At 45.7% G+C, this 64479-nt stretch overlaps 4 protein-coding genes across 5 annotated transcripts in view; 3 read left to right on the forward strand and 1 right to left on the reverse strand.

Annotated features, from left to right (window-relative positions):
• Window positions 1-5175, forward strand: part of LOC310790324 (membrane-spanning 4-domains subfamily A member 4A-like) — a 10592-nt gene extending 5417 nt beyond the window's left edge. Inside the window, exons 5-7 of the mRNA XM_083651997.1 lie at window positions 2733-2879; window positions 3022-3135; window positions 4029-5175. Of these exons, the coding sequence (XP_083508123.1) occupies window positions 2733-2879; window positions 3022-3135; window positions 4029-4085 (318 nt within the window). The 3' untranslated portion in view covers window positions 4086-5175. The remainder of the gene's footprint in view (window positions 1-2732; window positions 2880-3021; window positions 3136-4028) is intronic.
• An 846-nt stretch (window positions 5176-6021) lies between these two features.
• aldob (aldolase b, fructose-bisphosphate) lies at window positions 6022-11030 on the reverse strand. The gene is made up of 9 exons (XM_083651541.1): window positions 10912-11030; window positions 9994-10106; window positions 9681-9889; window positions 9525-9579; window positions 8763-8923; window positions 8535-8618; window positions 8276-8450; window positions 6548-6747; window positions 6022-6283 (listed from the first exon to the last, which is right to left on the reverse strand). Exons 2-9 carry the CDS (start codon window positions 10103-10105, stop codon window positions 6188-6190), a joined length of 1092 nt encoding a protein of 363 aa, XP_083507667.1. The 5' UTR covers window position 10106; window positions 10912-11030; the 3' UTR covers window positions 6022-6187.
• A 1572-nt stretch (window positions 11031-12602) lies between these two features.
• On the forward strand, window positions 12603-43167 carry rnf20 (ring finger protein 20, E3 ubiquitin protein ligase). 2 transcript variants are annotated; one of them, XM_083651307.1, is made up of 21 exons: window positions 12603-12673; window positions 13052-13292; window positions 13777-13875; window positions 14021-14174; window positions 18821-19012; window positions 20341-20456; window positions 24617-24763; window positions 25687-25761; window positions 26612-26731; window positions 27887-28066; window positions 28189-28324; window positions 32246-32367; window positions 32486-32639; window positions 32811-33111; window positions 33838-33955; window positions 35220-35369; window positions 36883-37095; window positions 37399-37524; window positions 37692-37832; window positions 38656-38760; window positions 42389-43167. In XM_083651307.1, exons 2-21 carry the CDS (start codon window positions 13062-13064, stop codon window positions 42563-42565), a joined length of 3057 nt encoding a protein of 1018 aa, XP_083507433.1. In that variant the 5' UTR covers window positions 12603-12673; window positions 13052-13061; the 3' UTR covers window positions 42566-43167. The 2 variants fall into 2 exon arrangements, with proteins under 2 accessions (XP_083507433.1, XP_083507434.1); XM_083651308.1 differs by having other exon boundaries at window positions 12614-12646.
• Window positions 43168-44094: 927 nt separating this feature from the next.
• On the forward strand, window positions 44095-56383 carry LOC310789675 (voltage-gated monoatomic cation channel TMEM109). Its single transcript, XM_083651333.1, has 3 exons — window positions 44095-45142; window positions 53382-53484; window positions 55796-56383. Exons 1-3 carry the CDS (start codon window positions 44918-44920, stop codon window positions 56143-56145), a joined length of 678 nt encoding a protein of 225 aa, XP_083507459.1. The 5' UTR covers window positions 44095-44917; the 3' UTR covers window positions 56146-56383.
• Window positions 56384-64479: the final 8096 nt, after the last annotated feature.

Here is a 64479-nt window from a genome sequence, read left to right on the forward strand (position 1 = left end):
TCCATATATGGTCCATCCGGTCATGGGGCACAGGACAACGCGATTGGCTGGCTCTGTTTGGCCACTACCCAGGCCAAAAGCCACTCTGCTTGGCCCAGATACCCCAACCTCCAGGCTGCCACCACCCAGGCTAAGTGCCCCTCTGCTGGGCACAGACACCCAGGCCAGCCACCCCCACCACCAGGCTGCCACCACCCAGGCTAAGTGCCCCTCTGCTGGGCACAGACACCCAGGCCAGCCACCCCCACCACCAGGCTGCCACTACCCAGGCTAAGAGCCCCTCTGCTGGGCACAGACACCCAGGCCAGCCACCCCCACCTCCAGGCTGCCACCACCCAGGCCAAGAGCCCCTCTGCTGGGCACAGACACCCAGGCCTGCCACCCCCACCACCAGGCTGCTACTACCCAGGCTAAGTGCCTCTCTGCTGGGCTCAGACACCCAGGCAGAGCCGTAGCTAGAGGGAGGAAAGTGTGGACGATTCCAAGGGCCCTTGACTGACAGGGGCCCTAAAAAGGAGAAAACATTTATCAGCGGGGTGGTGCCGCTGGCGGCGCTCTCCTCCTCTCCTCTCCTCTCCTCTCCTCTCCTCTCCTCTCCTCTCCTCTCCCCTCTCCCCCTCCCCCCTCCTCTCCTCTTCTCCTGTCTGTGCCAGCCCCTCTCTCCTCTCCTCTCCCCCTCTCCTCTTCTCCCCTCCTCTCCCCTCCCCTCCTCTCCTCTCCCCCTCTCCCCTCCTCTCTTCTCCCCCTCTCCTCTTCTCCCCCTCTCCTCTTCTCCCCTCCTCTCCTCTCTTCTCCCCCTCTCCCCTCCTCTCCTCTCTTCTCCCCCTCTCCCCCCCTCTCCCCTCCCCTCCTCTCCTCTCCTCTCCCCCTCTCCTCTTCTCCCCTCCTCTCCTCTCTTCTCCCCCTCTCTCCTCTCCCCTCCTCTCCTCTCCCCTCCTCTCCTCTCTTCTCCCCCTCTCCCCCCCCTCTCCCCTCCTCTCCTCTCCCCCTCCCCACCTCTCCTCTCCCCCCCCCCTCTTCTCCCCCTCTCCTCTCCTCTTCTCCCCCTCTCCCCTCCCCTCCTCTCCTCTCTTCTCCCCCTCTCCTCTGGTCCTCCTTTGTCCTCTCAGTCGCCTTTTATACACGGTCCAAAACAGTGCAGAACAATGCGATTGGCTGGCTCAGATTTGAACAGATCTGAGCCAGCCAATCGCGTTATCCTGTGATGACGTAATGTCCTGTGCCCCATGACCGGATGGACCATATATGGACTTCCTCCCCCCGAATTCCTCCCTGTGCAATCCATAAAGGTACATGGACGTTACTCTGCAGAAACTACAGTAACAAAATCACGAATTGCTCTGTTTTTGGAGCTCTGCATGTCTGTGTTTGTCTAGTTAACGCGTTAACGTTAGCTAACGGCTAACATTCGCTAGTTAGCCAACCAACCAGCAGCTAACATTAGCTAGCTAGCTAGCTTACCGGAAGCGATATTTTTTTCGGATGATGGCGAAGGCATAACCCACCCCTGGCCCTCTCTGCCTGTGATTAGTGGCAGCGTTATAAACCATAGATATGACTATATTAAAAACATAAATACACTGGCGTCTTTCATGCAGGCTAGCAAGCGTAACTGCTGTATGTCTGTCTGACCCACTGAGTTTGACGGTCTGACCACAGACTGTAGAAAGAGATGTAATGCAGGATAGCCAAGCGAATGTGTTTGGATGGAAGTTTGACGCTAGGCCAATCAGAGGCAGAGAGGGCGGGTTATGCCTTCGCATAGCCTTCGCCATCATCCGGAAAAAAATATCGCCTCCGGGACAACAACGCTTCCTACCCAGTGTGTGCACGTCTTTCCGACAGGGGTGGTTGTTATGGCAACTATCAACAACAACAACAACAATAACTACTACTACTACTACTAACTACTACAAGACATAAAGACCGAAATAGGCTACCTTGTTAATGTGTCTGTCGGAGACACGGCCTAACGTTAACATTTAATATGAGCCGAATATCAGCCTGCGCTCAGCTATGTATACAGGAAGTAAACCGGATATTCAGGTGGGTTGTGACGGTTGTTATTGTTGTCAAGTTAAAACTGTCTATAATGACCAGAATGGGTGTTGTTCAAACTGAACATTTATTTCTTCAACATGCTGCAGCAGAAAGGGAGATAAACAGCGGACACTAGGAAGTAGCCTTCTGGCTCGCCTGGGAAGCAGGCGAAAGCAGCCGAGTGCAGTCAGCCAATTAGAGGCAGAGGGGGGCGGGTCATGCATGCATATATCGCTTTCCGGACTCATTCCTGGGGCTCTCTAGTCTCTTAGAACAGACGAGTTGGCTTCCGCAATTTTCAAATGCTTCCGCCATACCGTCTGTACTTCGTAGGGGAGAATCATGCACCAACCGGAATGGGAAGTAGAAAGGCGGGTCTTCCGCTCATTAGTCCAATCAGAATCCAATATGCCGCATTTTTCGTGGACCCACGTGTCGTGATTGGTCGGATTCTGTCGAACTTCTTTCCTGTCTGAAGGTTTTTTTCCCAACTTCCTTGTGCATGTTCTGGGGGTGTAACGTACAGACTGTATATAGCTGCATTCGCCGGATGTAGATGAGACAGTCTGTTTTAAGAGACTGGGGCTCTCTATTCACACATTATCTCTCTCTCTCTCTCTCTCTCTCTCTCTCTCTCTCTCTCTGTATGTCTATATCTCTTTACTCACACTGACTCACTTCAACTCCCCCAGGTGACGGTGTGTTTGGCCATGTATATAGTTTCCCTCTTGGGTGTCGTGGTCTCTAGTGCCTACAGGATACACTGTCTCCTGGACCTCGGCTATTTCTTTTACCACTACGGCCGCTACGGGGATGCGGAGTGGGCCTTCAACCGATTTGTGAGTTGTGACACATATTTGGCACATAAAGACACACACACACACACACACACACACACAAAAGTGTATTGTCCCAGAAGGTAAGCGTCTGGGGTATTTGGTTCTGGGCAATGACAACTTTCCCCCCTCTTTCCTCTCTTAGGAACAACTTTTTTCTATTGAAATCATGTTGTTCATTTCCTCTCTATGCGTGTCAGCTCTTCTCATCTTCTTGTCTGCCATGGCACGAGTAGCCCTGAAATCGACAAATACTCAGGTAATACCTCTCACTAAATACTCAGGTAATACTCAGGTAATACCTCTCACTAAATACTCAGGTAATACCTCTCACTAAATACTCAGGTAATACCTCTCACTAAATACTCAGGTAATACTCAGGTAATACCTCTCACTAAATACTCAGGTAATACATCTCACTAAATACTCAGGTAATACCTCTCACTAAATACTCAGGTAATACCTCTCACTAAATACTCAGGTAATACTCAGGTAATACCTCTCACTAAATACTCAGGTAATACTCAGGTAATACCTCTCACTAAATACTCAGGTAATACTCAGGTAATACCTCTCACTAAATACTCAGGTAATACCTCTCACTAAATACTCAGGTAATACCTCTCACTAAATACTCAGGTAATACCTCTCACTAAATACTCAGGTAATACCTCTCACTAAATGCAGTTTTGTTATTACATTTTTATTTGATGTGTACCAGATTAGATCATGCTGAGATTAAGAATCCCTAATTTAACACTTAACCCTTTCACGGGACACCTGGCCAAGGAAGAAGCAACAAGACAAATATACATTACAAGTTGAAGAACAGCAACATACAACAATGTACAAAGTCAGAGTCAAGTCAGAATCACATAAAGGAGGTGAAACAATGCAGAAAATCAAATTGCAGCCAAAACCAATCAAAGGGAGAAACAGAAGAAAATGACAATCTGATGTATAAGATTTCCCATAGTCACTAGACCAATATAAACCCAGCATCATTCTGAAAGTAAACACAGCAAACAGCACACTTCAGTTTGAATTAAGCAAGAGTTGCTGATTGGATCCAACGCCACAGTGACCTTTGACCCTTCATCATCATCATCTTCCTCACTTGGCTCCTTTCCTGTTGTGCTCCATGTGTTACAGGTGTTGGTCCAGCAGCATGCACTGCCGGCCCGGAGCAACACACCATCAACCACCTGAGACCACACACTTACACATATCCTACAACAAGGTTACTGTAACATGTTACATTTACTCATGTTACTGTAACATGTTACATTTGCTCATGTTACTGAGTAGCTTTGTTGTGTACTTGTACTTTTTTGAATATTTTTTAAAGTCAGTATTTTTTACTTTTATTAAAGAAGTTTTTACTAGAAGTATTATATTATATAGCAATGTTCTCTTTTCTAAAAGGTAACTCAGTAACTTTTACTCTGAGCACATTTTGAATTAGATACTTTTTCTAGTACTCTTTTCACCCCTATTCTACAATAACTAGTCCTGTCCTGCAATGTTCAGCAGTGCAGCCAGAGACTGTTCTGAAATATAGCATAGTAGCATAAGTAAGTAACATAGTAGTAACATAGTATAGAGCATGTGGGTGCAGCTACACTGTAAAGACCTGCTCTACAACATAAGAATGAATGTACGGTATGTAGGCTACGTACACACGCGCTGAACGTAGGGCACCAAGTTTCGCAAGGGGCATCATCCAGAGCAGGAATAGACGGTTTTAACTTGACAACAAAAACATTCTAAATTGAACCCCCGCTCACTTCCTGTTGCAGTGTTTGCTATGGACATAAAAGAAAAAAAAACATTCAAGTGCAGGACTGACCATTCCGTGAAAACCGTCTATACAGCTGAGCGGCGAAAACAAAAGTAACGATGTCGAGTGAATATTTCTGCAGTTTGCCGAATGCTGAGAAAAAGGAAGTGCTGTGGGGTTGCGCTCTGGTGAAAACCATCTATACCACGGTCAAACAGACGGTGGATGCCCCGCAGTTTGGTAATGCCCCTTCTAAAATTAACTCTCCACACGGCCAGTTTGGCATTCCCTGTTTTGAACTGGCCACGGTGCCCCCTTAAAAGAAAGTTGTGGGATCTCCTTGTTAACTACATGCAACACAGGCTGTGTAACATCAGATGTTGTGTGTGCATGCTGCCCCACCAAGTGGCAGCATAGCTCAACTGCAGCCTATGGTATTTTTCACTAACTGTATGCTTGCTAACCTTCCAATCAAACACATTTGAATGTAGTAATTTCTGAAAATAAATACATCATTGCAGCAAATATATATTTTAATTTTTTACGTTTGTTTGCACCTGTCATCACTGTACCCTTGCGTGAGGAACAAATTGGGATGTTATGTTTGCACCAGCAGCTTGCCAGTCACTTTGTGGCCAGTAGAGGACATCTTCCTCCTTGTTGAGAAGCCCTGTGTGTAGCCTGCTTGATATGGGTCCCAACAACCACAATCTAATGAAGAAAACCACATCAACAGCTTGACAACGTACACTTGACATCAGAGCTTCAACTAGGTGCTGGGTGGATGGAAACATAACACTGATAGACATGTAAATGCTCCGTTCTTCCCCCAGGTAATCCAACCATGAAAATAGTCTTTCAGGGTTGCATCCACCATATAAATGTGTCATCTATATGTACAGTATTAGGGGCCAGATGCTAAACTGACGTACAATTTGACAGAACACTTCTCAGCCTACAGTATGCACATCTGTGGTGTCACTGGACATAGGCTACTTTTTGATTTGAACTGATGAACACAGTGGTCAGTGGAGTTTGTAACCATTTCCAAAGATGAAAGAGCTGACTAAACAGGCAGCATGCTTGCAGGTAGAGGTATCTCTATATCTACTGTACCTGTGCAGGTAGAGGTACCTCTATATCTACTGTACCTGTGCAGGTAGAGGTACCTCTATATCAGGGGTGTCAGCTCATGGGCCATGCCTGACCTCATGGGGGGGCAGGCTATTGTTGCTCATATCAATTTGACTCAGATATTTGGCCATTTGAAAGAGGCATGCTGTTCAGTATGTTGTGACACCACATGTCACCAGATGCTCCAGTTTCAAAGCAAAGCACTTAAAAAAACTACAACATTTTGTTCAGTTCATTTATTTCCATTCGTAGACATAAACAAGTGATCAAGTAGTCATGAATTTGAGTCGACTTCTTCCCGCCGGTGTTGCCAGTGCAGGAAGCACGACACCCAGCAGAATCGTTTCCCGTCATATTTGGTCCATGTGCATTTCTTTGGCTTGATTGTTCATAGTGTTTAATAGACATAGCTGGCAGTGTACAGGGACGCCATGGAGGACTGGTCAGCTGATCCACTGGGCTGGTACTCGCCTTTGGAAGCCAGGCCGTTGATCTGAAGAGGCCAACAGAGAGGGAACGTTAGGGCAAAGTCAAACCCAGTGTTAATAATCAGCCAAGTTACTTAGGCAACATAAAAGGCAAGAGGGAAGGGACACATTTTTTTTCAAAAGTAATAGTTTACCAATCAGTATCAAGTTGGGTAACGAGACAATAAGAATAAATTCTTAATGCCCAGCGCCATGCACAGCCCAGAACTACTAATTCATGGTGTCATTCACTACTAGTCATCATCATTCATGGCGTCCTCCTGCCTCACCTTTGCTCTGGTCCAGAAAGCGTCCTGTGCAGCACTTTTGTTGGCAGGTTTGCCCTGCCAGGCGGCGAGGGCCGAGGCCTGGAGTGCACGGCCATACGAGAAGGTCAGCTTCCAGGGGCGGTGGAGGGGCACCTGGTTGATGGCGTTCAGGTTGAGGGAGGCCTCCTCCTCGCTCTGGCCTCCAGACAGGAAGCAGACGCCTGGATAAAAAGGCAAGGAAGAACACCAAATGATTTATCCTGTCCATCGTCCCATAAGTTCTTAAACTCCGGTGGGTAGAGACTGCCTCCTTTTGCCTCCTACCAGCCTGTCACACTGGATAAGAATTTGTTATTAGACTTGTCTGGTTAAATAAAGGTTGATGATGCCTCAAACAGAATTGACGGCCGGGCGTCAACAGCCCTCGCAGTAGGTGCTGTAGGGCTGCTGTTAAGCAGTTTAAGTAGTTTATTGTCATATGTATAATACAATGTATAATACAATGAAATTCTTTATGCTTTGAGCACCCTCAGCCTTACATACACAAGGACATGGTCACAAAGACCGACAGAAAAAGGGTGTAGACCTACATAACTATGTAGGCTACACGTGATACAGACATGTCTGTACACAGTACGTGTAGACATAACACAAACCACAATACAATACAGTAATGGTGAACAACAAAGTGACAGTGCGTTGCAGTGTGTGTGAGTCAACTGTTCAGCAGCCTGACTGCCTGAGGGAAAAAGCTGTTACTGAGACGGGTGGTGTGTGATTTGATGCTCCGGTAGCGTTTTTTGGAAGGGAGGAGTGAGAACAGGGTATGAGCGGGGTGGCTGGTGTCTTTGATAATGTTTTTGGCTTTCATTTTACAGCGAGTGGTGAAGATGTTATGGAGGTTTGGTAGTTATGTGCTGATGATTTTAGCTGCTGTCTTCACAGTCCTCTGCAGCAGTCTGCAGTCCTGGGCGGTCAGGTTGCCGTACCACACTGTGATACACCCTGTCAGAACACTTTCTATGGTGCAGCGATAGAAATTCACAAGGCCTTTGGTGCTCAAGCCAAATTTCTTAAGGCGCCTCAGAAAGTAGAGTCGCTGCTGTGCCTTCTTGAGGATGCACTTGGTGTTGAGAGACCATGTGAGTGGCACGCAGAAATAATGACCGGTGAATCTTGTTGATTGACCAATCAGAATCGAGTATTCAAGAGAGCCGTGTATACCGTATTTAGAACACGGCTCTCTTGAATACTCGATTCTGATTGGTCAATCAACAATATTCACCGGTCATTATTTCTCGACAACCGACCGCTGCTCTGCCACACCTGGATTAATCAGTTGATAAGAGCTTTTTGTCAGCAAGACACTACTAATTAGGCCAACCAGTTGCAGCTGTGGTGTCTTGTGTGCCAATTACGAATGAAACCGCTTTGTCGTTGAAAACACTATTAAAAAATCTATTTGAATAATTATTTTTGTCAGATTATTGAATGATTTAGTTGTAGGCCGTGTTCTAAGCGGGATAATGTATATTGAGGCGGTGATTACTGGGAAATAATGACCTTCAGGTGAACGATTAAGCCCTCCGCTGGCGCGTCGGGCTCAATCCACCTGTCGGTCATTATTTCCCCCGTAATCACCGCCTCAATATACATTATCCCTTACATATATACCATCGACGACGCCCCAAGTCGAGGCTGGCGTAGCATGTTTCCAGCTTCAGGCTTCACGAGGGGGAACACACTCACCGGGCACGGCGGCAGGAACGGTGCGTCTCAGAGCGCTCACTGTGGCCATGCCCACCTCCTGGGGGGTGAACTTCTTGGGGCAGGCATGTCCGGCAGTGACCATGTTGGGCTTCAGCAGGGTTCCCTCCAGGTAGACGTGGTGATCGGACAGCGCCTTGTACACAGCAGCCAGAACCTGGCAGGAACACGCAGGTTTAGTGGTGCACACATTCCTCCAAATTAGAGCAAGTTGACCTCATGGCGGAGCTGGTGAACCAACCTTCTCGGTGACGTACTGGCAGCGCTGCAGGTCATGGTCTCCATCAGGTAGGATCTCTGGCTCCACAATGGGCACCAAGCCATTCTGGTGGGAGTAGAATATGATTAAATTAAGGTGAGCAACTTTATATTAAAAACAAAAACAGTAGGTAACACAAAACAGGCAACATATTGAGGGAGTTATTGCTGACAAGAGTTATTGCTGGGAATAATATGGCGGAACACATACCTGTTGGCAGATACTGGCATACCTGGCAAGGACATTGGCGTTTTCTGCAATGGCGAGAGCCGACGGGCAGCCATCTGAGATCTTGAGCACACACCTCCACTTGGCAAAATCACAACCATCCTTCTTGTACTGAGCACAGCGCTCTGAGAGGCCATCAAGACCTGCAGAGACAAAGGAATTGGACGTTTGTATGCTATGGACACTAGAAGTAAGATTACAAGGACATTTGACTGACACTACCTACACCCACCAGCTGGCTACCATCCATGTATTCGTTGTGTCCTAATCTGTACTGCACGTGACTGCAGGGGAAACAAAACAAAGCGCAAAAAAAAACGCTCTGTGCGCTGTGTTTTGTGCAGAATGGAAGCGCTCTCAACAGGATTTTGATAGCGTTCTGACTGGGTGTGAACGCCGCCTAAGGCCTTTTACTGTGCACTTTAGACTCGTTTTCTCTTCAGTTTGCTCCAGCTTCCACTATTGCTGCATGCTGTGCAGGTGCACACAATTCCTTGTTTGTAATATGATGACTCACTATGGCTATTAAAATGATCTTGTAGTCCAGTGTGTCCGAATGTGTCAATGACCACAAATCAGTTCCGCTTATGACAACTTGTTTATAACTCCTTATACTGTCCGGCTTATTTCATACAAATTCTAATTGAATTCTAAGTGAACTACTGATTGCAGTAATTTGCAGGGAAGTTATACAGTTATCAATTAAGCAAACTTTAATCTTTTTAAATCCATATCCATTTTCACCTTGTGTGGTGGTCTCTCCATCTGTTCCATTCAAACCAGCTGTGCCCTTGTCAACCTGAAGCAAGAAAACCAAACAAATCCATTCAGGGTCAAAGTATGAGGGCCTGAAATATGTTGGGGTTTGGCCTCAGCCAATTAAGTTTGTGACCTTCTCACCTTGATGCCGACGACGATGCCCTTGTCCTTGATGACCTGGGGGAAGAGCTTGCCACTGTCTGCCTTCTGGTAGAGCGTCTCGTGGAAGAAGATGACCCCACCCACGCTGTTGGCGATGGGATCCACAGAGAAGAGGAGGTCACGGAAGTAGCGACGGTTCTCCTCGTTGTTCTCCACATTGATTTTCTGCAGACGCTTTCCCATGGTGCCTGAAAGGAGAAGACACCACAAGGCGTTTCAGATGCCAGATACTCTGTAAGAATCTACATATGTTGTGCACAGATGCATGCAAAGTCTGTGTTATCAAACGCACCTGTCGATTCATCTGCAGCCAGGATTCCCTTTCCTGGAGCGACGATCCTCTGAGCAATGCCAGAGAGCTCCTTCTTCTGCTCCGGAGACAGGGATGGGAACTGATGAGTCATCCTGAAAGGGAAGAAGAGATTTCACAGGTGATGTTAATCTCTAAACTGTAGTGAGTAGCTAGTAGGAGGTGTTCAGTTTTCCTCCATATCAAGTTCTGCCTTGATCATCTTTTCCATGCGCCACCTCAGTCAATATTTGGCACATTTGAACTTTGGTCTAGAACAGATAAAGTTCTGGTCATGGATAAATTAAGTTCATAGTTCACTCACTCAGAGGTTGTTATGGTGTTGACCCCAGGCTTTATGTATTAGCCCCCCCCCCCACACACACACACACACACACACACACACGATCATAAGCACAACATCGCTGATACAAGTGATCGTAAAAGGCAGGTAGAACACGGATGTGAATGTTGATCCATTGCCAAAACGGTTGCACAACACAAGAGGTTGGGCAGCCCGGGACACCGCCACGCAACACGCGTCCCCACAAAATGCACAACGATTTTCTCCTCCTCCATATGGAGCAGGGGCTCCATATTGCAAAAATCTACGTTTGCACGTCTTAATCTACATGTAACTTGACCATATTGTCAAACTGTTACAAGGGCAATATTTTTTTTAATCTAGTTCCGCATACCATTGAGTGATGGCAAACAATTGCAGCTGGAATCTATAAAATGCTGCTGCATGATTGTTTTCAACGATGCACACTGATAAACAAACAGGAAAAGTACAACATGGTACAACACAGTCCTCTTGCAGAAACCAATCAAACAAAATGGCTCAAGCGCACTTTCTCAACCAACCAATCAAGCCATGCCAGGTATGATCAGATGTGTGAACCTGAAAATAAATCTTACTTGAGACTGAGCGAGTTTGTCAAACAGCGACGGGCAGCAGAAGTGGCGGACTCTATCCTCCCAGAAGTCAGTGCTGAAGGAGGCCGAAAAGTGAGCGCAAAGCACTATTTATCTCCTCTTGGAGAGTGGAGGAGGCGCCCGCGATGTGGCGGGGGCGTGCGTCACCGGTGGGAAACGCAATTGGTCCGGTCAGACAGACGGGGGCGTGTTTGTGTATAAATGCTCTTTTGTGGACTTTGACTTCCTAATATCATGCACCTGAGCGGATGGCTTCAAAACATGAGAGGAAGGAACACTGTGTCGTCTGAAACTCGAGTTATAAAACCAACCAACCACTTCATTACAGCATGCTTTGCTATTGCAGCACATTGGGGAAATGTTGAAATGTAATGTGAGAAGCCGGTTGCAATGTTGCAATTCAGGTTCTTGATTTCTTTTTTCCAACAGCAAGTTATCCATTTGTCTATCTCTCTTCCTCACTCTCTCATGCACAGTCCTATTGTGGATTTGTAATTCAGAATGAGTGCTGTTGTTATTGGTGGGTGACAAGCCTCAAAATCCACTTAGGCCTATATGAGCAATTTGTGTTAAGGATGTAGAACAGATAATTAATTGGTCAGCAAAATGTGATATAGGCTATATGGTCCTGATAAGGCCTGTCTACATTTTACAGAGCTTTTCTTTCCCAGATGTCATACAGACTTGAATAATTGTATTTGTAGGTTTTTGGACATATAGAGGCCATAGTGTAACATTCATTTATCGGACACAATGTATTGGCCATTTGTTTGGATTAGGACTAACTTACTTTTTCATGCTATCTTTGTTTATCTATCTGCCTCATGCGTCACATCACTCGTCAGTCACGTCATGCATAAACAGTTCTCATATTGATCCTAGAAACGTCCCAAAGAGCATGTGGGGGTGTCCTGCATGATGACCTCAGCAGACAAGCACAAGCCTATTTGAACCCAGCTATGAGGTAGGTTGAGTGGATCTGTAACGCTGATAATTACAAACCAACCTTTTTTTTCACAATATGGACCCTGGACACCGAGCAATAGTGCCCTCAAATATTGCTGGTCAGAGTCCAGTCCCACTCCAATAGCCTCTTAACATAATGACTGAGAAGAGAGTGAGTCAAGAAAGTGCAATTGTTTTCCCAGACAAGCTGGTTTACTGCCACAACATGCAAAAATACAATGTTGATTTGGTCCAATGTAAAGCATCAGTGAGGACTAAGGAGGAAGGAAGGTGGGCAACGACGCTATGCTATAATATCCTCATGCTTGCAACACAGCAGCAGGAGCAGCAAACAAACTCTGCTATGAAGCGCATGTTGTGATCTGATTTGTCTATTAATAAAGTGAAATCATCAATTTGCATCACAAATCAGAGTGTTAATTTAACTGCATGCCATTATTGCCTAGATTATATTTATAAAGCAATACTGGGTCCATATTAAGTCATTTGTGTATCTGTGTTAGACCTGATGGACTGGGATGTAGGCCTACCTATGGAAGTGTGAGTGAGTGAGTGAGTGAGTGAGTGAGTGAGTGAGTGAGTGAGTAAGTGAATCAATGAATGGATATTGAACAGGGTTTGCACTTTGCCTTCCCTCCAGCAGATGGCGCAGTATCGGCTGTAAAGTTGTTCGACCTAATAGGTTAACACACTTCCTTTTCCGGAGGGCAGTCCAACGAATCCGCAACATCAACATCCACAGCCAGATTCAGTAAATAGCATATTTTAGTCAAAACCGGTAAGACTGTGGACTCGGTCTTGTGAATTCAAAAGAAAACACCAAGCAAACACTTTAACCTGCCGGGTCCGAGCCGACATTTGTGTTCATGAACGTTGTTAAAGCCCGCGCGGAACCTGGATAGCCAAACTAGCGTTAGCTAGCGGCTAATGTTAGCATGTTAGTTTGGCTAATTTCATCGCCTTGTTCAGGTTTCGTGGCGTGATAGTTAACGTTAATAATGTTACATTTCGTGTACAAAATCATACGAGTGTCAATGCTGTGACGTTTCTTTGGAAGATTTGTCCGGCAGTTTCGTTTTTAGCAAAGAGTGTCAGTCCTTCATTATTAGTCGTCAGACGACATTTAACCCTGCTTGTCTCTCACTTTTGGTTTCAGGAGTCAGAGGATGTCGGGGCAGAAGCGTCCTGGTGACAGCGGCGGGCCTTCGTCCGGTGCGCCGCCGGAGAAGCGGAGAGAGAGGGAAGGAGGAGAGGACGGAGGCCCGGGGGTCAGCGCCGCGGCCCAGGCGGTGGAGACGGTCATCAAGCTGGGAGCTGCTCAGTCTCAGGAGGAGCAAGACATCAAAGCTCTCCAGGCTAAGAACCGCAAGCTGGGAGAGGCTCTGGATCAAAGACAGGTGACATTAACAGACTGAACTCCAAACATTTGTTTACACACACACACACACACACACACACACACACACACACACACACACACACACACACACACACACACACACACAACAACTACTCAGTTGTATGTTCTTATTTTGAGAAGAGTCTTCTCTGTTCCTGTTGGGGTTCCTCTGCCTTTCCGAAGCCCTGCCACTCCGAACGTTAACTTCCATTATTCGGACTGGCGGTCGTTCACCTTAGAAGCCGCAATGCCGACCTTAGGTTTAGGCGTGGGGGTGGGAGAGGTTAGGTTTTGGGTTAGGGTCTGGGGGAGGTTAGGTTTAGGCATGGGGGGAGGTTAGGTTTGGCGTGGGGGCTGGGAGAGGTTAGTGAAAAACGGGGAATATAGACCCCCTTTCTGAGTGCCGATATTTCGGAGTGGCAGAACGTCGGAGTGACAGCACGTCGGAGTGGCAGCATGTAACCGTTCCTGTTGCTTTGCAGGTGATTGAGGATGAACTGCGAGAGCGAATTGAGAGACTGGAGACTCGCCAGGCCACTGATGATGCCAGTCTGCTCATCCTCAATAGATACTGGAACCAGGTAAACATGTCCTGTCTCTACCCTTACTCCTGTCTCTACCCTTACTCCTGTCTCTACCCGTACCTTTGTTTCTATTTCTAAGAGATAAATCCAAAAGTCACAATGGGATGCAATTTTCCCTCCTCCCCAACCTTTTTCCTTCCAGTTTGATGAGAACGTGCGACTGATAGGCAGGCGTTACGACCAATCAAACAGCGAGCCTGAGAAATTCCCATCTCCGGCAGCAGAGGGGCGGAGCCTGAAGCCAGATACTCCAGAACCTGATGGCGACTCCAACCAGGAGAGGGCGAAGGACAGAGGTACAGAGATAACTAACTCGGGGACAAGACAGAGAAAGCAATAACAGATAGGCTACAGCTACATACATACATACAGACATTTCAAATTCTCAGACCTGTGTTTTGCATGTGACTCCTCAATACCATGTCTATCTCATATCTCTATACATAGAATCTGAACAGTTTTCAACATTATTGTTGTTATTTTTCAACCACTTCCAGGCGTTTCAAGCCAGTAGGGTCGGCCATCCTGTCAGGCTGTTGCTGTTCAGATTGATGGTGAAGATTTTTTTTTTATTATTTTTTTATTTTTTCACCTTTGTTTATACAGGGAAAAAGTCCCTTGAGAGCAAGCTCTCATTTTCAAGGGAGCCCTGTTACAGTAAAACATTTACAGTAAACACATGTTACCAGACAGACAGTTACAAACAAAGCAGAGGAATACATCAAGTAAAACAAGAGCATACATTCTGTAGGGTACCCTCAAGGAGTAGTCTAAAATAATTAAAGGAAATAAATTGGTCAAGTTGGACTGAATTACTGTTGTTGCCTGTTGTGGCGGAGTGAATGTACGGGTCATGTCAGTACAATGTAACTGTAGAGCAGTTGAATATAAAGATAACTGTTAAATTAAATTACAACTTAAAGTGTCATTGGGTATTGGGTGAACACAAGCCAGTAGAACAGCTTCAGTGCACCTTTTGGCCTTGATTCCAGTGTCTTTAACTGTGTTGGAGGGATATGGCACTATTCTTGTGGCTGGGAAGAACATGGTACAGTATGATGCTTTATGTGATTTCCATGTTCCTCAAATCATTGCGTGATCAACTCATGTGCTGTCAGGGTCAACCCTAACTAGGGATGTCAATTTTCGGTTAATTTCACTTTCGATTAACCGACGCTAATAATCGATTAACCTATCGGTTAATTCATAATTTTTTAATATAAAAAAAAAAAAAAAAAAAAAATTTTTTTTGTCTATTTACCGTACTCAATGAGCTCATGCCCAAACAAGGCGTGTCTATTTAGATGCTGAAATGTTAATGCTTTTTGTGTTAGAATTTCTAACACAAAAAGCATTAACAAGCATTAACAAAAAGCATCAACATTTCAACACATTCTTTTTGTGTTAGAATTTCTAACACAAAAAGCATTAACATTTCAGCATCTAAATAGACACGCCTTGTTTGGGCATGAGCTCATTGAGTAAATAGACAAAAAAAAAAAAAAAATATTAACTGATAGACCGACAGCAATAACCGAACAACGACGTTAGCGACGGTTAATCGATTAACGGTTAACCGTTGACATCCCTAACCCTAACCCTGTGCTGTCAGGGTCAACCCTAACCCTGTGCTGTCAGGGTCGACCCTAACCCTGTGCTGTCAGGGTCAACCCTAAACCTGTGCTGTCAAATGTCATCCCTAACCCTGTGCTGTCAGGGTCAACCCTAACCCTAACCCTGTGCTGTCAAATGTCATCCAGGAGCTGAGGATTCAGGTCCCATCAAGCTAGAAATGCCTTAAGACCATAAGATGAGCAGATGATCCTTCAGAATGTCTTTGTCTGTATTTAATAATTTCACTGTAAAAGCTACAGAAAGAGTACTCGAGTATTTAAATTACTTAAAATGCCCATCACTAACCTAACCCTAAGGCTTCTTTCACACAGACAACCTACGCCTTGCCTTGCCTCAACCCACGCCTACGCCGAGCTGGGCGTGAACCTGTTACACGCTTTTGCGATCACACCGCACGCCTTTTGCACGCCGAACCTGGAGCCGAGTCACAAGCGCCTCTCCTCTCTCCCGACTGTATTTTTTCACGTGTTGTCCAGAATTGTCATGGGTAGCCTCTAGGTAAAATAAATCGGATATATTTAATGTTCTATTGATGCTGGATATGTATAACCAGGTCTGACTATAGTCGGACATTTTAGAGAGGTAATCTTGCAAGAATATGTGCTGGCACAACAACATTGTCCATCTTGCTTCTTCGGTGGCTATTCTCTCTCCTGAAGATTTGTTTGCCGACAGGGAGAAAGCCCCACGTGATAGCCACCCGTCAGTCTCTCTCTCGCTCTCTCTCTCTGCTCAACACTGTTGTAGAAACTCCATTTTATTTTGAAATTCAGTTGAATTTGCCATTTCCCACGGATATTGTTGCGTTTTTCTTTCATGGCTTGACAGAAAAGCCTGCCTGCACGCGCCTTGTCGGCTTCAAAATAGAACTCACGCCTATTCGATAAAATCGGCAAGGCACAGGCAAGGCGTGGGTACACGCAGGGTTCACGCTCAGGCGCACGGTGTACACAGCCTCGTTGACTAAAACGGACGCCTATTAAAAAGCGTGGGTAAAGGCAAGGCATAGGCAAGGCTTGGGTCGCCGGTGTGAATTCAGCCTAACCCATCCCTAACCCATCCCTAACCTAACCCATCCCTAACCTAACCCTAACCCATCCCTAACCCAACCCTAACCCATCCCTAACCTAACCCATCCCTAACCTAACCCATCCCTAACCTAACCCTAACCCTAACCCATCCCTAGTACACAATCACATTAGTATTTTAGTAGTTCGCTATAATAGATCTGATTAAGACGGGGTGGCTTTGGTACAGCAGAATTTCCTTTTGATTGGATACTCGGTAACCTCAAATGACTGCCCACATTCACTTTGATGGTTCGGGTTAGGTCACAACCTGCATTTTTAGACACCCAGCTGTTGGGTTAGGGTTAGGTTACAACCTGCATTTTTAAACACCCAGCTGTTGGGTTAGGGTTAGGTTACAACCTGCATTTTTAAACACCCAGCTGTTGGGTTAGGGTTAGGTTACAACCTGCATTTTTAAACACCCAGCTGTTGGGTTAGGGTTAGGTTACAACCTGCATTTTTAAACACCCAGCTGTTGGGTTAGGGTTAGGTTGCGGTTGGGGGTACGGTGGCGCAGTCGGTAGCGCTGTCGCCTCACAGCTAGAAGGTCCTGAGTTCGATTCTCGCCTGGGACGCTGTGGGCGCTGGAGTTGTGAACCCCGCATATCTTCAGTGCCTACTGCCCAGGTGGGCTATCTCATCGAAAGGGCCTTTCTGTGTGGAGTTTGCATGTTCTCCCCGTACCCCCCAGGGGGTTCCTCCGTACATAACCCCCCACTAAAAACATGCAGAAGATCGTCATCCAACCAGTGACGACAACATCTGAAGTTGGTCCCCGGGTGCTGAAAAAAAAAGCGACCACTGCTCCCGGCCTGCCCCCTGGAGGAAAGGACAAGCCTGGATGGGTCAAATGCAGAGGACATATTTCACCGGCCACCGTCAGCATGAGTGTGTGTTGTGGCCGCATGCATGTGTTGTAGTGTGTTCGTGAGACAATAAAGACAGGCTTTCGGGCTTTCGTCTGAAATCGTGTTTAGGTTACAACCTGCATTTTTAAACACCCAGCTGTTGTAAACAAAGAATAGTACAAAATCAGAGAAAGTTGAAAAAGAGACCAAATGTAGGCTAAACAAACAATGGAAAGTGACAACAAAACACTGTAACAAAACCTGTGCTCATCACATTATGGGTTGACGAAAAGGTTCAGAAGGATCTTAATTCCTCAAGAGACCTATTACCACAATACATTTGTTTAAATCGAGCACCGCAGAGAACAGGATATCGAGAAATGCACACATCAGATAATACAATTGAACATATGCCAAACGTATGCATTGTGAAAACTGTTAATTAATTAATTAAGCTGTGTTCACACCGATATATTTATTTTTCTCCCTGTCGCTCGATTCAACCCTTTGGAATCACTCTGTCGCTGTGTTTAAATCGCTCGTCAACAGGCACAAGAATTGACGGACATGGGGGCTAACGTTAGACAGGATGAAAACGCAATGTCATGATGTTTGTCTACTACGAGCCACCGTAGTGTTTACAAGCTAAGCCTATCAGCATGCGCTTAACGCAAGTTTGTGTATCTATACCGGTAGTACAGAGTTCAGACTTCAGACAGAGTTCCAGAAACTCTGGAATGCCCTCCCCCCCGATCTGAGAGCCGCTCGCTCTGAGCTCTCGTTTAAAAAACTACTAAAGAGTCACCTGTTTAGACAGGCTATTTAGTCATTCTTAGCCATTGTTTTTACCTGTTCATGCTCTGTGTATGTTTTTACGTTTTTGCTTTTTCTTGTATATTCCTGCACTTATATTTCTGTGTTGCTGTTTTAATGTGTAAAGCACTCTGTGCATTCGTGCTGGGAAGGGTGCTATATAAATAAAGTTTTACTTACTTACAGACTTCACTTCATGTCAGCTGTCAGCCTGTCATTGTGGTTTGTTGCCACACTAATAAACCAGCGGTTTGTTCCAAGCCAGTGTGATCCTTGACTCACTCTCACACGGCAGCCAATCAGTGTTGAACAGCAAGACTTTTGCCAGCGAAATTTAGCTCGAGTTGGGATCATCTCTGGCGACGAGCGAATTTTCACCTTATCGCTCTGTCTCTGTCGCTCGGACGCCCAGCGATTTTTCTCCCGGGCGAATATACGCTCTATCGCTCGTTTGCATTGACTTTGTATGTAAACTTGATGCCAGCGAAAAACTTTAATAAGTCAGTGTGAACGCACCTTTAGACCTTTCCATATTTGTTCAATTCCGAAATGCTCTTTTTTGTTGTCGTCACCCAGGCCACCAGGGAGAGACGGCCACCTCCTTCCTGGCCATGCTGGCCAGCAGCAGCAGTGAGGAGATGGAGGCGGAGCTGCAGGAGAGGGTGGAGTCCAGTCAGAAGCAGGCCAATCGTGTGGTGGAGATCTACGAGAGCCTGAAGAGCACCGTGGACCAGCTGAAGACGGAGGTGGACTCTGGAGCCGCGGGCGGTGAGTAGAGCTGCCACGATTAATCGATTAGTCGATCAACAGAAAATTAATCTACAACTATTTTGATAATCTATTACCGGTAATCGTTTTGAGTACAATTTTAAGAGAAAAGGTCTAAATTCTCTGATTCCAGCTTGTTAAATGTGAATATTTTCTGGTTTCTTTACTCCTGTATGACAGTAAACTGATATTATCTTTGAGTTGTGGACAAAACGTGGCACATTTGAGGGCGTCATCCTGGACTTTGGGAAACAATGATCATCATTTGCTACCATTTTCTGACATTTTACAGGCCAAACAACTAATCGATTAATCGAGAAAATAATCGACAGATCAATCGATTATGAAAATGATTGTTAGTGGCAGCCCTAGCGGTGAGATGAATGGAGGGGAGGATGGATGGAGGGAGGAGAGAGAGTGGATGAAGCAGGTTTCAGTATACATGCTACAGCATGCGCTGGGACGCGTCATCAGTGATGTTAACTGGGGTCGTAAGGTGTTTCGGGTCTATCCAACATCATACACCCTCGCCCAGTAGACCCAGCCGAGGCCGATTAAGACCCCGACCCGCGTCCCGGAAGCAGCCGCTCACGGATCAGCCTTCCTACTCTGTCTGCAACGTTGCCCACGGAAGGGTTGATCACGCCCAATCTGCTGCAATAGAGTTTAGTGCTACAGCGCAGTATTGAGAGACCTTCGGTGCATGGAGGTCTAAGGCCCTGTGGGGTGACTCCAGGCCGGGCACCTCCTTCGTCTCACCAGAACCTCCTGCGGAAAAAGGCAATCCTACCTTGCTGTACCATGGGCAGGGAGGATGCCTCAAGGAGGCCTGTGCGCTGCACGTCATTCACCTGCGCCGAGCACCTCGCTCTAGCCTGAAGGACCCCAGGCCGCGCCGATGTTTACGCAGATTTTCAGGAGGCTGATCCGTAGCGTTTGTGGATTTCTCCCTCACGAGAGAGCCAGGCTGGGGTGCTAAAACCCATCCCGTACCGGATGCCGTCTCTCCAACAGTCAACTGTCTCTCCAGCTTGTCACCAAACTATACTTGGTTGTCACCTAGTCTATTCCTAAGTGTCACTGGCCAGGGGGAGCCAGGATTGTAGGTTTCAGTATACATGCTACAGCATGCAAGCAAGAGATGTCAAAGTTGCCTTTGGAATATGACAGTGTTTAATTGGGTGTAGGTGGTTTAAAATGTGAAGGGTGATTATTATGAGCATGTATGTAGAGAACTAGAGCCAGCTGTCTCGTAGAGCTGAGCATGTTTGTTTGGGAATGGATTCATGTGTTTCAGCCCCATAACCTGTCACGTTGTGTCTCTGCAGGGGGCGCTTTGTGGCAGGTAGCCTCTCAGCTCAACACCCTCCTGACTAGTGAGAATGAGCGGCTAAATCAGCTGACCGAGGACCTCCAGCAGAAGCACAGTCACATGACCAGTGAGGTAGGGAAGGCGTGTCCTAATACATTGATACAAATACGATTCCTTTTCAGGTCCAGTCAAACTCGCCACTTCCGAAAACGCCTGGTAGCCAAGTCTCCAAGGCAACAATGAGGTCACTGAGGGTCTGCCAAGTGGAGCTGTGCTTGCTGGGGTGCTAAATATAGTTATATAGCATATAGTTACCGTATATATGTTATATAATTATATAATTATAATATATATATATATTATATATATAAATATATATATATATATATAATAATATATATATATATAATAATAAATATATATAAATAATATAAAAATAATATAATTATTATTATAATTATAGTTCACTATAGTGTTTATCATATAGTGAACTATATGATAAACACTACATATAGTGAACTATATGTAGTGTTTCTCATATAGTGAACTATATGGGGAATGATCTAAATGAGTTTCGGACACACTACACAGATTTTTTTCCTGGAGATCATTGCGTCCCCAGATGCGCCGGGTATTCATGTGACGCAAGCAATCCGCGCCCACTCTCACATAAACAACTGAGCTCACGAGCAGATTGAGATGTTCTCAGGTAGTATTGATGTTGCATGTTTTGACTGCTAAAGCCTAAATAAATCGTTGACATTCTAATTACGTACACGTGTTGTTTTGTCAACTATGGTGCTGTCTCCTAATAGCAAGCTTTGCTCACAAGCTTGTTAGCTCATGAGCTAACGACTTTCTTCTTCTCCTTCAGTAAAGACAACCGCATTGCATTGTGGTATACCGGCGAAAATGTAGGGTACATTCGCTGTTCACTAGAAATCGCTGTGCATTGTGGGTATTTTATAATGAACTAAATAGTGAATCAAATTAACAGTTGAGAATTCGGACACTATATAAAAAAAAAGGCGACACACTAAATAGTCCACTATTTCCATCATAGGGGCCGATGCCGAACAGGGCTATTGTCAACGCCGCCCCCCAGTGGCACAAAGTTATAGTGAGACTAATAATAACTTGTGTATGAACGGACAGAGACTAATCCATAGCCCCCCCTTTGGTGGGGGACAATAAAGGCGCTTTGAGTCTCAGTTTTGAACAAAGGAATAAGGGCAGGGTACAATATTGAATTCCTTTAATCGTGTTGTCTTTATGCTTTCCTGTTGGAAAAAAATAAGTTCAAGGTAGCAGTAAGGCAGTGTTTTTCAAACTTTTTCAGACCAAGGACCACTTAAACAATAAAAAAAAACTCGGGGACCACCTAACTCCCAAAACATCCCAAAAAACAATAGGCCTACTACTTCAATTGTAAATTACAGGCTAATTAACTGACAAGTATTAAGGCTGTACAATTAATCACATTTCTGGCTTCCCAGAATTATGAAAACAAGATAACCGATATAAAAAATATAATCAATTTATTTGAGTCCATTTACCGTAAATTCCGGACTATAAGCCGCGGCTTTTTTCCCGTTTTTTGGCCTTTTTTGCCCCCTGCGGCTTATATAACGGTGCGGTTTATCTATGGATTTTTCCAGCAAACGGCCACTCGGGAACCTCCAAAATCTATGGATGTTGGTATGAGGCAGAACGAGAGCAAGACAGACATTATGAGAGCGAGACCCTGATTGGATGATGTTGCAAAAAATGTGCCTCGCGACCTGATTGGAGCACTGTGCCACTACTCTCTCTCAGCCACTACGGTAAAACACCCTCCCTCCTCCCTCGCTCCGGGGGGAAAAAGGCAGCGATTGAGCCTGAAAGACAGTCTGAATGAAATTGAATGTAACATTCCCAATTCTATGTATTACATTCTAAAAAACTAACAGCAACATTTTGGAAGGCTAAGCCACACAACTAGCTCGTTGTAATCTAACATCATGCTTCAAAAGATGGAGAACTGGCTGTGTTACGACGATGGCGGCGATTGAGCCTGAAAGCCATGTCTGAGACAGTAGCGAGACAGGAACAACAACAGCAGCAGCAGCAAAGGATCATGCACAAACCCGAGACGAAAGGGACTGTCCGTCAGGGCGCGGACGACTGTGTCAGCAACTCCCTCCCGACTACCAGGAGAAAATTACAAACTTCGGCGAATTCACACAAAGAAAGATCAAGGAATATTCCATCGGACCGGAGCAGATCATAAATATGGATGAAGTGCCTTTGACGTTCGACCTGCCTCTCACTAGGACTGTTAACAAGAAAGGTGAATCGTCCATCACGTTGAGAACCACAGGTCACGAGAGAACGAATTTCACTTCTTCTTGGCTGCACAGAATCTGGAGTAAAGCTCCCGCCGATGGTGATTTTTAAGCATCTCACAATGTGTGATTTTGTCTGGGGATTAGTGACCTGACTTTTGTTTTGTTGAAATGTTAATAAATGGGAGCTTCCCCAAACAGCCATCTCTTTCCCGACAATCCCCTCTGTGCACGAAGCCTTACATATGGTAATTAAACATCAAAACACCCGCGGCTTATAGTCCGGTGCGGCTTATATAAGAAAAAAATAGTCACCTTTGAAGGTGCGGCTTATAGACCGGTGCGCCTTATAGTCCGGAATTTACGGTACCTTCTTTTTTCCCCCCTCCTTTTCAGTTCAAATATATTCAAAGTTCAAAGAACCCTAACCCTTTTTCAAGTTCAATAAATGCACAATGTTGCCAAAGTCAAATAGGCTATCTGTTGCCATCTTAAAGTAGCATTCAGTCATGTTTTTGTATTAAGATAAGTGTTAAATGGCTTTATATTCTGACGGCAATCACTGAAATAGTGTTTGGTCAGTAACTTGGAACTCCCAACCCCCCGCTGTACTCTGTCTCTCTCCTGTAGCCCTGCATGCAGATTGGACCTATCTCTGTAACCGTAACTCATAGAGACTCTGGGGTGGTGGCGTTGGATTCGGGGTGAAAAAATACATATACCGTAAATTCCGGACTATAAGCCGCACCTTTTTTCCCGTTTTTTGGCCTTTTTTGGCCCCTGCGGCTTATATAACGGTGCGGCTTATCTATGGATTAAAAAAAAAAAAAAAAAAAACTCTCTTTTTTAGCACTCTTTCTAACTATAAATCCTATATAACTATAATAAGTTTTAATTTCCTCTCTTGCCCTCTTTTCACCACACTGTATGACACTGTATGACACTGTGTGCACTGTAAAAAACAACACAGGTGGTGTTGTGTTATGTTGTTTTGTTGAAATGTTAATAAATGGGAGCTTCCTCAAACAGCCATCTCTTTCCCGACAATCCCCTCTGTGCATGAACCCTTACATATGGTAATTAAACATTAAAACACAATAAAAAAAAATACCATTAAAACACCCGCGGCTTATAGTCCGGTGCGGCTTATATAAGAAAAAAATAGTAAACTTTGCAGGTGCGGCTTATAGTCCGGAATTTACGGTAGTCCTTAATAGGCATCGTGATCTGACCGTCCCTTTCCCAGAAAACGTAACATTTCTCTGATTGGATAGTGGGAGGTAAAAAAAATGGGGGGGAAATGATAAATCTACTCTGGGACCACTAGGGGGCGCCACCAGTGGTCCGCGGACCACTGTTTGAGAAACACTGTAGTAAGGAGAGTGACAGTGCCACAGCGAATGGCCACAACTTATCATAAATTCATGTGTATTTATACTGGGATGATCTTTCCATGGGATCGCAAGGAATTCATAATCGCAGACTTTGCAAGTCACTTTGTAAGACACGTGAATCATTTGGATTGATTTGATCATGATGATACTGAATTCTCATCTGGCAATGAGCCAATGATTAGAGCAGTTAACAAGTATTTTGCACACAAGTGCATTCCACCAAACAAGTGGTGAGCCTTGTTTTTAGTTTTAGACAGAGTGCTATTCATTTCTTCATCCCCTCAGGAGTGCGGCGTCAGCCGGGTATCTTCTTGTTTAAGCCTATTTCAACAGGTGTGACCTCAATAATAACCACTGGGCCATCTGTTGCCTAAACGGCATTCAGTCATCCTATATCTGTATGTTGGTAGTAGAGTAATATCTTCATATCATCCTATATCTGTATGTTGGTAGTAGAGTAATATCTTCATATCATCCTATATCTGTATGTTGGTAGTAGAGTAATATCTTCATAGTGATGATGTTTCTACGGTTACGTAGCCGTGTCTCATCCCTCTGTCCTCCCTCCTTCCAGTCTCGGTCTCTGGGTCGTGCAGCCAACAAGGCGGACACGCGGGTCAGCGAGCTGCAGGGCCTGATCGAGGAGCTGCAGTGGGACATGGAGAAGATCCGCCGCCGAGAGAACAGACTCAACGCACACCTGAGCGAGATCCTGGAGAGGGTAGGGAGGCTTTTTCTCCGTTTGTGTATGTCAGAGTTTAAGCCGGTGGCAGTGTTGTGAGTCAACACAAAAATGTCCATATTTTCATTATGTTACAGTGTGTTCAATTCAATTCAATATTTCATTGCCATGTGAACAGAGTTGGTAGGAGTTTGTCTCAGTGCAGCTCTAAAAACAGACGGATAACATAGAAAACACACAGGTGATAAAAAAAGAACAGCAAAAACAGCAAATTATACATTCAAACAATATGGTGAGACGAACCATTATAAAGTGCATTCTGCTACAGCATACGTTTAAGCTGCGTGTTGCTTTGTGCAGCTGCCGTCTGCATTCAAAGTGTGGGTAAAAAGTGCGTCGGAGTTCAAGTAATGGACAGCCTCAGGAGATGTGCTGTTCCTGAGGCGAGATGTCCTGACAGCCTCAGGAGATGTGCTGTTCCTGAGGCGAGATGTCCTCACAGCCTCAGGAGATGTGCTGTTCCTGAGGCGAGATGTCCTCACAGCCTCAGGAGATGTGCTGTTCCTGAGGCGAGATGTCCTGACAGCCTCAGGAGATGTGCTGTTCCTGAGGCGAGATGTTCTGCACTTAAGAGACTGGAGTCTCCTACCGGAGGGCAGGGCTTTAAAAAAGAGCTAGCGGGGTGAGAGGGGTCAGCAATCATCTTCTGCATCTTGCGTTTGATACGTGTGGCATATATGGAGGACACACTGTGGAGGTCGCGGCCTGTTATTTTTGACGCTGTGTGAACCACTCCTTCCAACTGTCTCCTCTCAAGGGCGGTTGTGTTGCCAGACCACACTATGACTGAAAAGACAAGGACACTCTCCACAGTGGCTCTGTAGAAGTGGACCATCGCCTCCCCAGTCACACCAAACTATATTACAGTGTGTTGTTACAAACCTCCCTGTCACCCATCCCAGGTGAACAGTAAAGGCTACAAGGTGTGCGGAGAGGCCAGCAGTGTATGTGGGACCATCACCATCAACAAGAGAAAGGTAGAAGTTTGACTCACAGTCTTGCTGTGTGACGTATGAGCAGGCCCGCTCCAACCCATTACGCAGAGTACGCAGACTGCGTAGGGCATCACGTGACTGAGGGCACCAAAAAAAAAAAATTTTTTTTTTTTTTTTTTTTTTTTTTTTGGTGCCCTCAGTCAGGCCACTCACTGAACAGCAGGCCAGGCGCCGCCTACTGGTTTACTAGTGGTTTTATTACTTTATTCAGGGTGCATCTCATTGTAAAATTGGACTCGGCCCAAATTGGGCTTCAAACGGCCCAAATTGGGCTTCAAGCGGCCCAAATCTGGCTTCAACCGGCCCAAATCTGGCTTCAACTGGCCCAAATCTGGCTTCAACTGGCCCAAATCGGGCTTCAGACGGTCCAAATCTGGCTTCAAACAGCCCAAATTGGGCTTCAAACAGCCCAAATTTTTCGCCGCCGCCCTTCGGACGCCGGCACGCACGTCGGCCTGTATCGGCCTGGCCTGCTTGGTATCTAATGCCCGGCCTGAATTATGATCCCAGTCCGCCCCTGCTTGCATGTACAGTTTAACAATCACTTGTTTGCTGACATGTACAGTAATTCTAACAATTGTTTGTTTCCCACATGTAATGAAATGTGAGATACACTAGTATCGTTCATAATTAATGATTTTGCAGTCTTTCGTTTGACAGTTATTGAAAGTTTTACGGGGGGGGGGGGGGGGGGGGGGGCACCACAGAACAATTACGCTTAGGGCACCCAAATGGCCAGGATCGGCCCTGCGTATGAGATGCCAACAAGCACATTTCATGCCCCTCTTCACCATTCAGACTGTGACTTTCCATCCCTCCCTCCTTACAACAGTTTGAGGAGATGAACAGTGAGTTGGAGGAGAACCGGGAGCTGGCAGACAACCGGCACAGTGAGCTGCAGAAGCTCCAGCAGGACCTGCAGAACGTCAACCAGGAGAACAACAGCATGAAGGTAAAGAAGAGAGTCATGCCAAAACTCTGTGCTCTTTCATTTCTCACTTGCTACTTTTTCAACATCAGGTAGTTCCATTTCATTCAGAAAAATGACCATTCAGCGATTACAAACTAGGGATGGGCATTTCTAGCAAAAACACTATTCGAAATTCGCTGGCCAAATTCGAATTTAATTCGAATTTCGAAAAAAAAAAAAAAAATGTAAAAAAAAAAAAAATATATATATACCGTATATATTTTTTTTTTTACATTTTTAATTTTTTTTACATTGACATTTTCGAAAATAAAAAACAGTTTTGACAATCATGAGTGGTTGTGGTTCATTAAATATTTAGTAGGCTCAGGTCTGAGTGCCAAAGGGGTGCCAAAGTCACCCCCTCTCCCTCTTCATGGGATTTCATCCGCCATTCATTTTTCCATAAACCTTGCTTAAAATGCTTATAGCGATTTGACTATACCGGTACTTAGAATCAGGGGAGACAATGCAAATTTCACTCAAAAAAAAAAAAAAAAAAAAATTTTTTTTTTTTTTTTTTTTTTTTTCGAATTTCGAATTTCAATAATAAAAGTCGACCTTGATAATAACAACGATTATTCGAAAATTCGAAATTCGATGCCCATCCCTATTACAAACGTCAAAGAATGACAGTTGCAGTAATCGTGACTGTAAGTGCCTTAAAACTGCACTAGGTATCTTTTCATTTTGTCAAGTGGTATAGTAAGCGAGGATAGTGTTTGGGTTAGGGTTAGTGAGGATAGTGTTTCAATGTTTGAAGGACTTCATTAACCAGAGATTTTGCTCTCAAGTTTTGACTTGACTTGACCTTACCTGATAATAGAATTGAATTTGGGCAAATAAAGCAAATGTACAGCATCTCAATAAGGAAGGACTTCTCTGCTGGGGTCTCAATTTGTGATTGAGACTAATAAGACTTTTATGTGCAAATCTCCTAGTGCTGCTTTAACTACTTGGGTAAAAGTCTATTATTCTTTATTGTATTAAATATTTCCTATTCTTATTCAATTCAATTCAAAGGGCTTTATTGGCATGATAAGGTGCATATTACATTGCCAAAGCATACATTAGCAACACTTAGCAATTACAAATTGCACTTATTCTCTGTGTCTCTCTCTTCTCTGTCTCTCCCGTCAGGCCGAGCTGCTGAGCCGAGCGGAGGGCGTGGTAAAGGACACCTCAGAGTACCACTGCCTGCAGTCCCAGTTCTCGGTGCTCTACAACGAGTCTCTGGTGCTCAAAGGCCAGCTAGACGAGACGCGTGCCCGCCTCAACACCACCAGGACCGCACGTCTCCGCCAGCTGGAGCACATGGAGGTGTGTGCGTGTGTGTGTGTGTGTGTGTGTGTGTGTGTACCTAATAATGCTTGAGGGAAATAATGTGACACACAGACACAGAGTATCCCGTGTGCGTTCTAACCCTGATCTGCTGTGTGCAGAACGATGAGGTGGCCCTGCAGAGGAAGGTCCGCACGGAGGTGTTTCAGCTGGAGGACACACTGGCCCAGGTCAGGAAGGAGTACGAGATGCTGCGCATCGAGTTTGAGCAGACACTCGCTGCCAACGAGCAAGCAGGTAACGAGCCAACTCAACCAGCCACCAGGTGGAGACAAACGGTGCTTTTCCACCGTCTGGTTCAACTCCACTCTACTCCCTTTTTTAAGCGGTGCAGCAGCTTCTGTAAGTGACGTGTGTCCGTCCGTTCTAGCCGAGATGTGTGCATGCACACGATTTAACCTATGCCCCTCCTCCTCCATGCACAAAATTTAACCTATGCCCCTCCTCCTCCATGCACACGATTTAACCTATGCCCCTCCTCCATACACAAGATTTAACCTATGCCCCTCCTCCATGCACAAAATTTAACCTATGCCCCTCCTCCTCCATGCACAAGATTTAACCTATGCCCCTCCTCCTCCATGCACAAAATTTAACCTATGCCCCTCCTCCATGCACAAGATTTAACCTATGCCCCTCCTCCTCCATGCACAAGATTTAACCTATGCCCCTCCTCCTCCATGCACAAGATTTAGGCCCAATCCCAATTCCTATTTTAACCCTCAATCTTAACCCTCAGTCTCAAAAATGCGCACTCCCGCGAAGTGCTAGTGCTGTCCCGATTCTCAGTGTGTTAAGTTAAGGGTCGAGTTTGAGGGCTGAACAGCCCTCAGTTTTGAGATTTTCCAGGACCACCCTTGGCAGTGAGTGCGATCCCAGAATCCCTTGCGTGTCATCAGCTAGATAGATTCAGATGGAAGATGGCGGCGAAGGAGGAAAAATGCAGCCCTACAAAGTTAAGTTTTTTTCTTGTTAATAGCGATGTAAAAATTACGATAACCATTGTATTAGCTTAGTTTAATGTCATTTTATGGATTTCCGTTTTGGAATCCTAACAACAATTGTTGTTGCTAACTATCGATAGTCAGTAGCCGTGCTGGTGCGGTCAAGCCATATTATTATTATTATAACATTGTTAACGTTGTTACGAAATGCCATAATTCTCGGTGGTAATGTCGTTGTTGAGTTGTTTTTATCAAGATACAGCCTACATGTAATGTTTGCACGGACATTTTCGTAAGATGACCGGGCTAGTGTTATCTCCCAGGCTACGCACCACAAAACAAGTGGGGCTAGAATGACCGTGCTTTCCGACGTGAGGGCTGGATTGACTGCAGTGTTTATCTAATGATAGATCGTTAGATAAAAAACATGGGAGATAACTGCAAACTATTATCTAACCTCGTCTCTCTCTTTCCTTATATAATAAAAAAAAAAAAAAAAAAAAAAACCCTAACCAACCTTGTACCACTAACCTAAACTTGTACCACTGTTCCTTCAGAAGCTGTAGTTGTCATAGACTGTGCTCCATAGTTGATTGTTCTATTGCAGACAGAAAAATGTGTTATTGTAAGTCGCTTTGGATAAAAGCGTCTGCCAAATGACGTAATGTAATGTAATGTAATTATCACATGAACACGGTAGTCAGTAGTTACAACATCCAGCAGTGCCGATAACATGTTTCGGTTTAACTGATGACCGTGTTAACTCGGCTACGTTGCAACGTTAGCAATGTTATAATATAATATAATATAATATATTATAATAATAATAATATGGCTTGACTATCGATAGTTAGCAACAACAAATGTGTTAGGCTCCAAAACGGAAATCCATAAAATGACATTTAAACTAAGATAATACAATGGTTATCGTAATTTCTACATCTATATTATCAAGGAAATATTTGTAGGGATGCTTTTTTCCTCTTGTTTTGAATTGACAGACTGGACGGAGCTTTGGCATATTGCTGCCCCCCACAGTCTGAAGACGTATCTGCCTTTAAGGGCTGTCCCATTTTAAAGTCACAAGATAGCCCTTAACACTTAGTTTTGAGGGCTACTAAGATTGAGGGTTGAGCTTGAGGGTTAAGATTGAGGGTTAAGAAAAGAATTGGGATTGGGCCTTAACCTCTGCCCCCCCTCCTCCATGCACAAGATTTAACCTATGCCCCTCCTCCTCCATGCACACAATTTAACCTATGCCCCTCCTCCATGCACAAGAGTTAACCTATGCCCCTCCTCCTCCATGCACAATATTTAACCTATGCCCCTCCTCCTCCATGCACAAGATTTAACCTATGCCCCTCCTCCTCCATGCACAAGATTTAACCTATGCCCCTCCTCCTCCATGCACAAGAGTTAACCTATGCCCCTCCTCCTCCATGCACACAATTTAACCTATGCCCCTCCTCCTCCATGCACAAGATTTAACCTATGCCCCTCCTCCTCCATGCACGAGATTTAACCTATGCCCCTCCTCCTCCATGCACACAATTTAACCTATGCCCTCCTCCATACACAAGATTTAACCTATGCCCCTCCTCCTCCATGCACAAGATTTAACCTATGCCCCTCCTCCATGCACAAGATTTAACCTATGCCCCTCCTCCATACACAAGATTTAACCTATGCCCCTCCTCCTCCATGCACACAATTTAACCTATGCCCTCCTCCATACACAAGATTTAACCTATGCCCCTCCTCCTCCATGCACAACATTTAACCTATGCCCCTCCTCCATGCACAAGATTTAACCTATGCCCCTCCTCGTCCATGCACAAGATTTAACCTATGCCCCTCCTCCTCCATGCACAAGATTTAACCTATGCCCCTCCTCCTCCATGCACAAGATTTAACCTATGCCCCTCCTCCTCCATGCACAAGAGTTAACCTATGCCCCTCCTCCTCCATGCACAAGATTTAACCTATGCCCCTCCTCCTCCATGCACACAATTTAACCTATGCCCTCCTCCATACACAAGATTTAACCTATGCCCCTCCTCCATGCACAAGATTTAACCTATGCCTCTCCTCCTCCATGCACAAGATTTAACCTATGCCCCTCCTCCTCCATGCACAAGATTTAACCTATGCCCCTCCTCCATACACAAGATTTAACCTATGCCCCTCCTCGTCCATGCACAAGATTTAACCTATGCCCCTCCTCCTCCATGCACAAGATTTAACCTATGCCCCTCCTCCTCCATGCACAAGATTTAACCTATGCCCCTCCTCCTCCATGCACAAGATTTAACCTATGCCCCTCCTCCTCCATGCACAAAATTTAACCTATGCCCCTCCTCCTCCATGCACAAGATTTAACCTATGCCCCTCCTCCTCCAGACAAGCAAGTGAGAGTTGAGACAGAAAGTGCCGCGGGTCAAAGCCAAAGAGGGGGGTGCAGGAGAAGGGTCTGACCTGCTGCGCAAACCTGCACCGCTTACTTAAACGCCTGGGTGTGATTTTTGGTTTTCCATTGGGCAAGTACCAGGGCCAATATTACCTGGTCCGTCTTTTATTTATTTTTATTTTTTATTTTTTGGTAGCACCTCCGCCGAGGTGCCAAGCGAGCTGAGGCAATGCCAAAAGGTGACGTGAAAACACTGCAGACTATTGACATGGACACGGGACATCCTGTACATATGCTAACGTTCGCTACCAAGTTAACTTACCCTCTTGCGTCACTTTTCCACAAACTCTCCTGTTCTCCCCCCAGTAGTCTTTTGTCTTGCTGCCTTCAGCCTATTCTGAAATCAAATCTGTCTCGATATCCTCCATTGTTGCTGTGTGTGTGTGTGTGTGTCACATTGAAGATGACGTCATGGCAGTTTCATGCGGCTTCGCTATTACGTGCAGTTGTGGGGGGAGAGTGGACACTAGACAGCGAGTAGAGCAGTTGTTTTGACCTGTTACCATGTGGCAGAAAAGCAGCAAAATAATCATGTGATTGAATGGGGCCGAAAATACTCACTTTTGATTTCGCAACATAGTTTCATGGCAGCTAGTTTTACAGTTCTTGTCTGTATTCTCTGCATCCCCCCCAAACCTCTCTCTCTCTCTCTCTCCCCCTCTTTCTTTCTCTGTCTCATTCTCTCTCCCCCTCTTTCTCTCTGTCTCTCTCCCCCCCCCTCTTCCTCTCTCTGTCTCATTCGCTCAGGCCCCATTAATAGGGAGATGCGTCACCTGATTAGCACTCTGCAAACCCACAACCAGCAAATGAAGGGAGAGGTGGTGAAATACAAGATACGGCTGAGAGAGACGCAGACAGAACTCAACCAGGTGGGTCAGCACGGGAGATGTATGGAGACGCATGCAGTTACCACTTCTCATAAAAAGCTAAAAGACGTGAAACAGAACGACGCCTAAAGCTCGTTGTGTTTGTCTCTCGTGCCCGCAGGTCCGCTCTGCGAAGGGCAGCGCTCTCCTCCAGTCACAGTCGAGCACAGAGATGGAGGCGAAGGAAGAGATGACCTCTCCTCCCGCCCCAGCTGCCTCTGACCCCACTATCAAAACTGAGTCTGACCACAGCTCCGCCACACCCAGCAGCACCGGTCAGTTAACTGACTGTCTTTCACAATTTCAAGTGTCACTTTCAGCTGATTTTCTGCTGTATTTAAGATATAGTAGTATTCTGACAGCCACTCAGTATTGGTAAGTTGTGACGATTTGTAGTTTTACAATTGTTCTGTATCTCCAAACCTTGTCTCACGATCTTCCTACAGGTGCCTCAGTGAAATTAGAGCCTGGATTGGAGGCCGAGGCAACAGTGAAAGAGGAGGAGAAAGAGGAGAAGAAAGAGAAGGATGAGAAGAAAGAGAAGGAAACTATAAAGAAAGAGGAGAAAGAGAGAGAGAAGGAGAGAGAGAGAGAGAGGCCAACACGCAGCAGCATGATGAAGGAGGAGAAGGAGAAGCCGGGTAGCAGTAACCAATCGGAGGAGTCGGCCGGGGAACGACCGTCTGTGGTTGGAGGACCAAAGAGGAAGGAGGTGGAGCAGCTGAAGATCGTCCGGACGGAGCTAAAGTAAGTCTTGTGTAGCCCGGTGAAACCATCCTGACCACATGACCTCGCATTCTGTTTGGTTCTGCAGATCAGTCTGCCCTCCATTCTGTTTGGTTCTGCAGATCAGTCTGCCCTCCATTCTGTTTGGTTCTGCAGATCAGTCTGCCCTCCAGCTCCGCCCACAACCATTTCCAGAAATTACAAAATGCACGGGCCAATCAGGGAGCTCCCTCTTAGTTGGCTACGTAATCGGCCAATCATGTTGGCAAAAAACTATGCCAGCTCCCACCTCCCGAAGCCACGAGTGGTAACATTAAGATCAGTAAACACAGCCGTAAGTGCAGTTATTGCAGAAATATACTCGATAACAACAATTAAACAAGAACACTAGTATTGTTCACCTGTCAGTACAGTCTCCACAGCACCTGTGGAGTTTCTCAGTGGAAAAGACATTTTTGCCATTCCTCTCAGTGGATTTGGATTGGATTGGATTGGGTGATGCTGATTGGCTGAATCCCACTCACTGAACTGGATGTGGGCGGGCTGGAGGCCAGACTGATCAGAATGGGTTTAGCAGGTAAGTAAGTTGTGTGCGTCTTCATGACGTCACTCTTTAGGTTAATTTTGGATTTTCATCTTTTAAGTAATTCCCTGCTCATTTTTTACCCTCGCTGGTGGTTATTGTGGTTTCTGATGAGGCTGGTGATGATGATGGTAGTGATGAAGACGCTCTCACTGACTGTGTAGGAAAGCCCAGGAGTCCCAGAGGGAGATGAAGCTGCTGCTGGACATGTACCGCTCGGCACCCAAAGAGCAGAGGGACAAGGTCCAGCTCATGGCTGCTGAGAAGAAGGCCAAGTCAGAGGTAGACAGCACTGCACACACCACAGCAACTACACAAACATTTAGATAAGTCAGAGGTAGACAGCACTGCACACACCACACAACTACACAAACATTTAGATAAGTCAGAGGTAGACAGCACTGCACACACCACACAACTACACAAACATTTAGATAAGTCAGAGGTAGACAGCACTGCACACACCACACAACTACACAAACATTTAGATAAGTCAGAGGTAGACAGCACTGCACACACCACACAACTACACAAACATTTAGATAAGTCAGAGGTAGACAGCACTGCACACACCACAGCAACTACACAAACATTTAGATAAGTCAGAGGTAGACAGCACTGCACACACCACAGCAACTACACAAACATTTAGATAAGTCAGAGGTAGAGAGCACTGCACACACCACACAACTACACAAACATTTAGATAAGTCAGAGGTAGACAGCACTGCACACACCACAGCAACTACACAAACATTTAGATAAGTCAGAGGTAGACAGCACTGCACACACCACAGCAACTACACAAACATTTAGATAAGTCAGAGGTAGACAGCACTGCACACACCACACAACTACACAAACATTTAGATAAGTCAGAGGTAGAGAGCACTGCACACACCACAGCAACTACACAAACATTTAGATAAGTCAGAGGTAGACAGCACTGCACACACCACAGCAACTACACAAACATTTAGATAAGTCAGAGGTAGACAGCACTGCACACACCACAGCAACTACACAAACATTTAGATTGTTATAGGTGTTGAGAAGCAGGATAGGATGCATAGTTGTTGTAGTGAAGTATCATGTTAGTTGAAAATGTATTATTTATTATATCACAATATTTGTGCTATAATTGGAATTCAGATTAAATCATGCGCAGTTGACATTTGAATGCCCTCAATTATGGTCAGTCCAGGTCTTGTAACAGAGAGCAGTATAATGATGAATGCATTTTTTTTTTGGTTAACCTTTATTTATACAGGGGGAGTCTCACTGAGAGTGCTCTCTTTTTCAGGAGCGCCCTGTTCACATTACATTGTAACAGAACAGTATAATGATGAATGCAGTTACATTGTAACAGAACAGTATAATGATGAATGCAGTTACATTGTAACAGAGAACAGTATAATGATGAATGCAGTTACATTGTAACAGAGAACAGTATAATGATGAATGCAGTTACATTGTAACAGAGAACAGTATAATGATGAATGCAGTTACATTGTGGCACTCTAATAATGCAATGTGCTGATTCCAGGCGGAGGAGCTGAGGCAGAGGCTGCGGGATCTGGAGGAGAGGGAGAGGCGTGAGGGCAAGAAAATGGCAGACGAAGAGGCCCTGCGGAAGATCCGCTCTGTGGAAGAGCAGATCGACATCCTCAACAAGAAGCTCTCCTTAGCGAAACAGGTGCTGAACCAGAAACACGTGTTCCTGTTTTAGATTAGTTTGATTTTTCTTCTTCTCCCATTTTCTCCCGATTTGTACTTGGACAATACGCCCTTTTCACAGCAGCCATTTTGAGGTCTCAGAGCAGGCCAAACAGGTGTAACTAATTAACATTACTATTTAGGTGTTCCAGTGCCAGGGCCCTCATTAATGTTATTTGTTACACCTATGTTTGACACTCAAAATGGCTGCAGTGAAAACGGAATTTTCCCCCTGCTGATCTGGGGAGAGCTGTAGGCTAGCACATTCTTCCTCCAATACATGTGCAGCCGCCAGCCACTTATTTTCACCTGACTGTGAGGAGTTTCACCGACGGGACATAGCGCATCATGGGAGGATCATGTCAATCCCCCCCCGAACAGGCACCCCGACCGACCAAAGGAAGCGTCCAATTGAATAGTGTCTGGAGGAACGTATGCTGGGAATTGAACCCGGGTCTCTGCGGTCGTAGGCTAGTGCTTTTACCTCTACACTACCCAGACTAGGGCTGTGATTCTTCACTGGCCTCACGATTCGATTCGATTACGATTCAGAGGGCTACGATTCGATTATGAAACGATTATCGATGCATCTTAAATCGATGCATCACTTTTTTTCCCCAATACATGATTTATTTTTTCTCACTTTCTTTTTCTCACTGTGTGGCTACTTTTAAAATAAAGTGCTTTTGGAGTTGCATTGTATTATGATCCATAATTAAATAAAAAACTCCATGTACTTACATTATATTTTATTAATAGAAATGCTGCCCTCTGTTACAAGAGTTAGCCACCAGGTGGCAGTCAGGGTTCCAAGAATGCAGCAAAGCCACAGTAAAAGCGAAGAGTGCAGAAGAAGCACAAGCTTCACTGACGTTAAGCTTTACTCACGTTAAGCTTTACTCGCGTTAAGTTGCAATAAAGAAGGAGTCGAAACATATTACCTGACTGGGCATCCATCATATAAACATGCATGGTGCCAGAAGCAGAACCTTGATGAGGACACAAAATAACAGGCTAGACACCATTCCACCGGAGCGTTCAACACTTGATAAGCAAGTGCTAAAGCTAGCTGCTAGCCGACGAACGGCTTGACACTAGGCTACTCTGTCTGCAGTCTCTCTCTTGTAGCCCTGCATGCAGGGCGGACGAACGTATCTCCGTAACCGTAACTCATAGAGACTTGTGGGTGGCAGCGTTAGATTCAGGGTGAGAAAATATATAGTCCTTTAAAGGCATCGCGATTTGACCTTCCATTTCCCAGAAAATGTAAATGTGTTTTTTTGTTTTTGTTTTTTGTTTTATAATCGATTTTTGAAATTTGTGAATCGATGCAGAATCGTGCACGTCCGCATCGCGATGCATCTTATAATCGATTATTTTTGACACCCCTAACCCAGACGTCCTACGTGTTTATGTTTTCATACTCGCATGCAAACCCTTCCCCCGTTTCTTCTTACATTTCTCCAACACGCTCCGTGGTTCCGCCCCCGCAGGAGGAGGATGCACTGCTGAGCGAGATGGACGTGACCGGCCAGGCCTTCGAGGACATGCAGGAACAGAACATCCGGCTGATGCAGCAGCTCCGGGAGAAAGATGACGCCAACTTCAAGCTGATGAGTGAGCGGATCAAGTCCAACCAGATCCACAAGCTGTTGAAGGAGGAGAAGGAAGAGCTGGCTGACCAGCTGCTCACTCTCAAAACCCAGGTGAGCCTGGGTGCCTCCAGGAGTAGCAGCAGGAGGCTCAGCCTGCAATGTTGCTGGCTGTCACACACACACCCATATCAGTCCCATGTGTTTTGACAGGCACACACACACACACACACACACACACACACACACACACACTTACAGTGATGATAGTAATTACCACCGATAATTCCTTGATCCTCATTACTTTCTTTGAATGTAAATGATATTCATTCTTCATTACCCCCACCTTTCTCATTCTTCTTCTAGCTCCATTGCATTCTCTTCACTTACATTTGTTGGATTGTGTCCGTTTGTCAGGTTGATGCCCAGCTGCAGGTGGTGAGGAAGCTGGAGGAGAAGGAGCGCCTCCTGCAGGGCACCATCAGTACCGCTGAGAGGGAGCTGGCCCTCAGGACACAGGCTCTGGACATGAACAAGCGCAAGGTTGGGCCACAGCTGCAGAAGAAAATGAAATATTGCACACACAAAATTCGAAGAAGTATTGTTCGAATAGGACGAGCGGCACTGCACAGAATTAACCACTACCATTGTGTATCTGTCAAAGTTCAGCAGATCCAGAATTACAGATTGATTGTGTGTGTCTCATCCAGGCTCAGGAGTCGGCGTTGCTGTCGGAGGAGGTGCGCACTCAGTTCGAGCAGGTTCAGCAGAGGCTCAGCCTGGTCAGAGAGGAGGTCATCGAGAACAGCATCTCCAGGGAGAAGGAGTCCTTCAACGCCCGACGAGCACAGGTGACAACGACACACACAGACGGATTAAGATGGAGGCCCAAATAAGGCTCCAGTTTCAATGTCATGTATTTCAGGGCCAGGGGGAAGATATGGTTCAAACACACACACACATCCAGACCCACAGAAGTCCTTTACAACTGACTTTAGTATGCATGCTGCCTGGGTGATCAGATAGTATTTAGAAAGAGTTCAAATTCATAAAAGCCACGTGTAAATCGATCCAATACATACTGCAGATTCCATCACCACAACCATACATGCATATGTCTCAGCAGTCTACATACATACCGTATATATAGTCTGTGAGTAGCCTGAACAGACAGAAAAAGAGAGTATTTATACAGTGAAATAAAGAAGTCCATGGGAAGATAGTGATAAGAGGTTGAGCTGAAGCTAATTAGAACCTGTGTGATCAGTACTGGCTGTTACGGAATGTTACTATCAATCAAGAAACAGCGGACAGTGGAAGATTACTGGATGGACGGTAGACAGGAAAACGACCGAGTACAGACTAAGTTAAAGCAATAATAACACATGTTTTCACAGATTTGTCTCAATAACTGTCAGTTTTAATTAAAAGATCTACATATTACAAGAGGAAGTGATGTGCACTGCAATCTGTGTTTTAGGACAGAGAAATATGTTTTCAGAGTATATCAATATATTTTAAACTCGGGTGTAAATGTAATCAATCATAAAATCATATGTAAACATTATGTGGATGCCACAGCCATCAGAGCAGCCTTCTTCACCAACACACTGGCACTTTATGAGCTATGGTTCTTTTCTTAAGGCTCTTCTCACTTGGCTGTAACTGTTTCAGGAGGACATCTCCAAACTTCGGAGGAAGATCGAGAAGGCCAAGAAACCAGCAGAGAAAATCAGCAATGGAGATGAGATCCTAAATGAAGAAATTAATGAATACAAGGTGAGTTTATGCAGTGGCAAGTATTGAGTTTCGTTGGCCCCCCTATTCTAGAAAATAATCTGATAACACAGCCTGGTTTTGGGCATTACTGGAATCAAATTACTTTTTCCTGTAACAGAGTAAAGTAATGCATAACTGTTCCAATTTCAGTCATCACATTGCAGTTACTGATCTAACAATTGGCCATTACTTGCATTAAGCTTTTAAGTTTAACCTTTTTATTTGTGTAATATTTAAAATACTGATGTCGGAAATAATCACAATTATTAGAAAAGTGCACATGAAAGCCAACAAAGAGGTCAATTCTTGCTACAGTCCCAGATGTCGGAGCTTCCCCAAGCATGAATGCATCAGAAGACCTATAGATTTTTCAAATCAATGTGCAGTTTCAAATAAATGGTTACACAAAATAACTGAAAATAAAGGATCTTAACTGCATTACCTATCTAAAAGCAAGTCTCTGCAAGTTGATTTTTGTACCGTAAGGAAAAACACATTGAAACATAAGAAAAAGTATGATATCAATCAATCAAAACTTTAATCCGGACTCAGGGTCCATATAAAAAGATACATACAACAATAAAGACACCCTACAAACAGTAGGAAAGAAAACTATTAAAGCTATATCTGTGTGCAAATGAATGAGCTGTACAGTCTGACACGCGCCTGTAACTCTCTCATAACACAGCTGTGCCTGTCCTCTTTGACAAGTTCCATTCATATCAAACTAAAGCTGTTTTTAAATACTGAGTAAAACCAGGTATACCAGTATTTTACCTTTGGCCAAAGTGCAAATGACTCAAATGCATTTCATAAGACAAGTCTTTTCAACGTATAGCTTTGTTAGTCTAGCACCTGGTTTGCATAGTGGATGTGCAGACGCTTCTCTCTATTAAAGTCCAAAGAGACACCCAGCGTGCATCAGCCAAGCTTCGAACAGAAGAGGAGTCCTGGTGCTCAACAGTGAGGAACATGAAAATGGTTTTACCTGGGCATGTACCCAAAGTAAGAAGACTGGAGCACGACTCTGAGGAAGACAGTTCACCTGTCGAAACGTCAGTCAGCCCCTAAATAAAAAGAACGTGCAGACTAAGGCTACGTTCACACAGCCACCCTTAGTGCTTGAATCTGATTTGTTGCTCATATCTGATTTTTTGTGTGGCTGTTCACACAGACTTTTTAAAAGTGGCCCACATCAGACTCCAGTGTGAACAGGTCACGGACATGAAGTGACCCGCATGCGCAGAACAACAATAACGTCACACGCAGAACACTGCTGTTCTACGTAAACCCGGAAGAAGACCGCAGTAAACATGGTGGTAGCTGACGATGTTGTTTCATCTGTTGTTTACAGTTTAATTTACAAGTTATTGTGCAGTGGAAGCCAGTGAATACAGGAGCAGATGATGGGAGGAGGAGGAGAAAGAGAGCCAACATTTTAATGATGGCTTTCTGTGGAGCAATAGCTGCTACTTCTTGCTAATACATATAAGGTCTAAAACCTCACTGTCCCTCCAGTGATTAGCTCCCTCACAGCTGTCCTCCATGTTTGTAATCACAATCTGCCTGCTTGGTCCTCCCTCCTCCCGCCAGCACAGAATAGTGACGAATGTCGCTCTGGAATGACGTAAAAGTCACATTAAAGCATTACGTCAGTCAGATATGGGCCAGATGTCTGTTCACACCGGAGTCACATTCCAAAACATCAGATTCAAATCTGATGTTTTTCCACATTTGAAAGTAGCCCAGGTCGTCTTTAAAAAAGTCACTTTCAATGTGACTTGTACTGTTCACACAGTCATGAAAAAGACTGACCTGAGTCACTTAGGGGGGAAAAGATTAGATTCAAGCACTAAGGATGGCTGTGTGAACGTAGCCTAAGAGTGCTCCAGTCTTCTTACTTTGGGTACATGTCCAGGTAAAACCTTTTTCTATATGCATTTCATAAGACGTCATAAGAGTGTGGGTCCTCTCCCAGGCAGTCGCAAGGACATCATCTGAAGCAAGTACAGGAAAGTACCCCAACGCACACAGTTCGGAGTGTTTGTTCAACTGTTGTATGTTGATATAGGGTTTTAAGGAGGTGGATGTTGACATCTGATAGCCAACAGTTTTCTTCATGTCTTCATGTCTTACAAAAGAGTGGCAACCCTGAATAAAGTGATCTCTTATCTGACCTGTTCTGGAGAGCAGAGAGGGTCAAATACAAAGAGCTCAGTCAAGTCCATCATGCAGTTAAAGGGACAGGAAGTGGATTTGTTTTGGCTGGCTCCCCCCACTGCCAAAATCTCTAACCTAGCGAGATGACTGGTCCAATAAATAAGCTACTTGTGAGTCATGTGACTTTTGTTGATGAGCTCTGGCTCACTTGTGATTGGGCAGTGTGAAGCTAAATGAAGCTAACCTGTGATTGGGCAGTGTGAAGCTAAATTAAGCTAACCTCGCGTCACCAGGCACCCGTTACTACAGGGAATGATCATCCGCCCTAAGACACGCCCCCAGTTGTGTTTCCGGTGGTCTTAGGATGGTTTTATATGGTGTTAGCTCATTTTATTTTTGTAGCTACATAGCTAGATAACGCGCATCACATTTATTTACGTTACTATGACACCCTGTTTTCAGAGCAGAGTTGTTTTTTGGAGCCGTTCCCGGCGTCATCTGCCGGATGACGTGGTGTGTTTCCTCCAGAGGGTTTTGGCCGCAGACTAAAATGAAGCCAATACAAAATTAAAGGTTTCCTCTCTGGTTTGTACCAAAGAAAACCAACTGTGGGTGTGATCACAGCCTTAGGCCTTGGCCACACTGATCCGTGGTGTCTGTCCATGTGCGTTCATTTCTCTGTTCACTTCCATTCATTTTCAATGACAGCTGTCCGACTGTCCGTGGAGCACTCAGAAGCGTACGTATCCAGAAAACTTGCATACGTTTTGATGGACAGAAAGTTGAAGAGGGATGAACTTTTTCTGGATGGACGTATCGGATGGTCGGATAGTCACTGTCCGTTTAGCCAATCGGAGTCGAGGTCTCGAGAGGAGGCGTTCCGAGATTTGTTTCAACTTTTCAAAGAAGATGGCGGCCGAGGCGGTGAAGGAGGCTATAATTAATGCTGTGTACACCATCCCGCGGTTGTACAACGTGATAGTCAGTGTCACCGTCTGATTTCACCATCTAATCTGGTCATTCAGTGGCATTTTATTGCCACATAAGTAACGTAGCGCTGCTAGCGCATAGAGCTAACACCTAGCTGATGCCAGCTTTCTTCTCTCGGTTTATAGGCGGGTCGCTGACATTTTCAAGGTGCTTACCGCCACCTACTGTACAAGTAGGTTACTTGTACATGCAACGGACATAAATCTATCCGTCTATCCGTTCTGTCCATTTTATGACAGATCAGTGTGGCCACGGCCTTAGTCTTCTTGCACTGTTGACTCTTGAACTTATGGACAGTTGGAGCAGGTTAGATGCTTGCTGATGCAGGGCTTGAAGACCAGTCTCTCTCTCTACCCACAAGGCCTCCCTGCTGCCCTAAACATTGCTTTGCACTATCCGGCTTAAAACAAAACTGCTTCCCAGTTTTTCCCTCACCCCGTTTTTAACCGGCTCCCAACCCCCTTCCCCTCTGTCCCAGGCCCGTCTGACCTGCCCGTGCTGCAACTCCCGGGTGAAGGACGCCGTGCTGACCAAGTGCTTCCACGTCTTCTGCTTCGAGTGCGTGAAGACGCGCTACGACACACGCCAGAGGAAGTGCCCCAAGTGCAACGCCGCCTTCGGGGCCAACGACTTCCACCGCATCTACATCGGCTAGAGCCGGGACGTCCCGCGGGGAGTTAGAGGGCGGTGAGGTGTGGTAGAGTAGCACAGAGAACTGTCTGGGAACAAGACTCACCACTGCGCTCACTGCTTCCCCCCTCTGTGAATCTGTGCCCTCCCCCTGCTCCGGTGTGTAATGGATACCACCAGTGTGACTCCAGCCCATGATGCTCTGAACTGTTGTTTTTTTAAGCATTGACTAAATACACCTCCCATCATCCAGTTTTCACTGCTTCTGTTAGCTTCTGTTAGCCTGCTGGTCCAAGAAGAAGCTGTTAGCCTGCTGGTCCAAGAAGAAGCTAGACACCTGAGATTGTGACCAAATTTGCATAGCATACTGAGACTACTGTGATGTGTGTGCACACGTGTATGTGAGTGAGCGTGTGTGCGTGCAAAGGGAAGCCGTTACACAACCAATAACGTGGAGAAGAAACAGATAAGTAGTCTCTCTCACTCTAGTAGATATTTGTACGATGTTGGTGTATGTATGTCATCATTGTTTTTCTTTCTTTCTTTTTTAACTGCCTCTCCAGGCTTCAATCTTCTCACAAGATCTTGATTTGATGCTGTGTAATTGCTGCTCTGCTAGTTATTAAACTACCATAAAAAAAAAAGTTTCTTCAACAGACCTGTGAATAATCTTAACATTTGACCCGGAATAACAAAGCCATGAGTCCAGTGCGCAAATCTCGGTTTATCCCAATATTATCCAGCTCCAGCCGGGGCTAGTACAGAGCACGCCCATAGGCGAATCCCTCTATCTAAAGAGCACCTCAAACAAACAGTCCAAACTTAAAGCGCTCCTTCCCAAACAAGAAAATGTTACATAATAAAACATGACATGTTTTACATATTGCTACTCACAAAGCGATCTAGATGGATAAATAGCACTACAGGTGAGAGGAAAATGTAGCCTATGTGTTTGATCTTATAGGGTGAGGTGTTCCTTTTTTAAGATGAAACAGCTTTTACATTACATGGTATATCATTATTATTACATCTTTATTACCACACTATTACCCATATTATCGTGCGATCGGGCTGAAACTTTCAGGGGGTGTAAAGAGCACCCGTGTGGATTTTTTAATTAGGTGATTGCCATAATTAATGATGTGATGTCATCAGTCATGTCAGTGATGATATCATCAGTGATGTCATCCTAACTGGCTGAGGCTTTATAAAGTTCAGTGATGATGTCATGTTCCAGACCAGGGGGGCCTAACTCACAGGTCGGATAGTGTTAAGATTTAAAAATTTGAATGTTACGGTTAAGTAAAAAAAAAAAAAAAACGTTACGATTGTCACATTTCAATTTAAACTGATGTTTATTATTTGAATTCTCCATTTCTTGCTTATGGGCGTGCTCTGTACTTGGGGGGCGTGCTCTGTACTGGCTCCGGCCGGAGCTAGACCCTTCTCGTTTATCCTTGTGCACAGCAGCGCCTTCCTCTGGGCTTCCCTCTCCTTCCTTCCCTCCCTCCTCTCCTCCGCCTCCTATGATCCAGTCGTGTTTGCTGACAGGGGAAACAGTCGTTAGAAACGCTGGACGGAAGGGAGCACCGTGTAGAAACGGCAACAAGGATTTAATTTTTTTTGCTTTAATAAATATGCGAGATAATCCATCGCATTAGCGCGTTTGATGCAAGTCCACAGACAAAGGCAATACGGGACTAAATTGGCGTGGAGCTCAAAGAAGGAATAAGAGGCTTTGGGAGGCTCGTGGTCAACTCCAACACGTCATCGCGTTTTTCCCATCCGCTTCCTTTTACGCGCAAAAGCTGAGAAAGATCCCTTTTGGAGACGTTGCTACAGTGTGTCGGTTCTCCTAACTTTCTGCCGCATCTTAAATGAGATCATCTATCGGCGCTTTTGTGTCGAAGCCCGAGCAGTTGACTAGCTACCTAATATAGTGTTGACGCGGGAGTGTCCTTGACGGAGCGGTCCTAGATTTGGATATTTCCCAGCGCTGCCAAAGTTTATAATTAAAGAGTCGCTCAGATCATTTGGAGTCGTGCGAGGCCTTTTTCCCCCAACACGAGCGGTCTAATTTCTTGATTGGTCACTTGGACGAGAGGTTTTTAATTGGTATAATCTGTAGAAGTTAGTGGGGTTCGTCTCACATTTTTATTGCGCATTGTGAACTGCAGCATGGCGTGTATAATGTAAAATAGTCTCCTGTCGCTTTGTATGACTCCTGTCAACAGAAGCCATTTTTAAATATTTGATTCACACGCCTGAGTCATATTTAACACAGGTTGCAGATCTGCTTATCGTGCTGCATTCCAGCGTTACACAGCCCTTATCCATTTTCTAATTTGATTTTTCTTTCTTTCTTACATTTACAAAAATGGCTTTTTACGCGTCTTGCTTCGTGCGCAGCGGGTGTGCCACGGCTCGGGTTTTATTATCCACATATGTTTTGGTGCTCTGCTTGTCGGCGACGGGCTGCGCCGGGGAGGCCACGGCTCCACCGACCGTCACCCTCCGCACCCTGATCGCGGGAACCTGCGAGGAGATCCACCGGTACGCCGAGTCGGTGGTGGGAACCAGCGTGATCCAGTCCGCTGTGGAGGTATGGTGCTTTCGCCCTACTTGCAACACAACGTTAACTGCTTTTACGCTCTGCTTTCACCCTTTGTTAATATTAACTATACTGATACTGATCTAACTTCCAAGTTGGCATCTCTATATCCTTGATCATTGCTTAACTGTGTATCTGATTTTACCTCTCCATCCTCTCACCCTTTCATCTCTCCATCCTCATCTATTTTCTCTCTGACCCCCCCTGCCCTTCTCTCTCTCTCATCGTGCCCCTCAACTGATCATCTCCCTCGTTATCTCCTATATCTTCTCTGCCCTTCTTATACCATGTCTGCTTATCATCTCACCTCCCCTGCTGTCCCTGCTGCCTCTCCCTCAGCACGCAGTGTTGTTTCTAGAGTCATTTCTCGGTCAAGAGAACGTCTATACGGCGGGCATGGTAAGAACCCACCCTTGGGTGCCTCCATCTCTCCCACCCTGACATGGTCCCTCAAACAAAGCCACCTCTGACTGTTTAGCCCATGTCAAACCATAGCTAGTGCAGAGGGTAGGAGCATGACCAATGACCATAGTGGGTGGGAGTGTGTGTTTTAATACAGAAGTTCTCAAATGTTTTTCAGCCAAGGACCTCTTACAAGATAGAAAATATACTGGGGACCCCCTCATTCAGATTTGTGATTTTGGGCTAAGCTCAATTGTTTCCATGGTAACGTGCTTGACTTTTAAATTGATAGGTTTGTTGGATTAGAATGTAATCAATGAACCATTTTAGATTTAAAGAATACAATATTTTTTGTTGAACTATGAAGCTTTTGCAAAACAAAAAGTTTTCATTCTCCTGAAAACGTTTCGCGGACCCCCTGGCAAAGTGCCACGGACCCCTGGGGGTAGCCTAGGTAAACCCAGCCACCACGTGACCTGCTCTCTCAGTTCCCAGTCACTAGCGTCTAGACTCCGGGCCATTCAGATCGATTTCTGGGGCGATTGAAAGACCCGCGCAGACCCGCAGCCAATGAGTGACGGCGTGACTGCCAACATCAGTCCTGCCGTGATCGGCCAATCAGAGAGTGCGTCTTTGTCAATGACGTGAAACAGCTGCAGCGGCTTAGCACTACCTAGCCGTTAGCATTTGGCCTCTCTAAAGCATAGCTCCCGAGCTAGCTACTAGCTGGCTAGCTATATGGCTATGCAACTACGTGAGGAAATTCAAGTGAAAACAGCTGTTGAGGTTGAGGTCTGTTGATCAAAATAACACCTAGCGTTATCGAAATCGGATTTTAGCGGACCATACAAGCCAGGGCTTCAGAGCTGATCACCTGGACACATTTTATGGCGAAATTATCTGATAAACTTGTCTGTGCTGCTCTGTGGTGATCAGCTAATGTCTTCATAGCATTGTGATTATGATTTAATGCATTATGGAAGATAAACGCTGGTTTAACATAATTAAAATAATTCCCTACCAAACATGTAAAGTGACGCTTCTGGGCAGTAGACCATTTGGGCATAACATTATGTAATGTGACATGAGATCACCACATTTCAATAAATATAACGTTTTTGCACATTTGAATGCTGCTGGTCGTTTGTTTAATGCTGTATATATTGGATATTTAAAGCTGATACACTTTACACAATCAAATCTAACTTATTCACAGCAATACACAGTCCAGTAGTACAGTGGGCTAATTGTTTGAATTATATCGAAATATATTTGCATGGTGTAGCATGTAATGCAGATAATGTAGCTAGATACTCTGACACAGAAAGGCAGACAAGCTAGCAGCAGGGATCTTGTCACACTGATTCCAGATAAACTCCTCTGTCTAGCCAGCTATACAATATTGATCAAAATAACACCTATATCGAAATCGGATTTTAGCGGACCATACAAGCCGGGGCTTCAGAGCTGATCACCTGGACACATTTTACGGCGAAATTATCTGATAAACTTGTCTGTGCAGCTCTGTGGTGATCAGCTAATGTCTTCGCATTGTGATTATGATTTAATGCATTATGGAAGATAAACGCTGGAAGGCTGGGTAGCATTAGCTGACGTCATCCAGGCTACAGTAACATTAGGCTATTATAGTTATGAAACGCTGAAATATTTTGTGAACGCACCAATAGTTAGAGAAGGAAACCTCTCTTTGCATTTTATTTTTTAATAAAAGTAGGCTACTTGTGATATCTCACGTGGTCGATCATCATTGCAAATTTATGTGAACAGCTAGGTTTAATGACAAATATGGAATATCACCCAAGGAAATACCACGGTTTAATGCCAACAGATAAACCATACAGATTTGTTGTAATTGTGAACACATAAGGGAGCAAAGACATGGTTTTCAAGCATAACACAATGTACAACTTTTATTCAAAGACAGGATTGAAAAATATAGGTCACTTGTATTCACTTCAGTAATGTCAGGTCTCAGTCGCATTCACGCTAACTTCTAGCTAGGTCAAACACACCTTAACGTTATGAGTGTGGCCGTTTTGGATTAACATTAAGTCCACGATCAAGTCTAGCATTTCGGTATATTCCTACCTCTTAACATCTAGCTAGCTAGGTTGGATCTGGAATATGATATCGGCTTGATACATTTGATTATAGCTACTCATACAGCCGTGTGGAGCTTATCTAGCTAGGTTGCATCTGGAATATGATATCAAGCCAGTAATGTAGCTAGCTAGCGTTAAATAGGTTTATCTGTAACCACGCTGAAATGTGAGGGCATTAACGTTAATATTTCTAGCTAGGTCAAACACACCTTAACGTTATGAGTGTGGCCGTTTTGGATTAACATTAAGTCCACGATCAAGTCTAGCATTTCGGTATATTCCTACCTCTTAACATCTAGCTAGCTAGGTTGGATCTGGAATATGATATCGGCTTGATACATTTGATTGTAGCTACTCATACAGCCGTGTGGAGCTTATCTAGCTAGGTTGCATCTGGAATATGATATCAAGCCAGTAATGTAGCTAGCTAGCGTTAAATAGGTTTATCTGTAACCACGCTGAAATGTGAGGGCATTAACGTTAATATTTCTAGCTAGGTCAAACACACCTTAACGTTATGAGTGTGGCCGTTTTGGATTAACATTAAGTCCACGATCAAGTCTAGCATTTCGGTATATTCCTACCTCTTAACATCTAGCTAGCTAGGTTGGATCTGGAATATGATATCGGCTTGATACATTTGATTGTAGCTACTCATACAGCCGTGTGGAGCTTATCTAGCTAGGTTGCATCTGGAATATGATATCAAGCCAGTAATGTAGCTAGCTAGCGTTAAATAGGTTTATCTGTAACCACGCTGAAATGTGAGGGCATTAACGTTAATATTTCTAGCTAGGTCAAACACACCTTAACGTTATGAGTGTGGCCGTTTTGGATTAACATTAAGTCCACGATCAAGTCTAGCATTTCGGTATATTCCTACCTCTTAACATCTAGCTAGCTAGGTTGGATCTGGAATATGATATCGGCTTGATACATTTGATTGTAGCTACTCATACAGCCGTGTGGAGCTTATCTAGCTAGGTTGCATCTGGAATATGATATCAAGCCAGTAATGTAGCTAGCTAGCGTTAAATAGGTTTATCTGTAACCACGCTGAAATGTGAGGGCATTAACGTTAATATTTCTAGCTAGGTCAAACACACCTTAACGTTATGAGTGTGGCCGTTTTGGATTCACATTAAGTCCACGATCAAGTCTAGCATTTCGGTATATTCCTACCTCTTAACATCTAGCTAGCTAGGTTGGATCTGGAATATGATATCAAGGCTTGATACATTTGATTGTAGCTACTCATACAGCCGTGTGGAGCTTATCTAGCTAGGTTGCATCTGGAATATGATATCAAGCCAGTAATGTCAGGTCTCAGTCGCATTCACGCTAACCTCTTAACGTCTAGCTATAGCTAGGTTACATCTGGATTATGTATAATATACAGTATAATACTACGCTCACTACGTCATGACATTCACATTAACGCCTCCAAAAATCTACTGTAGCTAGCTAGCGTTAAATAGGTTTATCTGTAACCACGCTGAAATGTGAGGGCATTAACGTTAATATTTCAATTAGGTCAAACACACCTTACCGTTATGACTGCGGCCGTTTTTGATTAACATTAGCGTTAAGTCCATGATCAAATCTAGCATTTCGGTATATTCAGTGTGTGTGTGTGTGAAAAGGATGTTAGCATGCTAGCATTATTAGCACAGAATGTATACAGTCCATGGTACAACGTTAGCCCTTCAAGTCCTGAGGCGAACAGCACTGGAGGATGAAGTCTGCAGTCTGGCATTCAGTGTCCAGCATAACAAGCACGCCTGTTTCCTCATCAGGTTGGCAGCAGCTGTATAGATGATGACTGTTCTTCACAGCCACAAATATCTCTCCAGATCTGCGGCCATCTGCAGTAGGGATCGAGGTTTGGGTCCGTGTAGACACGTCCTGTTCCTCTTTCATTCCCTGACCACCGTCACGCGATGTTCTCTCTTCTTGTAGCTGGTTGTAACCATTTGCGTGCTAGCAGTACTGAAATGAAAAGTGTTAGCTCGCTTGCTAACAACAAAGGTCGCAGAGCGATGACGCCATCTGCTGCACTGCGCATGTGCTCTGTGCACAAAGCTGGTTGGATGACGGTTGCGTAATGGAGCGGTCTATCGGGGGGGGGCAACAACCGCAGGAAATCGTTTAACAATGGTGGGAATCCAGACCATAGTGACTGAGAACAGGTCTGAGAGCAGGTCACGTGGGGGATGGGTTTACCCAGGCTACCCTGGGGGTCCCTGGACCCCCATTTGAGAACCACTGTGTTAATAGGTTCTATGCTTATACACACAGATCTTTGTTTGTGAGGCCACAACAGACTCTCAACACATAAGTTTAGAGTTATAAGTTCTATTATGTTAAATACTGAGATACAGTATTGAGCATCAAAGTTTTGACATCCCAGCTGGCAGCTGTCAACTAACAGTTATAGCTCTAAATGGTCTGCTCCCCCAATGTGCTTTGGATGCAAAATGTGAAAATCTTATCATTATTCTAACTTAGTTTTTAGGGGGACCCAAAATAACTTTATTATCTAAATTTGGTCAAATGATTCCATTGGATTGTTTGCAATGAGCAAACCTCCGGATGGAAGCCTACATTTAATCAAGGCAGTTTAGAACTAACAAACAAGATTGCTTAAAAATAAATTTCCGTGTTGTGATTTCTATTTGAAAGAGCCTAGAAAGGAACAATTATGTAAAATTGCATTTACTTTTTACTCGTATTTTTTATATTCAACATATTACAACTAGCTTGACTGAAATATTGAAGTTTGTGATTGGGTGGGAAAAGGAACATAAGCTGAAATGTGCTTTTTGAGGTGGAACTTCAACTGCATAATGTAACATTCAAGGACGATGAATATGTGGATAACTCAGTTTTGCTTAACATCACTCAAATATAGAGCCGTATTGTTCGCAACTCACAACTTGTAAATCACTGTAATGTGTTTGAGTTAAAAACACATTGACATGGAGCAACAGATGTCTGTGCCTTGCTCGGATGACATACTGGACTGTGTGTGTGTGTGTGTGTGTGTGTGTGTGGTAGCAACAGGTGCAAAAGATATGTGTCCAAACTACCCTTGACCACGCCTGAGGAGGCTTAACTGTATGTGAGGGGGGCGTTAGAGGGAGAGGAAAGCAGTAGAGAGGCTACTTCAATGTGTGTTTGTGTGGGAGCTGTCCAGCTGTCACACTTCTCTGAAGTGAGAGCACAGCTTCTCGGGCTCACCCCACCCACCCCCCCCCCCCCCCACACACACACACACACACACACAGACATCACCACCACGCACACACACACACACACACACACACACACACACACCCCTGCCTGTCAGACTCAACAATGCAGTCAACTGCTGAGACTCTCCACGTGTATCATGAGGAGATCCATCACTCTGTGCACGTTATTAGGAACACCTTACTAATACTGGCTGCTCTCAGTTTTCAGCTCGGTGTCAACCGGCTACCAAAGTGACATCTGCCTCCAGGTTTCCACGCGTTGCCTTCTGAGATGCTTTTCTGCTCACCACAGTCACAGTAAAGATGTGATCTGAGTTACTGTACTGGAGCCGCTCTGTCAGCTCTAAACAGTCTGGCCATCCTCCTCTCATCAACCGCCCACTAGATACTTTTTGTTGCACCATTCTGTGTAAACTCCAGAGCAGAAATGTTTTCACATGAGGGACCCCTAAACTGACAAAGATTAAACCACGGACCCCCATTTGATAGGATTTTGTCCCACGGTCCCCCATATGATAATAAAATTGATGCTTTTAGATGTCTTATTACAGAAAGTGTATAAAACCCCTGACCAAAATAGTCATTGTGTTACTTATGAATGGAATTATAGCGAAAATAAATTACCGCCCTTTTGTTTGGGAACCCCCCTCAAAGACCCCTGGGGGTCCCCGCACCCCCATTTGAGAACCACTGGTCTAGAGGCTGTTGTGCATGGAAACTGGCAAAAGAGGACCACAATGGAAATAAGTCGGGTAGACTTTGTGTTTTATCATCGTCAGAATGGTTTTTAATGGATGCATTGTTGGCAAATGGGTTTCAGCTTTATATGTATTTTAACGTTCTTTCTAATAAATCAAAGTTAGTGAGACCACTTTCTTTCCCACATTCTGATGTTGAATGTGAGCGTTAACTAAAGCTGCTGACCTGCATCTGCATGATCTTCTTATGCATTGCATTAGCCTACTGCCACATGATTGGTTGAATGGATACTTGCATGAATAAGCAGGTGTACAGGTGTTCCTAATAAGGTGCTGGGTGAGTGTGTAGTGTACAGTATTATATAACAGCAGTAGTGGGTGTAGTGTGTAGTCGCTGTAACTTGTGTATTTAGAAAGTCATGCTATATAGAGAGGCAAAGTTAACATCACTTCCTGCTTCAGCACTGTACCAGAGATTTTCTTTCGCAATTTATTTTCCCATAGACATTTCATAAAATGCTTATAAAAAATAGTTTTACTTGGTCAAACCAAACGGTTCAGCTATATTTAGAATCGGGGGAGACCATAGAACATCTCACTCGGACCAACAACAAAAAAAAACATTGAAAAAAAACATTTTCTTTAAGCGCATTTTTTTTACGTTTTGGTCTGAGTGAAATGTTATGTGATCTCTCCTGTTTCTAAATATATCTGTATCGTTTGGTTTGAACAACTAAAACTATTTTTATAAGCATTTTACGAAATGTCTATGGGAAAATAAATGGTGAATGAAAATCTCTGGTACAGTCCTGAAGCAGGAAGTGACGTTCCACTTTGCCTCAGTCTACTTCAAATAGCTCTGTCACCTCCATAGAATGTAACCCAATCACAGATGAGTGAGCCAACAAGACAATGGAGTCAAATAACAGTTGTGTGTGTGTGTGTGTGTGTGTGTGTGTGTGTGTGTGTGTGTGTGTGTGTGTGTGTGTGTGTGTGAGAGAGTGTGAGAGTGTGAGAGAGAGAGAGAGAGAGACAAAGTGACCGCCTACTTCCTGCTTCAGCCCTGTACCAGAGATTTTCATCCGCTATTTATGTTCCCATAGACATTTCGTAAAATGCTTATAAAAATAGTTTTACTTGGTCAAACCAAACGGCTCAGATATATTTAGAAACAGGAGAGACCACATAACATTTCACTCTGACCAAAACGTAACAAAATTGCGGATTTAAAGAAAATGTTTTTTCTATGTTTTTTTTTAGTTTTGGTCTGAGTGAAATGTTCTATGGTCTCTCCTGATTATAGCGTTAGCTGAGCCGTTTGGTTTGAACAAGTAAAACTATTTTATAAGGATTTTATGAAATGTCTATGGGAAAATAAATGGCGGATGAAAATCTCTGGTACAGTGCTGATCAGCAGGAAGTAGGCAGTCACTTTGCCTCTCTATTAGTACAGATCAAGTCCATATCAACAGCTGCTCCCACTCTATTTTAATGTCACTCATCATCAGTCTTGTGGTTATATACAGGTTATATATATATATATATATATATATATATATATATATATATATATATATATATATATACAGCGCCGGTGGTGTTCATCATATCTGACGAAGCAAAATCTAGGCCAGGATCTGTATCTCCTTTAATCATCTCTCCATGAAAGATTATTAATATGAACTGAATGTTCTCTCTCCATTGCTCTGAGAAGATGTAACCCCCCCCCCTCTCTCTCTCTCTCTCTCTCCAGTTTGTGGGGATGGTGATCCGATTCCTGGCTGAGGGAGCTGCCAGTGGTCTGAATGTCATCGCTGTTTACGTCACAGAGATCCTCAGAGTCACAGGAGTGGATGGTGGGTACCAGGATGTCCCCATGCTTGTGTATGAATTAGGGATGTCACAATATATCGCGATATCAAAACGAGAAAAAGAAGCTGAACATGGTGGCACTGATCTGCATCTGATTGCATGCTCGCTCTCCTTTTCATTGCTTTGTTTGAACAGACGAGGGACGTTACAGACACGGAGGATGAAAATGGTGAAATTACTCAATATTAGCGTGGAGGATGCCCCCTGAACTTACAAATCGATCGCAAAAAAATATTGTTAAAATATTGTATCGTTATCGTGAACCCAATATCGTGTATCGTATCGTATCGTGAACTGAGTGTATCGTGACACCCCTAGTCTGAATGTATGACTGCTGGATGTAAATGGATGCACCACTGCCTCTCCTCTATGTATTTGTGATTTATTTGAAATATGTGGCTTCACTGCCAACAGACACAAAGAGTTCACTCACAGTCAGAGCAGGACGACGGTGAACACGAAAATATGCCGCCGTCTTGCCTCTCCCTCGGGGGAAACTACCTGCCACTCCCTTCCCTGTGCGGGAGTGCAGGTGTTTGTGCTCCTGTGGCCCTTATGTCCCAGGTCTTTGTAACAGGTCTTTGTAACAGGTCTTTGTAACAGGTCTTATGTCCCAGGTCTTTGTAACAGGTCTTTGTAACAGGTCTTTGTAACAGGTCTTATGTAACAGGTCTTTGTAACAGGTCTTTGTCGAGCTCTAGTCTTCATGAGTGGAGAGAAATGAAGAGGTCAAATTAACCTGAACTGGGGGGCCCGGGTGGTGAGGCGGTCTTTTCTCCCGTTGTTACCGCCGGTTTGGTCGGGTGTCCATACAGACACAATTTAGCCGTGTCTGCGGGTGGGAAGCCGGACAACGGTATGTGTCCTGGTTGCTGCACTAGCGCCTCGCCTCCTCTGGTCTGTTATTCCTCCACATAAAAATGTGATTTATTTATCGGCCCCTTTTCTCCAAATGAATTGTACACGGCCAATTTCCCCTGCCTAAAGCAAGAAACATGCTGCGTGAGCCTCCTGCCTGAAGCAAGAAACATGTAGCCTGGGTAAACCCAGCCTCCACGTGACCTGCTCTCAGGCTTACCCTGCTCTCAGTCACTGTAGTGACTGCAGTGACACTACAGTGACTGAGAGCAGGGTAAGCCTGAGAGCAGGTCACGTGGAGGCTGGGTTTACCCAGGCTAAGAAACATGCTGCCTGAGCCTTGTCGGTGGCAGCTAGACCTACATACTCCACCGTCAGCTTGACGAGGGGGTCCCAGGGGAGTCCCCAGTCAAATGAGTAAATTGTGTGATTTCATTATGATTTCAATGACTAGAAGTTAGCCCAAGGATATAATGTAGTGCAGATATATAACATATACTGGTCATAGCTTTCTCCACTCTCTCCACATCTATCTATATTATAGTATAGACCCTTTTTGAGTGGATGTCACAAGGTTAGTTGCGCACGCTCTGAGGAAGCAAGTGAAGCCGAAACGAGATCCCGGGAATACTGGAAAAAGATGTCTTGTGCCGTGTAGACGCTGGACTTTCCCACTAGGAAATATGACGATGTCCGGTGCTGCAACTTTAACGATGTAGTTGGATCCTAGACCCATCCTGACAGTGAGTACAGGTCAAGAAACCTCACTCCATTGAAAGAGTTTGCTTATTTGTGTAAGGTAACCTGTCTGTTGCTGGCAAAGCTTTAAAATACATGGAGGAGGCATCCGGATCTTCCATATTTCTATGACAGCTGAACTGCTAGTTGTAACTTTCTGCAACCAGTTCAGCTCCACCCACAAAATACATAATCGCTGTTTACAAACATAAAAAGGGTCTATACTTGCAATCTTGCACTGTTCACGTCAGTTGCGTCGACCCGACAGTCCATCACACATTTGGGGAGCTGCACGCCAGCAACTCCGGGCGAGCATGGCGAGGGCTTTCACATCTGAGTATACTATAAATTACACTTAAGCTGTCCCGATTGTTGCTCCGCCCCCTCTGCCGATCTGGGGAGAGTTGTAGACTAGCACATGCTTCCTCCGATAGATGTGCACAGCGATGAGTATCACTGGCAGGACCGCCCGAACAGGCGCCCCAACCGACCAGAGGAGGCACTAGTGCAGCAACCAGGACACATACCCTTAATCCGGCTTCCCACCCACAGACACGGCCAGTTGTGCTTGTAAGGACACCCGACCAAGCCAGAGGCAACACGGGGCTCAAACCTGTGATCCTTCCTTGCACTACCCAGGTGCCCCTAATAATAATCACCTTAACTGTAACATGTGTTTGTGTGTCTCCCTCATCACAGTCCCGCTGCCGTTCCCCCGCTTCACTCCAGAGGGCGTGACCTCGGTGGCCCAGTGGGGTCTGCTGGCCCTCATCGGCTACTGGCTGCTGACCGTCGTGCTCCGCCTGGCCATTGGCGTGCTGAGGCGGGTGTTCTGGGTGCTGAAAACTGTGGCGGCGCTGTGGCTCTTCGGACTGATCGTGAGCGACGCCGGAGCCTCGGCGGACCTCACGGCCATGCGGCTGGCGGGCCTGGTGCTGGGCTGCGTGCTGTTGGGCCTGCCCGCCTCCGGCTCACAAAACACTGTGACACTGGAGCAGCGGCTATGCGGGCTGGAGAGACGCCTGGAGGAGGTGGAGGGGAAGGAGTGATGGGTGAGGGCGGAGGTCGAGGAGTTCAGATGGACATGGGTGATGGTATTGTTGGTTAAGGTAACGGTAATGTTGATGGTTTCTATGTGTGTGTGTGTGTGTGTTAAGACTATTATGGGAAATAAAGCGATCTCTGGGATTTTTCATCGGAAATGCTCTTTTTATTTGCCTCAGTAATATGGTTCCTACGTAAGTATGGAAATTGATTTTAGTAATTTCCAGGTCTGGAAATGTATGGAAAAAGGAAGGAAAGATATTTGTTTCCAGCAGAGATGGGAAGTAACTTAAAAGTACTTAATGCTTTGTTACTGTACTTGAGTAGGATTTTCAGGTATCTGAAATCCTGAGTATTTACTGAGTATTTATTTTTCTGACAATTTTTTCCTACAATTTAACACAAATATCTGTACTTTCTACTCCTTACATTTTCAAAACAGGCTAGTTACTTTAGTTTCAATGCATGACAGCCAAATATGATGTAACATTGTTTGTCTCTCTCGTCTCCCACCCCCTCAGCTTTTACACATTATGTGCACCTTTTTAATGCAAAAACCATATCACACAAATTATTAAAAAAAAATCTTGGAGAGGATCTTTTAAGTTTAATAGTCTTTTTTGAATTATATTAATATGATGTCAGTTTATATTAGCATTGCACAGAAACAGCCGGTAGAAATACTTATTTTGTACAAGTAACTGTACTTCTACTTAAGTAAAGAATGTGTGTACTTTTCCCATCTCTGTTTATTGATAGTGTAAAATTAGTTCAAATGCATGTTGACAGATTACATGTGGTTAGAAACTGTCAACTACTACCACTCACAGTTAGAATGAGAGATCCAAACTGGAGCCAAAACCATCAGAGTAAGAACAGCTGACAGAAGCTCACAGTTGGAACAGAGCTTTTCTCATTATGCCCTCTGAACAATGGCCTGTTCACCACATACACACACACCACTCCCTGACTTGAGGAAACCTGTTTGGTGGCCTCACACAGATCAATCAGCATCCAGATCTACTGGATCCCAGTCGATTTAGTACCTGCAAAGATCTGCTCCAGCCTCCAGGTGACATCAAAAACTGCAGCATTCCGTGCATCCTGGTGGCTCACCTGGTAGCACGTGTACGATGAAGGCTCGCTCCTTCGTGTGCGTTCGAATCCAACCTGAGATTCTCTGCCGCATGTTCTCTCTCTCGCTCTCTCTCCCCCCCCCCCACCTTTCCTGTCTGCCTACTGTTCTACCTAAATAAAGGCAGAAATGCCCCCAAAACTTACCCCAAATCTAAAAAAAAAATAAGACTGCAGGATACTTTGCTGAAGGCTCTTAAGTCCGGTAAAGAACTTCCAAATCGTGAAGCACAACTTTCTTTTTCAAATCGCACACTCATATTCCTCTCTTATCTCCTTCCTGTCAGACCTATTTCAACAGCAGTGTTGGGAGTAGCTAACTACATGTAGTTGAACTACTTAGTTTAACTACATTTTGCAGTAACTTGGTGCTAGTTCAACTACATTCATATTTGCGCAGTGAGTCAAGTAGTTCAACTACTTTTTGGGCATTTTGTTGTTTAACTACTCAAACTACAAACTACAATTTTGGGCAATAAAATTAAAGTAATATAGTTACGTTTATTTTATTTTACCATTACTGTTGAACCAGAACCCCCTTTGACAAGACAGACCATTTTTCTTCTGTCCTGATCGCTTTGAAGGCAGCATAGAGCGTGAAGACAGCCTACGCTTCTGTCCTGATCACTTTGAAGGCAGCATAGGCGGTGAAGACGGCCTATGTGCCTCTGATTGTTCAATCTCTTCATACAAGGCACAAGTTGAAGAAGAGTGTTAGCCAGCCAGGCTAAAAAAAAATACATTTCAGCTGTTAAAACTTTTCAGAGACTTTCTGAACTGTTGAAACACACAGTCACTGTGTCTTCTAAGTCCATGTGTGTGATGTTCATGGTGCAGCCTCTCAGCAGCAGCAGGGCTCAGAGGGTTGACTGTGGACTGTATCAGGTTCTTTCCTTGCAGAGACCCGGGTTCAAATCTGGCCCGTGGTTACTTGCTGCATGTCCTCCCATCTCTCACCATACATCTGTCAATAAAGCATGAAAATGTTTTTTTTTAATTGAGGATGCGAGACAGAAAATAGCACAAGTTATAGGAAAATCACAAATAAAGTATGTTATGAAAGCACCTGAGTTTATTGTAAATTTAATTTAATTTATTACTTAGTGTTGTTATTATTACAAAACTATGATTATCTGCACTTTTTTTATTTGCCATTAACCATTTTCAGAGACTTCCCTGAAAAAGACAGACTGTGTTTTAACAGTTCAGAAATTAAACAAACAAAAACAGCTGAAATGTATTTTTTTCAGGCACGGCTCCAGGATCCTTTCTAAGGAGGGGGGGGATTTGTCTTGGGCAACAAAGTGCATTACAGCATATCCATCGACAGTAACATATACCAACAAAAGAAAACAACAACATGACAGCAAGACAACAGTAGCATTTGAACAAAGCATTGCACAGAACCCGGCTGGAACAAGCAGTGCCAGGCAAGAAAAATTGCACCCGCCCATATTACACTGACCCTTATTACACTATCATGTAAATAATAAGATAATAAAATAAGATAAATAGAAGCATAAAACCATGGCGAAATAAAAGCAAAGAGAAACCACAAGAAGGACTAAAAGAAAATAACAAGAGCACTTCCATACTGCCACCTCCCATCCGTGCAGGTGTTTCACCCGTGAGGAAGGGGCTCGCTGTCTATTCAGCAGTGCAGGTCTGTGGGAGACCAATGTGTGGGGGTGCTAAGAAAATAGTAGATTTTCATGACTTTAGAATTACTTTATAATGAAGTCTTCCCCTCCCCCCCACCCCAGTCAGCCAGAGGACAGAGTGAAATGCTCTGAGAAAACACATCTTATGAAGTTTGACCAAGTGGCTCAGAAAGTTTGATTGCATTTGTTCAACCCGTTCTCACTCTGAGCGCGTAGCATATTGACGCTTTGTCCCGTCGCTTGTTACTAACATGGTACCCTTGAGCGACACATGAAACGACTTGGGCTTTCCGACTAAACTCAATGCAAACCCATGGAAGTAATCTTTGACGCTTATGGCAACTGCTCCCCCATTAGCCTAACTGCTCACCCATCAGCCTAACTGCTCCCCCGTTAGTCAAGTGCTCCCCCATTAGGGTCTGGAGGAACTAACCTCTCCCAGACCCTAACCCTAATTATGGTTTGTGAGGGGGAAATGACAGATCGGTACCTATTTTTTACGTCATTGATATTCCTTATTGAACTTTGTTGCAGTACTGCCAAAAATCAGCCAGGGGACGACGTTGGCAACAAACTACAGTTAGCAGAGGAGAAGAAGAAAGTCCAGGGGGCGCTCTTGAGAATAAAATATGGTTCAAAGATAGGATTATTGTAAGAGAAGAAGAAGCGTGTCATGGTGTGTGTGTGGGGGGGGGGAGGGGTCTAACAGATGTTGTGCCAGTTCACTTGGAACATTGCTTGAGGGAAATTCCACTGATGGATGGGGGGGGGGGGAGGTATGGGTCACCATCTGAACCAGTTTGAACCGGTTCCTTATCTGTTTGTCCCAAGCTACACTTGGCTACCAGCCACGCTCGACCGCTCGTCCTCCAGCTCCAGTACGAGCTCTACGGCTCGTGCGAGAACACGAGCTCGACCGCTCATGCGAGAACTGGACCTGCACTCGAGCACAAGCTCCACCGCTCGTGCGAGACCGGCACTCGAGCTGCAGCACGAACTCGACCGCTCATGCGAGAACGGCAGTCGAGCTGCAGCTCGATCACGAACTCGACCGCTCGTGCGAGGACATGAGCTTGACCGCTCATGCGAGAATGGCACTCGTGCTGCAGCTCGAGCACGAGCTCGACCGCTCGTGCGAGAACACGAGCTCGACCGCTCATGCGAGAATGGCACTCGTGCTGCAGCTCGAGTAGGAGCTCCACCGCACGTGCGAGAATGGCACCAGCTCACACAGCATACTCTGATCATTGTTGTACAATATTGTTTTTTATTTTTGTCATTGGTCTCTCGAGCACTCTTGCGTGCCCGGCACCGTTCGCGAGTTGTCGGTGTCCGTGTCTCGAGCTTGAGCACCGCTCATGCGAGAACGGCACTCGTGCTGCAGCTCGAGCACGAGCTCGACCGCTCATTCGAGAACGGGACCTGCACTCAAGCACAAGCTCCACCGCTCGTGCGAGACTGGCACTCGAGCTGAAATGGCACCAGCTCACACAGCATACTCTGATCATTCTTGTATAATATTGTTTTTTATTTTTGTCATTGGTCTCTCGAGCACTCTTGCATGCCCGTTGGCGAGTTGTCGGTGTTGTCCGTGTCCGTGTCTCGAGCTCGAGCACTAGCTCGACCGCTCATGCGAGGACGGCACTCGTGCTGCAGCTCGAGCGCGAGTTTGACGGCTCAGGCGAGAACACGAACTCGACCGCACATGCGAGAACGGGACCTGCAATCGAGCACAAGCTCCACCGCTCGTGCGAGACCGGCACTCGAGCTGCAGCACGAACTCGACCGCTCATACGAGAACGGCAGTCGAGCTGCAGCTCGATCATGAGCTTGACCGCTCATGCGAGAACATGAGCTTGACTGCTCATGCAAGAACGGGACCTGCACTCGAGCACAAACTCGACCGCTCATGTGAGAATACGAGCTCGACCGCTCATGCGAGAACGGCACTCGTGCTGCAGCTCGAGCACGAGCTTGACCACTCATGCGAGAACATGAGCTCGACTGCTCATGCAAGAATGGGACCTGCACTCGAGCACAAGCTCGACCGCTCGTGCGAGGACGACACTCGTGCTGCAGCTCGAGCATGAGCTCGACAGCTCAGAGAACACAAGCTCGATGGCTCGGGTGAGGACACGAGCTCGACCGCTCATGCGAGAACGGGACCTGCACTCGAGCACAAGCTCCACCGCTTGTGCGAGACCGGCACTCGAGCTGCAGCTCGAGCACGAACTCGACCGCTCGTGCGAGAACGGCACTCGAGCTGTAGCTCGATCACGAACTCGACCGGTCGTGCGAGAACAGCACTCGAGCACGAGCTCGACTGCACATGCGAGAATGGTACCAGCACACTCTTGCGTGCCCGGCACCGTTCGCGAGTTCTCGGGGGTGTCCGTGTCTCTAACTTGAGCACCAGCTCGACCGCTCATGCGAGCTCGGCACTCGTGCTGCAGCTCCAGCACGAGCTCGATGGCTCAGGCGAGAACACAACCTCGGCCGCTCATGCAAGAACGGGACCTGCACTCGAGCACAAGTTCGACCGCTCATGCGAGACTGGCACTCGAGCTCCAGCTCCAGCACCAGCTCGACGGCTCATGCGAGAACAGCGCTCGAGCACACACTCGACCGCTCATGTGAGAACACGAGCTGGGCCGCTCCTTCGAGAACGGCACTCGTGCTGCAGCTTGAGCACGAGCTCGACGCCTCATGCGAGAACACGAGCTCGACCGCTCATGCAAGAACGGGACCTGCACTCGAGCACAAGCTCGACCGCTCGTGCGAGGACACCAGCTCGACAGCTCATGCGAGAACGGCATCTGCGTTCAAGCACGAGCTCGACGGCTCATGCGAGAACACGAGCTCGACCGCTCATGCAAGTACAGGGCCTGCACTCGAGCACAAGCTTGACCGCTCGTGCGAGAACACCAGCTCGACCGCTCATGCGAGAATGGCACCTGCGCTCAAGCTCGAGTACAAGCTCCACCGCTCGTGCGAGAATGGGACCAGCTCACACAGCATCACAGCATGCTCTGATCATTCTTGTACATTATTGTTTTTTATTTTTGTCATTGGTCTCTCGAGCACTCTTGCGTGCCTGGCACCGTTCGCGAGTTGTCGGTGTTGTCGGCTACCAGCCACGCTCGACCGCTCGTCCTCCAGCTCCAGTACGAGCTCTACGGCTCGTGCGAGAACACGAGCTCGACCGCTCATGCGAGAACTGGACCTGCACTCGAGCACAAGCTCCACGGCTCATGCGAGACCGGCACTCGAGCTGCAGCACGAACTCGACCGCTCATGCGAGAACGGCAGTCGAGCTGCAGCTCGATCACGAACTCGACCGCTCGTGCGAGGACATGAGCTTGACCGCTCATGCGAGAATGGCACTCGTGCTGCAGCTCGAGCGCGAGCTCGACCGCTCATGCGAGAAAGGCACTCGTGCTGCAGCTCGAGTACGAGCTCCACCGCACGTGCGAGAACGGCACCAGCTCACACAGCATACTCTGATCATTGTTGTACAATATTGTTTTTTATTTTTGTCATTGGTCTCTCGAGCACTCTTGCGTGCCCGGCACCGTTCGCGAGTTGTCGGTGTCCGTGTCTCGAGCTTGAGCACCGCTCATGCGAGAACGGCACTCGTGCTGCAGCTCGAGCACGAGCTTGACCGCTCATGCGAGAACGGGACCTGCACTCAAGCACAAGCTCCACCGCTCGTGCGAGACCGGCACTCGAGCTGAAATGGCACCAGCTCACACAGCATACTCTGATCATTCTTGTATAATATTGTTTTTTATTTTTGTCATTGGTCTCTCGAGCACTCTTGCATGCCCGTTCGCGAGTTGTCGGTGTTGTCCGTGTCCGTGTCTCGAGCTTGAGCACTAGCTCGACCGCTCATGCGAGGACGGCACTCGTGCTGCAGCTCGAGCGCGAGTTTGACGGCTCAGGCGAGAACACGAACTCGACCGCACATGCGAGAACAGGACCTGCAATCCGGCACTCGAGCTGCAGCACGAACTCGACCGCTCATACGAGAACGGCAGTCGAGCTGCAGCTCGATCACGAGCTTGACCGCTCATGCGAGAACATGAGCTTGACTGCTCATGCAAGAACGGGACCTGCACTCGAGCACAAACTCGACCGCTCATGTGAGAATACGAGCTCGACCGCTCATGCGAGAACGGCACTCGTGCTGCAGCTCGAGCACGAGCTTGACCACTCATGCGAGAACATGAGCTCGACTGCTCATGCAAGAATGGGACCTGCACTCGAGCACAAGCTCGACCGCTCGTGCGAGAACGACACTCGTGCTGCAGCTCGAGCATGAGCTCGACAGCTCAGAGAACACGAGCTCGACGGCTCGGGCGAGGACACGAGCTCGACCGCTCATGCGAGAACGGGACCTGCACTCGAGCACAAGCTCCACCGCTTGTGCGAGACCGGCACTGTCCGAGGCCCCAGAAGCCCGCAGACCGAGCCTAGGTTCATAGACCGCAACACACACACACACAGTCCCACATGTGTTTGTCCATGTGCGAGACAGAGAGAGAGAGAGAGGGAGTTTCCTCTTTCTCTGCTGGGAGAGAGCAACAACACGGGCACTGAGAGAGAGGAGAGAGGGCGCGTGTGTTTCCACAAACCCAACTCAATCTCGGGCTCGGGAGAGGTCCTGGAGTGGTGTTCGAGGACTGAGGCGCACAGGAGTTTGTCAGTATCACCGAGCTCGCTGTCTCCGGTCGGCTGTATTGTGCTTTTGATATATTTTGCAATAAAGAGTAAAACACAACTTTGACTTTGTCGATGTTAGTTTATTATTGTTATTCATCACAGGTAGAATGAACTCACTTACACACAGATGTAGACATCACTAGAGGAATGTTGCGCACAAACTCGACCGGTTGTGCGAGAACGGCACCAGCTCACACAGCATACTCTGATCATTCTTGTACAATATTGTTTTTTTATTTTTGTCATTGGTTTCGAGCACTCTTGCGTGCCCGGCACCATTCGCGAGTTGTCTGTGTTGTCGGTGTTCGTGTCTTGAGCTCGAGCACCAGCTCGACCGCTCATGCGAGAACAGCAATCCTGCTGCAGCTCGAACACGAGCTTGTCTGTGTGCGAGACAGAGAGAGAGAGAGAGAGTTTCCTCTTTCTCTGCTGGGAGAGAGCAACAACACGGGGACTGAGAGAGAGTCGAGCCCGTGTACTCACATGAGCAGTCGAGCGCATGCTCGAGCTGCAGCGCCAATACCATTCTCGCACGACCCGTCGAGATCGTCCTCGAGCTGTTCTCGCATGAGCTGTCGAGATCGTGTTCTCGCCAGAGCCGTCGAGCTTGTGCTCGAGCTGCAGCACGAGTGTCGTTCTCACATGAGCGGTCGAGCTTGTGCTCGAGCTCGAGACACGGACACCGACAACACCGACACATCGCTTATGGTTCCGGGCACGCAAGAGTGCTCGAGAGACCAATGACAAATTTAAAAAACAATATTGTACAAGAATGATCAGAGAATGCTGTATGAGCTGGTGCCGTTATCGCATGACCGGTCG

This window comes from Poromitra crassiceps, assembly GCF_964638095.1.
Source record: "Poromitra crassiceps genome assembly, chromosome: 15".
Classification (NCBI taxonomy): Eukaryota; Metazoa; Chordata; class Actinopteri; order Beryciformes; family Melamphaidae; genus Poromitra; species Poromitra crassiceps.

Excerpts from the sequence above, each read along its gene's own strand:
- aldob (XM_083651541.1), bottom strand. The coding sequence starts at position 10,105 with ATGACTCATCAGTTCCCATCCCTGTCTCCGGAGCAGAAGAAGGAGCTC. Across the intron at positions 8,924-9,524 it reads TGGAGAGACCACCACACAAG|GTCTTGATGGCCTCTCAGAG; the intron begins GTGAAAATGGAT and ends TTGTCTCTGCAG. Across the intron at positions 8,619-8,762 it reads ATGCCAGTATCTGCCAACAG|AATGGCTTGGTGCCCATTGT; the intron begins GTATGTGTTCCG and ends TACTCCCACCAG.
- rnf20 (XM_083651307.1), top strand. The coding sequence starts at position 13,062 with ATGTCGGGGCAGAAGCGTCCTGGTGACAGCGGCGGGCCTTCGTCCGGT. Across the intron at positions 25,762-26,611 it reads TCACCATCAACAAGAGAAAG|TTTGAGGAGATGAACAGTGA; the intron begins GTAGAAGTTTGA and ends TCCTTACAACAG. Across the intron at positions 38,761-42,388 it reads AAGAAATTAATGAATACAAG|GCCCGTCTGACCTGCCCGTG; the intron begins GTGAGTTTATGC and ends CCTCTGTCCCAG.
- LOC310789675 (XM_083651333.1), top strand. The coding sequence starts at position 44,918 with ATGGCTTTTTACGCGTCTTGCTTCGTGCGCAGCGGGTGTGCCACGGCT. Across the intron at positions 45,143-53,381 it reads TGATCCAGTCCGCTGTGGAG|TTTGTGGGGATGGTGATCCG; the intron begins GTATGGTGCTTT and ends CTCTCTCTCCAG. Across the intron at positions 53,485-55,795 it reads CAGAGTCACAGGAGTGGATG|TCCCGCTGCCGTTCCCCCGC; the intron begins GTGGGTACCAGG and ends CCCTCATCACAG.